The following is a 72,089-nucleotide window of genomic DNA, read 5'->3' as shown; positions in this document are numbered from 1 at the left end:
ATAAGACTTTGGTTGTGACCGAGGTCGGTTGTTTAGGAAGGTCAAGAATTGAGATGGTTCGAAAAAACGAGATGAATAAGTTGGTAAGCATGAAGATATGCAAGATTCTGAATTAGGAGAGAAAAATAGGTCATGCTTCAAACACAATAAAAACAAAAACAAGGAATAGAAGAAAACGGAACAAGGGGTTAAGAAGGGGACAAATTGCTTGGTGCCTAAGATTTTTTTATTAAGAAAACAAGTTCTAAATACAAATAAGATAAAACACAAACCTATATTTATACAAGAAACATAATAATTTTGACTCTAACACAAAAACTAGGAATAAACTTAATAAAAAGAAACTTTCCAAGTTTACCCCTAGGACTAAAAACTGTTTTTGAGACTCGATTGGTGATAAATCGATTAACCCAACACAGTACATGTATAAACCCTAAAATATGTGCACATAGATTTCATCCGTAAGCGTAGGTTCCAGGATGTTAAATACATGGCCTTTTATGTCATCCGTAAACAATATTCAAGAACATATGAAGGGCTATGTTTCTTTTTTTTTCTCTATACCTATCTCTCGCATTCTTCCTTTTTCATGTTTTTCACTCTAATATATACATATTTCTTTACAATTCCTGTATTGATAGGTTCTTGAACATTGTTTAGTAAGCTTGATTTGTGTAAAAGATGTAAAACTTTATTAATCAACAACATTACAACAACATGATCGGTTCCATTAAATCAAGAGTAACTACATATTTATATAGATTTTAATCCTCACAGCCCTTCATAGAACCAAAAAACCCCTTCGGTGTAACAGTTCTGTCTTTAATGGCTATAATTGTTTCTAAACAAAAGGGTTAATGTCATAGAAGGGTAACCAACTATTTATAATGTTTTAAGAATACCATCAACGAAAAAAAAGTTATCGGAAGGTAACAAAATTGTATCTTGTTTTTAAAAAAACCAGTCTAACATGGTATATCCTATATACCATGTAGTCATGCTAATGTGTACTTGACTTCTTTTTGGCGTCAAAAGATAACATTTTGCTCCGCTTATCAGTGATAATGGCATATTCTACCAACTATTTGACCAATCCTCCATTGAAGAGTCAAGAATCCAATCAAGTTATGATTTCTTAATGTAAATAAATCTAGTTTAGCTCAATTAAGTATGGAAGGAAGCAAGGTTACAGGGTACAAGATAAAAGTTCTACGAAATGTGATTCCTATAATCTATGTTATAGCACTATTTATAGTTTATCAACAAACACAAAACATACAAGGAAACTTCGAAATTAAAGTACAAAAACGTAAACTGTAACATCCCAAAAATCAAGGTAAAATTTTTCATTGCTGAAACCAATCCAAAACCATTAATGTTTACAAAACACAGTTTCCAAAAGTCATAAACATGAATCAGAGTATCCGAAAATCATAATTATAAAAAATTCAGGATGATTTGCATGGTCAGGCCTTTGCCTTGTCCCTGTCCTCTAATGTACCTAAAACCAAAAGTTCAAATTCTAAGCCAAAGCTTAGTGACTTCCTCCAAAGTACAACACACATCTAAACAAATAACAGCATGCATACATGAGCCTTCAGCATGATGGCCCGCTCGCAAGGCCTATAGCCTATCTGGACCGCATCGTAAGGCCATAGCCTATCCGGACCGCCCCGGGTATATTGGCCTTCAACACAAAGTAGGACCGCCTCAACCCAACAAACTATAACATGTCAACATATACAATAACAATCAATAACCAGCAAGTACAGGTAATCATAAAGATCTACTTGTCTAACACATAACTTGTAATCATAAAGATCTACCTGTCTAACACATAACCTGTGAACACAGGTAATCATACAGATCTACCAGTTTATCATATAACCAGCATAACATAATCCAATATATTAGGATACACAATCCAGTGGGTCGACATTTGTGTCTTCGACCCACAAGTACAGTGAAGGAAACTCACCTCAATGTAAGAAAGATATTAGATGTAACACCTATTATTCATGTATTCATTTTAACCCTTGAGTTGTGCTTTATTTGCAAGTTTAGTCCCCAGTGGCAATTTCATAATTTTAGAGTCTTTTGGAGTACGTGGGGCGTACACCTTCGTATGCAGGGCGTACTCCGGATCGCATTAGTACGTTGTGTGTACGCTAGTATGTCGGGTGTATGCAGCCAGGGTGCAAACCCTAAATTTTAGGGTTTTGATCCTATTTAAACACATTTATGGCCACATGCACTTTCTTATCTTCAGCGTCCTTCCTCATTTCGAAACCCTAAAGAGTGTTTCTGCATTGTGAAGCTTGTTGAGCCATTTTTGGTGCCATTTAGAGCTTTTAGAGTAGAAGGAAGAGCATTAATGTGGTGGTGTTTCATTCTAGGCTTTGGATCTAACATATTGTCCCCCTTTTGCACCTTGTGGAGGTAAAAACCTTCAACCTTGGTGTAGAAATCTTATGGATCTAGTTTTAGCTCAAATTTGTTCCTTTTTTGGTGCCAAATTTGGTCATTGTGAGTAGAAGATACTCCAAGGCATTTCATTTGTCCTTTAAGAGGTTTTGAGGGGTGTTAAGTCATAATTTTGGGTTTTTGGTCACTAGTTTCTCTCAATTCAAGTGCTAAATGGTCTTCGTGGGTTAAGATAATAGGGTTTATGGAGTTAAGATCTTAATAGGCATGCTAAACAATAAAGTTGGAAATTTTATGGTTAAGAATATCTTTTATTGCCTAGATCTGAAATTTAGACGTAAGTGCTTAAAAGATTAAGCACTTAATAAGAGGGGTGGTGAGCATCCGTGTACGTTGGGCGTACCGAGGGGTATGCTACATTTAAGAGGTCGGCTCCCCAATCATCGGTCAACTGCAAAGTACGCCCCATGTAGTGACTAAGTTAACCCAGTTGACTCAATTGACTTTGACCTAGATTTTGACTAGGTTTTGACCTAGGCATATTTTAGGTATTTGAATGGTAGTCTAAGATTTGGTTACAATTATTCGTAAAGGTGACCAATAGCGTGGGTATCAGAGTAGTGAGCCATTTTAGCTTTTCATGTATCTGCGAGGTGAGTCTTTCTTACCACCTTAAGTGAGCCAAAGGCACCAAGGCCGACCCATTGTATTGTATGAGTAAAAACTGTATGTCATTGTATGATTTTGTATGACGTTATTGTATGATTTTGTATGATGTTATTGTATGATTTATATATTGAGCGAGTTTTGGGCTCGTAGTCATTATGGATTCGGGTTTGATACGGACCCATGGATTAATTTGGACCCGACACAGCTAGTTGTTATTTTGGGTTGATACGGACCCAGGGGTTGATATGAACCTGACACAACCATGCGTCATTATATTATTTGTATGTTGTATGTGGTAATTTGGGAAGCTTTATGCTCATACTTTATGTTTATTGTTTCTGGTACTTCCAGTTCAAAAGGGAAGGGACTGGCATGATGCCACAGCATCCTCCCCATATGATTTCCGCACTTGATGTATTTGTACTCTGATGCTTTGGAATACCTTAACGATTGGTGGCTTTTGGTACAATCAATGAATGAAATTAATGGTTTTTAAATGAAAATTTTTAGTACTATTTTTGGGTCATGACAGTAGAATTGAATGTTGCACCAACTACCGGCTCTACGAGTCATATGTACAACACCCAGGGACCAAGCCTCAATCTACTACTCAAAATATCCTAAATGACCTAAAGTCAAACTTTGTCAAAGTCAACGGTCAATGGTCAAAGTCAAAAGTTAAAAGTCACTCCAACTAGTTGCCATGTTGTTATGACCTATTTTGTTGGCTTGTGCTAGGCATATTTATTTTGTAGGCTTTATTATTCTTTGTTAGGGCTTATTTTGTGTTTTCGGTTTGTTGGACCGAAATCAGCCTTGATTTCGGTCCCTTGGTGTTTTCAGTTTTGGGTTGGCTTGTACATTTGTGTTTCCTATATAAGGAGACTTATATGACCGTTTCTAGGGCTAGCAATTTTCGGTCATAGCATTGTGAAGGCTCCATTGTACTAGACGATTTCTTGCTTTAATATATAATCGTGTGCTTTGGATTGAGTTCGCTTCTTCTTCTTGATTTGCTTTGCATTGATTCCACCTTTGTTTAGCTTATTCGATTAATCACGAGTTGATTCATGTTTGTGGGACTTACAATTAGTATCAGAGTTAATCTAGTGTCAGTTGTGTTCAAGAAGCTCAAATTTGGTTGTTTTGTTTGATTTAAGCTTTTGATCGAAAACTGTTTTGAGTTTATTGTTAGAAATTATTCGATGTTGCTACTGTTGCTTCTGTTTTCTTGGTGTTCATCGAGGATTCAAGGTTAAAGAATCGAAAAACTGTTTGAAATCGTTATTTTCAGAGGAACTGGGCGTTTTCGGTAGGTGTTTTTGGTAGGAGATTTCGGTGGGTGTTTTCGCTGGAGCGTCCTTTATTCTCATTTTCGGCAGAAATCATGTTTTCGGCTGAAATCTACTATTTTCGGCATAAATCATCGTTTTTTAGCAGAAATCCACATTTTCGGCTGAATCTATTATTTTCGGTCAACCTCATCTGTTGACTTTCTGAGTTTCGGTGTGACACTCCTTGATTTTTGGACAGTTTTACTTTTAATCAATTATAAAAAATTAAAAAACAAACAAAAAATGGAACACCAACACAGTGCATTACATTAAGAACTGGATTCAATTAGGGGAACCACTACAAGAATTCCACGTCTTTTATCAGCTGATGAGTTTCCAGAATGGAAGTACAGGATTGAAAGGTACATTAAGATGAAAGACTTTAAGATATGGAGAAGCATCCTTAGAGGTCTGGTTAGAATTACCACAATGCTGGAAAATGGTATCGTAATTGACAAAGAAGTGGAGAACTACACTGATGAGGATTTTGAGAAGATTGAGAAACAAGAAAAGGCACTTACAACTTTGACCATGGCATTGTCACCTGACATCGCTCAAGAATTCAGCGAAATGATTCTACAAAAGCTCTTTGGGAAGCCTTGATAGAAGTTTATGAGGGAAATGATGATATGAAACAGAGCAGGCAGGATGTGCTCCATCAAATGTTCAATATGGTCAACCATGTTCTTGTGGAGATTCTTGAAGCCCAACTGTAACGATTCATCACACTCACTACTGAAATGAGTTCTGCAGTAATCTCAGTACCCCATTCTGAGATAAACAAGAAACTGTTAAACTCTCTTCCAAAATCGTGGGACATGAATGTTTCTGTCATTAAGAAGACCAAGGATCTTAACAAGCTTTTTCTTGCTAAGACTATGGCTATCATCAAGGCCTGTGACGTGGATGATAAGCAGCGTGAGATAAATCACGTGAATTCCTACTCTACAGCAAATCTGGAAATCTCATCAAAAAATGCTTTTTCATCATTCACTGTTCCACAAACTCATGCCATTCCTCCTACTATGCCTTATCAACATCCAGCCTCCTCAAAAGTTCCTGCCACAATCTCAATTCCCAAAGAAGGTGAAGAAAAAATGGCACTAGCTTCTGACCTGGTGAACTGTAACAATGCTTTCTTGGCTGGAGACTTACCTCCTCAAATCTTATTCGCAGATCTTGATGAAATTCATCCAAAAGATGTGGAAGAGATGGATATCACCTAGAAATTTGAAATGGTCGTGTTTAGGGCTAAGCAGTTTGCTAAAAAGACTGGGAAGAACAATTGGAGAATGAATGGGGACAAGAAGGTAGGGTTCAACAGAGGCAAGCTTAGGTGTTTCAATTTTCACGAGCCAGGTCACTTTTCTCATGATTGCCCAAAGCCAGACAGAAGAGATAATACTGATAGGACGTTGGTGCCAGTTGTGAATAACAGAGGAACTGTCACCAATAATGAAACTGTAAACCTGGCAGTGGTGGATCAGAATTTTGATTGAGAGGACCAGATTCAGGAGTTGAACATCACACGGCCCGAGACTGCAAATCGGGCGCAAATAAGTGAGCTCCTAGATAAAGATGTTGAAGAAGATGTTGAAGCGGAGATAATGCTGAAGAAGACAAAAGAGAAAATCACCTGCTAAAGTTCCCAATTGTGTTAGTAACAAAGTTCCTAAACCTAATTACAAATGGGTGCCCAAAAACTCAACTGTCCAATCACCTCAAAGTCTTTTAAATGCATCTTGTAACTAAGATGAAATGTGAAAAAGTTAATTATGTTGATAGAAAAAGTAAACCCAGTATTTCTATGACCTGGATTCCAAAATCTAATTAATCCCACACATCGTGCAGGAACAGCTATGGAGGAATATCATCAGACCTTGGTATGTCAATAGTGGCTGTTTCGGGCACATGGCAGGAGACATTTATGAACTTCAAGACATTTAAAACTTTAATGGGGGTTATGTTTCCTTTGTGGGAGGAGAAGGTGGAAAGATCACAAAAAAGGGTACTATGACTAATGGTGTGCTCTGCTTTGAAAATGTGAATTATGCTCCTGTGTTAAAACATGGTCTACTGAGTGTATCTCATATTTGTGATAAAGGCTACTCAACTCACTTTATGAACAAGGAATGTCTAATTCCGAAGCCTGGAATCATCATTCCTGAAGAGTGAATTTTGGTGAGGTCAAAAAGAGACGGGAATGCGTACATCATTGATATGAACCATAACATTTGCGAGCATGTTACATGTCTTTTCTCCAATGTTTCTGAACATAATGATATGCTTTGGCATCATCGACTTGGTCATGCAAATACCAAGAACCTCAGCCGTCTTCCAAAAAATGATATTGTGCGTGGTCTTCCAATCAAGGAGTTCATTATTTTCGAGAAGTGTGTGGCATGTGCTCAAGGAAAACATCATCGCAAGCCACATAAGCCAAAACTAGTTAACTCAATCAGCACTGTTCTTCAGTTACTACATATGGATTTGTTCGGTCTGGTCAACGTTCTCGACATTAATAAGAATTCATAATGCTTGGTTGTCATTGATGATAATTCACGGTTTACCTGGGTTTTCTTCTCATCCAACAAGAGTGCGAATGCTGACATGATCAAGCAATTCATTGTGTTAATTGAGAATCAGACCAACAAAATGGTGAAGGCAATTCGAAGGAGCAATAGCACTGAGTTCAAGAATGCTATTTAGGATCATTTTTGTGCTAAAAAGGGTATTTGTGTTAGTATAGTGGTGTTCAGACACCTCAACAAAATGGTGTTGCAGAGCGGCAAAATCGTACTTTGATCGACGCAGCAAGGACAATGCTTTGTGACTCCAAAGCTACCGGTCTTCTTCTGGGCTGAATCTATCAACACTGCATGATATGTTCAGAACTGAGTTCTGATCAACAAATAGTAGATGAAGAACCTGTACGAAATTCTATATGGTCACAAGCCAACGGTCGCTCATTTTCGGATTTTTAGATGTCCTTGCACCCTCCTTCACTTGGAGTCAAACCCCAAGTTCAACACGAAAGTTGATGACTGCTACTTTGTGGGATATGTTTCACGCACTGCCTATCGAGTCTACAACAGGTCCACTAAGAAGATTGTAAAGTAATTCGACATGCGCTGGCTAGAAAAGAACGAGACGGATGCTCAAGTCGGACCTGATTGGTTGTTTGATTATGCTTCATTGTTTAAATCTTTTAATGTGTTTTCAGATACTGTTTTAGGTTCCAGCTCAGGTACAAGTGGTGTTGTTGAAGATGAATCGGAAGATGTTATTGGTTCATACAAACCTCCTCTGGTGATTACTGAGTCTCCTAAGGTGGATGAATCTGCTCCAAGCACTTCTCCTTCTTCACCAAGTCAAAAGACCAGTTCTGATGCTGAAGTCACTCCCCTTTGCCCTGAAGAAAGTGAAATCATGTCAAAAGATACCTATGCTGCTACACAAATGTTCATGAAGCTTCTCATTCCTGAACCTATCTCAAATGAATATGTGGCAAGTACCTCTCATGGTCCTAGATCATCTGAGGTGAGTGATTCGGCAGAAGACAGATTCATCAACATTACCAACCTTCAAGTCTCAATCCATGACATCAGCCATGAAATTCTTACCAGAATTCAATGTGATCATCCGATCAAGAATGTCATCGGTCCACTGGCAGAACTAGTTCAAACAAGAAGTCAAAATGGAGATGTCAAATCATGCTTCATATCTCAGATTGAGCCCAATAATGTAGACATGGCTCTTAATGAACCAAGTTGGGTGGACGCTATGCATGAAGAATTGAACCAATTTGACAAGTTGAAGGTGTGGAAGCTGGTTGAGCTACCAAAGGAAAAAGAAGTCATTGGATACACGTTGGGTATTTAGGAATAAGCAAGATGATAATGGGGTAATTGTACGAAACAAGGTGCGTCTGGTTGTTCGCGACTTCCGGCAGATTGAAGGTCTTGACTACACTGACGTGTATGCTCCTGTGGCATGCTTAGATCTATCTGTATCTTCTTGGCATATGCTTCCTACATGGGGTTTACTGTTTATCAAATGGATGTCAAGACCGCCTTTTTATATGGAGTCATGAAGGAGGAGATCTACGTTGATCAACCCCTAGGTTTTGTCAATCCAAAATTTCCAAATCATGTCTACAAATTAACATCAGGCTCCTAGAGCTTGGTATGCTACGTTGACAGATCATCTGATGGAGCATGGATACACAAGAGGCACGATCGATCAGACGTTGTTCATAAAGCAAGTGGATAAAGACTTGATTGTTGTCCATATCTATGTGGATGACATCATATTTGGGTCGACGAGTCCTGTGTTGTGCAAAGAATTTGAAGAAGTCATGAAGAAGAGATTTGAAATGACCTTGCTTGCTGAAATGACGATGTTTCTGGGATTACAAGTTCGTCAAGATTCATCTGGAATCTTGTTGCATCAGGGAAAATATGTGGAGGATATGCTTGAGAAGTTTGGGTTCAAAGACGCAAAACCTATCTTTACCCCAATGGCTGAAAGACCCCTAATGGTACCAGATCCAGAAGGAGATTTTGTAGATCAAACCGAATATCGATCGATGATCGGATCTCTCATGTATTTGACTACCAGCAGACCTGACATTATGTTCGCAGTCTGTTAATGTGCTAGATATCAGGTTAATCCTAAACTCTCTCATATGATTGTTGTTAAAAGGATCTTTCGATACCTCAAAGGTAACCCTAAATTGGGGTTATGGTATCCGAAGACTCCTGAATTTGACCTATATGCTTTCGCTGACAGAAATTATGGAGGTTGTGATTTTGACAGGAAATCCACTTCGGCCGGATGTCAGTCTCTGGGGGAGAGATTGGTGTCTTGGCAGTGCAAGAAACAATAGACGATGTCGACCTCGACAGTTGAGGTTGAGTATGTCGTTGCATTAGCTTGTTGTTCTCAGGTTATCTGGATACAACACCAACTGTAGGATTACGGTTTGAACTTTCTTGTCCATATTTTGTGATAATGATGCTGCTATACAAATTACTAAAAATCATGTTCATCATTCCAAAACCAAGCACATCGATATTAAAATTCATTTTATCCGAGACTGTTATGATCGCAAGCTCATTCGTTTGGAGTAGATCCATACTGATAATAATGTGGCGGACCTGTTTACCAAACCCTTTAGTAAAGCTCGATTCGATGTGTTTCTGGGCTTTCTAAACATGATTCATTTTGAAGACTAAATTTTGTTTGTGTTTAAATTTGCGCATTTTATTTTATTTCACTTCTTTTCTCTCCTATGCACAAATTTAGGGGGAGAAATCAAAATACAAAAAAATTATAAAAATTTCAAAACAAAATTCCAAAAATATGTCCTTATAGTTTTTTTCATTTGTAGGTGTTATTTGGGAAGTGATATTAAGTATGAGTGATAACGGGCAGTCTAAACAAGTGTAAGGTATTGAAGCTGAATTGTCTAGACCTTGTGCTCAACATGCTCATAGACATAAAGGATTAAAAGAAAGGACTGCACTCTGTGAAAAATGAAAATACTTAACATAATTAAATGGACTTAGATTCATCTAGACTGACCATACGATTCTTAGGTAGATTGATCAGTGAGATAAACAAGGGACCTGCGTGATACGCTTAAGTTACTTTTCTACAGGAACTGTGGCTCAAAACTTTGTTGGCATATGGACTCATGTCCTTAATTCCGGTATTCATAGGGCAACTGGGGGTTCTGATAAAGTAGGTATCTAGGAAATTATTTCCTTACTTTCTATCTGTCAGTCATATGTTTCCTCCTTTGAGTGATTGGAACATATTTGACCTGGAATGCAACATATGCAACTATATTTCTATGCACCTCCTTATCTATGTAATTCTTTGTATCTGGTATCCATATCTTGTCTCCTCTGTGTGATTGGAAACAATCCGACCTGGAACACAGCATATGCAACATTCTACCACTCAATCCCTCTATATGTGTTAGTCACATGTTGTCCCCTCTGTGTGATTGTAAGAGATTTGACCTGGGGCACAACATATGCATCTTTTCTCCTAATGATTGATGACTCATCTAAAGTAAGGAGCTCTTTGGAAGCTCTTGATTGTCTGGGTATGTCATGAAGTGGGGAACACATTCTAGTACACCTAAAATTAAACTACTTAAATGGTTGTCTGTAGATCTCGCTATTGAAGTTAAGTGGACAATAATATCCTTGATCATTGTCAGCTAAATGTTCCATTTTGAAATTTGATCACAAAAGTCTTGTCACATATAATCTGTCAAAATTGGCAAAAAGGTCCTTTGTGTTTAAGTGGATCACAATACCCGTGGTTGACCAGATCTACTCATGCAGGTGTGTGCTGAAAAACAAAGTTATGACTATTTTAAAACATATGATCCCAAAGTGATTAATTTTTAGTCTTGAAGTGTGGTTAGTGTTATTTCTAGTTTTCATTTTATTTTTATTTTGATTTTTATTTTTATTATTATTTTCTAAAAAATTAAATTTTGATTGCATTATTAAATTTTAGTTTTTATTTTACTTCATTTTTTAAGTCTTCAAAACGTTCATATATTTAAAAGAAATTGGAATTTCTTTTAAAGGGTTTGAATTTTGGGGTGAGGCCCACCAGGTTTATGGGCCGAAAACCCTAAATTGAGTTATAAAAAGGAGGGATATTGGCCTCCCCCTCTCTTTTCATGCCTCCACCAAAATCATTTTTTCTTTCTCTCACTCGTTCATTCACGTTTGCTGCTAAAATCCATCTGCTCGAGTTCATCATCTTATTGATTCATTTTTTCCTTGTGATTCATCAAAATTGCTCATTGATTCTTCAATGTAAGTAGATTACAAGTGCAGTGCTTTAGATCTAACATGATTTTATATTGTTTTCTTGCATGTCTCAGGACAAATCGTCGATTCTGATGGAAGTTCTACGTCAATTTTGGGGTTTTGGATTCATGGGTTTGGGTATACGGTGGGACGTTTTCCGCCACAAACTAAAATTCAAGAGTCTAAGGTTTTCGGTGATGCGTTTTCGGGCGAAAACCCAAATCCAAGAATTCTTGGGTTTTCAGTGGGACGTTTTCGGCCAAAAACCCAAATCCAACCGAAAACGCACCAAATCTAGATAAAATTTGACCATTTTGACCAAAATCGACTTAATTTTGACTAATTTCAAGCCTAATTCGAGCCTTTTTGACTTTGGTTGACCGAAATCAACCTTAGTTAATCGAAATCAATGTTTTGAAAAAATTAATTATATTTGTTTAATTTTTTCTTTTCTCACTTGGCTCGTTTGGTGCAGAAAAATGGCTAGATTGAAATTTTCTGACAATCACAACACTGTTGGATGTCTTTCTGATCCAACTATGAGCCATCAAGAGTTTAAGTCCATGGTTCATGGTCTAAAAAATTACAGGATCACTCACACTCTTCGAGCAAATCGTGACATTTATAAAGAGTTAGTGAGTGAGTTATAGGATAAAGCCTCTCTCAATGAAGCAGGCTCAAATGGAAAAGGCATTGTTAAGTCAACAATAAAGGGGGAGAAAATTATTGTGTCTGAACAAACTATTCGAGAAGTTCTTCGATTTGGAGATCAGCCAGGATCCCCGACTACAATTCCTGCTTCTCAGATTAGGGAGGTTCTCGAAAGAATGTGCTATGAAGGAACTTTTCCTCCAACCTTGAAGAAGCTACTCGCTCCCTACTAGCGCTTCCTTGCTCACGGGTGAGCGGATGAGATCTCCCAGCCATCTACGGGTGCCATTTTTGCTCTCATCATGGATTTGGACTTCAATTTTTCAAGACTTTTGTTCAATGAGATGAAGAGCAACCTACAATGGAAAAAGAAGGATGTATTCTTGATGTACCCAAGGTTTCCATAAATGATCTTTGATAATCAATATCCCGATTTGGGAAGGAAAGTTGAAACTTTGGATACGAAATCCTTGGGTCCAAACACTTTTGGCTTGATGAAACTGAATCACAAGGGCTAAAAGGTTGTGTTTAGGGGAACAATCCCTTTAGTAGAATTTGGAAGATTTGCTGAAATTGAAGAAGCTCGTGTACTTCAAGATATTCCTGTTCATGAGCCTGAAGTTGTTCCTGCTATCACTTCCCCTGTGGCAATTGTAGCAGAGGAACATGTGCATGTTCTTAATGTTGATGATGATGTTGATGATGATGCTAATGTTGATGATGATGATGATGATGATGATGATGATGATGATGATGGAGAATGGATTGATGAAGGGGGTGTTGCAAGGAGTTTTAATGATGAAGATTTCACGTTTGATTTTAAGCTGAGTGATGATGACTTTCGTTCATTTTTTGATATTGATGAAGTCAATGACGTTGTGAGTTCTCCAACAGAGACTGAGGGAGACACAAACATTCTCAAGCTGCCAATTCAAACGCCTGCTCACATGGCAGAGATTATAGCTCAATTGGATTTAACTGCAAGGATTCCTCCCTGAGCAGTTGCTACTCTAAACATTATTCCATCCAAATGTGATCTTGAAGAGTCTCAAGCCTCTCAGCAGCCACTAAAACGAAAGTGTGTTGATCCTAGTCCCGGAGTGCTTATTAGGGAACAAACTCAACCTGCTCAATAGCCAACCCCAACCAATGAACCAGCCCAACTAGCTCGTGTTGAAAGCCAAATCTTGCACGAGGGGCCTAGTTTTGTTCATACATTTTTTGAAGCAGGAAGCTCCTCAGCTCCTGGAGGTTCTTCAGCCCCTCAACCTGTGCACGATGCCGCAACTGAAAGGCTTGCCAGGTTTCTTACCCGATAAAGAGTTGTTCCTGCACCCAAAGGAAAAGGCATATCAATTGGTGTATGGAGCTCCGATAATGAAGATCCAACAACTTTTGATCTCAAGGAAGAAATCGAGATCTTGAATCAGAAGCTTATTGAGAAAGATATCTTGATTGGAACTCTAGATGTTAGAGTTTACGTGCTTGAAAGAAAAAAAATGCTCAAAAGTCAAAACAGATTTTTGATCTGCTGCTAAACCTTGGTGCTCTTACTGGTGGATACTTTGATTTGATGAATAAGCTAATCAATGAATTTGGTGACAAATTCAAGACATTTGTCAATGTGCCTGATGAAGCTAATGCATCCCTAAGTGTACCTGCCCCAACACCATAAGATATTCCTCATCAGGCCAGTACAACTCGTATTGTTGACCGATTTGATAATGAACCTGCTAATGTTGTGCTAATGTTGATCCCAGAGTAATCTTGAAGCGAGCTTAGAGGCAAGCCAAAACTCAAGGAAAATGACAATTTCTCTTCATGAAAAACTCCGATCAAAATGTTCGTGGAGATCAGCCTCGAGTTAGTGTCACTGAGCTCGGTAAAAGGAGATTCTCAACTAAGTACGACGATCAGTCGGGTATTAAGGTGTGGGGATTTCATGACAAGAAGAGTATCTAGGTGGTCAAAAGAAACAGTGGCAATGTGGAGTACTACGAGCATCAAAATTACTTTAGTTCTTGGACTAAGGTTGATCTTAAAGAATTAGCTAGTTCTCCCTTCCACAACCCATCGAATGACCCTCATGGAACTGAATTCAACCTCTTCTTGGAGAATCAAATGAAGAGAAAGTTCGATTGGATGAAGACCGCAGATTCTTTTGTGAAGAAAGTAAAAGGTGTATTTGATCCCAACACCAACTAAACCGTGAAGAATGTTATGTGGCCTCCCACCAAGAAGATGAAATAAATTTTTATTATTCAGCAGTAACCTGATGGTTCTTTGCGTAATATGGAATATTGGATTTTCGATGAAGCCACAGCCACTGCCGCCCGACTGGTTCTATTCGTCTTCTTGAAGCGAAGGATCTCTTACAGTTCGGTGAGCATGATATTCGTACTCTAGCAGGGCATCAGATTGTGGTCAAAGATTATATTTTGGAGGTTGCTGCCAAAGAATTCTCCGGTATGGTTGTTGAAATCATAAACAAAAAGATTTGGGCTGGTGCTATGGGAAGCTCAGATGTTTTGATTGTCGACAAGCCTTGAGATCAAGCTAGCATCAAACCAAGGGGGAAGATTGTTAGGACCTATTTTTTTGGTTTGTGCTAGGCATATATATTTTGTAGGCTTTATTATTCTTTATTAGGGCATATTTTGTGTTTTCGGTTGGTTGGACCAAAATCAGCCTTGATTTCGGTCCCTTGGTGTTTCCGGTTTTGGGTTGGCTTGTAAATTTGTGTTTCCTATACAAGGAGACTCATATGACCATTTCTAGGGCTAGCCGTTTTCGGTAATAGCATTGTGAAGGCTCCATTATACTAGAAGATTTCTTGCTTGAATATATAATCATGTGCTTTGGATTGATTTCACTTCTTCTTCTTGATTTGCTTTGCATTTAATCCGCCTTTGTTTAGCTTATTCGATTGATCACTAGTTGGTTCACGTTTGTGGGACTTACACACGTCATGCCCATCCTTGGCCACATCATGACTGCTAAACGACAAAGTAGACAGATCTCTAACCAGTCGCCATGGAGGCTAGAGTTTCCTTTTGGAGGCTGAGGGAGAGTGATTGAGGCTGAGGGTGGGCAACCCTAGCCATCCCATTCCCTTAAATAGGGATTAAACCCTAGATTAGGGTTTGTCATTAAATAGCAGCCACATCGTGGCGATATATGACATGTCGAAGCGCTATTATAACACTCCAAATCAGGTATTACCCTTTGAAACCTTGATATTATAAGTAATGCATAATGGTCCCTTAAGTACGTTGAGTGTACTTCAGGAGTACGCTTAGTGTACCATGCATGGATGGACACATAGGGTCAGCACGTACATTGAGCGTACCAAAGGGTACACGGGGCATATGTGACGAATGTTCAAACCCTAATTTCGGACTTAAGACTTATATAAGCATCCTTATCTCATTTGAACATCACCCTAATCAGCCTCATTCACCCTCAAACGTCCCTAAAACCATAAAATCATTAGAGTGTGTGTTCTTGAGCTTGTGAGTGCTTTAACACCATCTTCTTGGTGTGTTAGCTACAAGGAAGAGGAGGAAACAAGCTTGAACAACGACGGGCTTATGGATCTTGCATTTAGAGTAGATTAGGAAGCTTGAGGTGGTAAAAAGTTATCTCCTTGGAGATCATTGTCATTTCTAGAGCTAAGGTTTTCTATATAGTCCCTTTTTGTGTTCATGGATCATCTCATGAGAGTTGGAGCAACTCCAGAACTTAGGAAGAGTAGATCTGAGGTCCCTTGGTTCATTCATACCATAAAAATGCATTCTTAATGGGTTTTTTGACCTCGTGTATGAGTTAAGACCCTTGGAAAGGTCTTAATGGGTTATAAGGGGTTGTTGGGAACATATGGAGCATGAAAGTGCATAAAGTTGCGAACTTTATGCCTTAGAACGTCTTCTTGGACTCAGATCTAAAGCTTGACGTTAATATTCCAAGCATTAAGAGCTTAATGGTCATTTGTGCATGCCAAACTAATACGCCGCGTGTAGAAGCATGTACACAGGGCATACGGTAAAGAAGCCAGTACGCTAAGCGTACAGGAGTGGTACACAAGGCGTACGCACTCAGATGGGTTTGGGTTTGTTTTGGGCTTGTAAACCTTTTGGGCCTTAATCCGTTATTGGGTATGGTCATGTTTTGAGTTAGTGGTCCAATTTATCTGTTTTGGGCCATGATTTATATGGTTGGACCTTATTGGGCCATGTGGACCATTAATAGGTTTGGGTATGTACTTTAAGCCCATTAGCAAATGAAAGACGGTTGGGGAATTATGGAAGGACTTAGGCTTAGATAATTGGGCTCCTTAATTAGATTGTATTTAATCGTAATTTTTGGTTAATGGCATTATTGTTCATCACGGGTGGTTTTGGACTGTTAGACTATGACATCCCCATTTTCACAGCCGGAAAATACCGATTTTGTTTATGCTTTATAAAAATCAGAGTACCTCTTTTAAAAAAAAAAATGTTGCGGAGTTTGTTCCCAGTAAAATATGATAAATACGTTATCAAAGCATTTTCGAAGAAAAGTATTTGTATTCATTTTAAAACATTTGGGATGTCTTCGTCAATACATAAACATAAGCATAAACAGAACTTACATTTATTATCACTAGTGATTTATATCTCCTTTAATCTCTCAGTGTAATGTGACTTCATATCAACACCTGTGATATAAATAAACTGAGTGGGTCAGGTTGGGAAACCTGGTGAGTACATAGGGTTTTCAACCCACAATAATATAATTATGTTTAATCTTCAAACAATTAATCAACCCGATTACCCATCCCCATTATCTTCTTTACTCTTAAGGATCTACCCTAAGAATCAGCTATTCCTCATTCATTTATTCCTAAGGATTATCCTAAGGAATAGGTACAAAGTCCATCGTTACCAATGTTTATAGATTACCACAGGTGAACACATAGTCCAAAACATCTGGTAAACACTTAGTTCAAAAATAACTAGTGAACACACTTAGTTCAAAAATACCTAGTGAACATATTCAATTCAAAATACCTAGTGAACACACTCAGTTCAAATACCTAGTGAACACACTTAGTTCAAAAATATATACAGTGAGCACACTTAGTTCAAAAATACCTAGCGAACACACTCAGTTCAAAAATACATAATGAGCACCTAGTTCAAAAGCACCTACAGATTACGATCCTGCTAGCGTTCCACTGGACTGACTAGTATCGTCCGTGGTCATCATCTATACTCCACTAGATGACTGGATCATTGTCAACATTGATGTCTTTCATCGTGTTATCACACAGCAACTAGTTCATCTACCCATGTTTTACCCAACACATTTTGTAGATATAAAATACATATACAATTTAAATCATTTAAAACATGTATAAAAATCTTTCACCCTGCATAGACAGCAAGTATTCAGACAATATGCACACATAGCACGTAATTTATGTTAAAATACTTCATATTTATGTGTAAGATGAAAGGGACTATGCACTCACTTGAAAAGGTGGTGAATCCGAACACAGACAGCACTTCGCTTCTTAAAAATAATTTCCTTCGACGAAACCTAGTATTATTACCACTAGAGTTTAGTCTATTATTTGCCGACTAATTAATAGTCTAGCTATTATTACTATTATATAAGCATTAAACAATACTTACATAACCCATAATAATAGCGCAAGTACTTATTATAAGTTCCTAATAACGTTACTATAATTAAATAAACAATATATTAAAAATAGCGTAGGCGTAGCTCACTTACAGCGGGTTTTATAGAAAACAGGCTTTGCTTGGAGCAGCATTCCTGAGCCGAAAATCTCTTCTTCTCGGAGCCATTGAGCACTTCGGGTCTTCCTCCTCGTGCTAGGGAGGTTACCTAGGCTTTTCGGGGGGGTTTCGGGGCTAGGGCGAGGTTTTAGAAAGAGAGTAAAGAGAAGAAAGAATGGGAAAGGTGTGAAGAAAATGAGGGTGGGAGACGTTCTATTTATAGGGTGAAAAATGGTTGAACTTGGTGCCACATGTCACCATCTAGTGGCAAGACTTGGGGAGAAAGCAATGGCCAAGATTGTGCCACATCACCCATTTTCGCACAACACACTTCTGACTTCTAAAATCTGTAACATTCACATACAACCTCCGTTTTTGACGTTCTTTATATCCACACGTAGGTAAAAATAAGATCTACAACTTTCATTTTGACTTCGTCGGCTAATTCTCGGCCGATCTTAAATTTAACAGTATAAGGAGATTATACTGTTAAATGTCCGTGTAAAATTCATAACTTCTAAATACGGACTCTGTTTTCATCTGTCTTTTTACCGTTGAGTTCCTATTAATGAGATCTTCAATTCTCATTTAGGTCGCGTAGGCCAAAAACCGCTCAATCTAAAATTCGAGTTTCGGGTTGTGCACTTCTAAGCCAAATCTTAGAAAATTCATAACTTCCTCATACGAAGTCAGATTTGGGCATTATTTTTATGTATGTTCTTGGTTTAACGTATACTACAACTTTTGTTTAGATTTATAAGGCTAAAAAGTCTTCTTTCGTAAATTCATTATTTTACGTCTCCCGGTGCCTTGCCGGTTTTGCCAAAAAACTTCGACGGGCCATAACTTCTTCGTTATAACTCGGATTTCGGCGCTCTTTATACGTACGGAACCCTTGAAACATATTATACAACTTGGTTAAGATTATTTATTCCAAATAATCTTTTGTCAAAAAGTCGTTTTTGACCCCTATTATCTCTAAATTGACTAGCCTGGATCTATGGGCGTTACATAGACGAGCAACTTTCTAGTTCAGCAGATAGAGGTGAGTCTCCTCACCATACCAATGGGTCGAAGGAACCAAGGTTGGCCCATTTTGTGATATGTGGTACACTAGTTGGTAATATGCTAGGGGTATACTAGTTAGTTATATGCTATGTGGTATGCTAGTTGTTGTTATGATATTTGCATGAAATGCCATGGGGGTGCCCATGGCACTTGGTTGTAAGACCATGTGGGGGTGCTCATGGAATTCCAGGTAAATACCATGGGGTGCCCATGGCACTTGGTTGTAAGACCATGTGGGGGTGCCAAGGGGGTTCCAAGTAAGACCATGGGTTGCCCATGGGACATAAGTGTAACACCATGTAGGGACGCCCATGGCATCCTAGAGTAAGACCCTGGAGGGTGTCCAGGGCATCCTTATATATTTATATGCATGGCTTATGTGATTGATATGTATTATATGATAATGTGGTTTATGTGGGGTATGCTCTGGGGAACTCACTAAGCATTAGCTTACAGTTTGTTGGTCATTTCAGGTACTTCAGGATCTAAGGGCAAGGGCCCGACGTGATGGTGCGGCATGCACTCTCTGGCGTTTTGTTTGGGGACACTCTGATTTTATGAATAATTTATCTGATGTTATGGATTTTGAAAACAATTGTGATTGGGATTTTATAATTTATGGAAATGATTTCGTTATTTAAAAATGAAATTTTTTGTACAAAATTTGGGTTGTTATAGCTATCTTAAATCCCAAGAAAACTCTACTCTTGGCCTGGTTGTGGGACTCCATCACCATGTCGTAGCCACCAGAGATCAAGCAACCAAATTATTAAAATTACTTACAAAGGAACATACTCGAAACTTGGCATTACAATTCTCCCGCACTTGAAACAGACTTCGTCCTCGAAGTCTTGGGCTGTGAATATCTCTAGGTAATGCTCATGCATTTCTGCCTCGGGTTCCCAAGTCCACTCAGAACCCTTCCGATGCTTTCCCTAAACCTTGACCAATGGTACCACCGAGTTACACGAGGACTTCGTCTCCCTATCCAAAATCGCCATTGGCCTCTCAAAATAGTTCAGGCGATCATCAAGTTGTATGTCATCCAAAGGAACCATCGTTGAACCATCAACTACGCACTTTCGATGTTATAAAACCTGGAAGGCATTATGAATTTGGCTAAGCTCCTCAGGCAGATCAAGTCGATAGGCTACCCTATCTAACATGGCCACTACTTGAAATGACCCAATGAATCGGGGTCCCAACTTACCACTCTCCCTGAAGCGTATTACACCATTCCAGGGTGATACCTTCAGTAAAACCATATCGCCAACCTGGAATTCAAACTCGGATCGGCGTCTATTAGCATAACTCTTCTATTGACTCTAAGTTGTATGTAACCTCCGCATGGTCTGCTGGATAAGCTTTGTCATCTAAAGTCCTACCTTGGTCTTTCCCATGACCTTGTGACCGACCTCCTCCCAACAAACCGGTGTACGTGTAACACTCCATAAATCACAATAAAATTAAAAATTTTAAAACCAAGCATGAATCAATATTGTTTACAAAAAGAGTCATTATTTCAAAAACATTATTTCAAATCAGAGTTTTCCCAAGACCCGAAGGCATAAAAAATGGAAGTTGTGTACGATCACACATTCTCCTTCTCACGATCCTCGAAAGTACCTGAAACCACAAACTAAAACTGTAAGTCAAAGCTTAGTGAGTTCCCCCAACGTACTAGCGCACGACAACAAACAAGCATACAGGAAGAACAAGCAGCCTGACTGGACCACCTCGCAGAGCCTACATCCTATCTGGACCGCTCTACGAGCCTTCGGCATGACTGGACCGCCTCGCAGGGCCTACGGCCTATCCGAACCGCTCCACAGGCCGCCGATCTGACAGGACCTCCTCCTAGGGCCTACAGCCTATCCGGTCATCCCTGGGTGTCTTTGCCGATAGCACAAAGTAAGACCGCCTCAACCTAACCCAACATGTCGGCATATGTAATAAACAAACATAAACACAAAGCCAGCAAATACAGATAATCATACGGATCTACTGAACAGCTACAACTACCATATCACTATCCTGACCAAGATAAATAATCTAGTGGGATGGCCTTGGTGCCTTCGACCCACGAGTAGAGTAAGGAAAACTCACCTCACAGTCTGAATGTAGTCTAAATAACTACAAACTCTAACAACCATCTCAACCCAAATCCTAAATTTCAAAACATTTCCCACTCTAAATTAATAACATTTTCCCAGAATACCCTTGGTCACCACTGGTCAAAATGAACAGGTCAACCGAGTTAACCCAGCCGAATCAACTCAACCGAGTCAATACAGGGCACGTACGCGGGGCGTACTCCGAAGGTACGTAGGGCGTACTCGAGATTTAACCGGAGTCAGGAGGTTGACCACATAAGCGAGACATATGCTAGGGTACACACGGCGTACGCAAAGAGTTTCCTTTCCTCAATAAAAGCTTAATAAATTAAGCTCCCACATCCAAATTCCAGATCCAAGGCCAAAATACCACTAAGAGTCATAAAGTTTCCAACCTTATGACTTTGCATGCCCATTAAGTGCTTAATACACAAAATTCCAACTTCTTAACACCTTAAGACCTTCTAGAGCATGCATGGGGAAAAACTAAACATCAAGACCACATTTTTATGACTCAAGACCCCTCCTTATGTCTAAAAGGATGACTTATTTCAATTAAGAGTATGCCATGCTCAAGAATCACCATTTTCGGACTAAAAATGTCCAAAATGAAGAAATGTCTAGGTCTACAAGATAATATGATCAAGTTATGAGCTTTTTACCTCCTAGAGGTTGCTAGCACGGAGCGAATCTCATATTTAAGTTGCTTCCAAGCTTCAAAGTCCTTTTACCAACTTCTTCTTCAATAACGCCATCAAAGCACACAAATGAGCTCAAAATGCACTCCTCTCACTTAGGGTTTGCTAGAGGGACGTTTTCTTAGATGGAGGCTGATGAAGGAATGAGAAATGAGGTGATAATGACGCTTATATATGGACCAAACCCTGAAAATTAGGGTTTGAGGTTTCTTTATGTACGTGATATGCTTAGCGTACTAAGGTCCACCCTAGTACGCTCAGCAAACACAACGTACACCCAGCGTACTAGGCCTTTGGCCAAAATCACCAAAATGCCAATATAGACCATCTTGCAACTTTCTCATTCCCAAGGGAAAAATGAAATATACCTTCATACATAGGGTTAAAATTGAAAATACCTCAACATCAGGATGTTATAGTATGACATTTCCTCCCATAAAGAAACTCAAAAGGCGATGCCCCAATACTACAGTAGTAGTTGTTATTGTATGAAAACACGGCCATGGGAAGAAGGAAGTCCCAACTCCCACCAAAATCAATAACATTGGCTCTCAACATATTCTCAAGCGTTTGGATGGTCTGCTCGCTCTGGCCATCAGTTTGTGGATGATAAGCGGTGCTAAAGTGTGATATCGTACTAGTTCCTTTTGGAACCTTTTACAAAAATGCGAGGTGAACCAAGCATCCTGATCTGATACAATGGAGACTGGAAAATCATGACGAGCGATGATCTCGTGCACATACACATCGGCTAATTTCTTGGTTGAGGAACCCTCTCGAATAGCCAAGAAGTGGGAAATATTGGTTAGATGATCCACAATAATCCATATCGCATCAAATCCCTTATCTGTCCTAGGTAATTTGGTGATAAATTTCATGGTGATCTGTTCCCATTTCCACATGGGATCCTCAAAAGGATGAAGTTTGTTGTGCGGCCTCTGGTGCTCGACCTTGACCATCCGACATGTCAAGCACCTCTCAACATACCATGTTATCTCTCTCTTCATGCATGGTAACCAGTAACTAACTCTCAGATCCTGATACATCTTTGTGCCTCTAGGGTGTATCGAAAATCTGGACTTATGTGCCTCCTCCATCACGGTCTGCCTAACCCCACCAAAGTATGGAACCCAAACCCGACCGCACTTAGTCAATTATTTGCGACTATCGGTAGAAAACCGGACAATCTCACCCCTGATTCTCTCATGCTTCCAATTTTCCTTCTTGAGTCCCTCGGCTTAAGCCTCCCTGGTCAAATCCAGAAGCGGAAAAATGATAGAAATTCTCATACATAGGCCCCCAATATAAGTGCTAGACGACTTGCAGCTCAAAGCATTAGCAACCACATTCGCTTTCCGTGGGTGATAAAGAATCTCACGGTCAAAATCATGGACTATGCCAAGCCATCTACGTTGTCTCATATTCAGAGTCAGATGATCCATGAGATATCTCAGACGCTAGTGATATGTGTAAATGGTACATCATACCCCATATAGATAGTGTCACCAAATCTTGAGGGAAAACACCACCGCCCCCAACTCCAGATCATGTGTTGGATACTGAAGCTCATGAGGCTTGAGCTGCCTAGAAGTATACGTAATAAATCTACCTCGTTGCATGAGTACTAACCCAAACAAGTGATAGAAGCGTCTTAATAAGTAACAAAAATCCTTCATGCCCTCCAGGAGGGTGAACACCAGGGCCTCACATAATTTTTTTCTTGGCATCTCGAACGCAGCCTGCTACTCAGGCCCCTAGCAAAAATCCATGACCTTTCTCGTCAAACGAGTAAGAGGTATAGCAACCTTGGAGAAATCATGAATAAACCTCCAATAGTACCATGCTAAACCCAAAAACCATGTGATCTCTGAAGAAGACGTTGGTAACTCCCACTACATAATTGCCTCAATCTTGGTCGAGTCGACCATAATCTCATTTTGGTTAACGAGGTGTCCCAAGAACTGGACCTCCTGTAACCAGAACATACACTTCGAGAACTTGGCATAAAGCCACTCATCCTCAAAACTCCTAGCAATGCTCGAAGATGCTCCTCATGCTGCTCCTTGGTCTTGGAATAGACCAGGATATCATGGATAAAAACAATGATTGAACAATCGAGCATCAGCCCACATACCCAATTCATCAAATCCATAAATATCACCGGTGTATTACTGACCCCAAATAGCATCATGTAACACTGCACAAATCAAAGAAATCTAAAATTTTCAAAATCAACCATTAACCTATATCGTTTACAAGAAGTGTCATTGTTTCAAAAGCATTAGTTCAAAAATAGAGTTTTCCCAAGACCCAATGACATATAACAAGAAGTTGTGCAATATTACACATTCACTTTCTCACGATCCTCTAAAGTACCTAAAACCATAAACTAAAATTGTAAGCCAAAGCTTAGTGGCTTCCCCCAAAGTACCAACTCATACATACATATAACAACATATAATGGGTCCAAAACTTAAAAAAAACATTGGATTACCATTGAGCCCACATTATGAGTCTGGCATACCTATCGGGCCCTCAACTTATATGTTGATTGTTCCCAAGCCCACAACATAAGTCTGGCTTTCCCTCGGGGCCCACATCTTATGTATGGATTGCTCCCGAGTTTGTTGGCTACCACACAAAAGCAGTACAACCTCAACCCAACACCATATGTCGACAAATGTAACAGATATAACATAACACAAAACTAGCAAATACAGATAAACATGCAGCTCTTAACAAATAAATAGATCATAACAACATCCTATAATAGGTTACATAATCTAATGGGTCAACATTGGTGCCTTCAACCCCCAAGTATAGTGAGTAAAACTCACCTCTCATTCTGAATGCAATCTGAACAAATCCTTGCTCTGACAACCGGCTCAACCCGACTCTTAAGTATCAAAACATTTCCTATTCTAACTGAATAACAATTTTCCCAAAATACTCTTGGTCAAAACTGGTCAAAATCAACACGTCAACCGAGTCAACTTAGGCCTTGTATGTGGGGTGTACCTCAGATGTACGCGGGGCATACTCTTGGTCTGAGGCATCGAGGCTTATCTAGCATATGTGCAACATACTATTTGGTACGGCCAACGTACGCAACAATTTTCCATCTTAACAACTTAAGAGCTTAATGCTTCAACTTCTTACGTCCAAATTTAGATTGAAGGCCAAAATACCACTGAGAGTCATAAAATTTCCAACTTTATGACTTTTCATGCCCATTAACCTCTTAATACAAACAATCCCAACTTCTTAATACCTAAAGACCTTCTAGAGCATGCATGGGGAAGAACAAGGCATCAAGATTTAATTTTTATGACTCAAGACCCCTCATTGGGTCTGAAAGGACGACTTATTTGGTCAAGATCATGCCATGCTCAAGAATCACCAAGGTTGGGACCAAAATACCCTAAATGAAGAAATAACGAGATCCATAAGAAAATATGATCAAGCTTGGAACTTTTTACGTCCTGGAGGTTAATAGCAAGTAGTGAATCCTAGATCTAAGCTTCTTCCAAGCTCCAATTCCCTTCCACCACTTTCTTCTTCTTCTTCAAAAACACCACCAAAACACACAAATGATCTCAAAGTGCACTCTTCTTAGTTAGGGTTAGCTAAAGGAATGATTTTTAGGTGGAAGTTGATGAGAGTGAAGGTCTTGGGGCCATAAAGATGTTTAAATAGGGTCCAAACCCTAAAATTTAAGATTTGAAATCCTCGCACGTACGCCCTGCGTACGCAATGTATGCCTAGTGTACTAAGCTTCACACATGTACACCCTGCATACACTACGTACGCCCAACGTACTCACTTTCAGCCCAAATTACGAAAATGCTACTATAGACCAACCGCAACCTTTCTCAAGCACAAGTGCCAAAATGCAATATTTCTTCATGCATAGGGTTAAAATTGAAATTACCTAACCATCAAGATGTTATAATTCTCACCCACTTGAACTAGGCTTTATCCTCAAAGTCTATTGCTATGAATAGCTCTGGGTAATGCTCATACATCTTAGACTAGGCTCCCAAGTCCACTCGGATCCTCTCCGATGTTTCCACTGAACCTTCACCAAAGGTATCTCCTTGTTTTGTAGGACCTTCATCTTTCTCTCCACTACAGCTACCGGCCTCTCAATATAATTCAGGTACTCATCGGCCTGAATATCATCCAAAAAGACCACTGCCTCATCGTATAACATGCACTTCCAAACTGTGAAACATGGAAAATGTTGTGGATTTGACCGAGCTCACCCGGAAAATCCAACCGGTAGGCCACCCTGCCTACCCTGGTAGTCACACGGAAAGGTCCAATATACTGAGGACCCAATTTTCCCCTCTTCTTGAAGCGTATCACACCCTTCCAAGGTGATACCTTTAGTAGCACCATATCGCCGACATGTAACTCCAACTCTGATCAATGCCGGTCGACGTAGCTCTCCTGCTGACTTTGAGCTATCTGCAAATCTTGTCCTGATCTGTTGGATGAGATCTGTGGTTTAGAGGACTACCTCAGTCATTCCCATGACTCTATGACTGGTGCCCACCAACAAACTGGGGTACGACATCTTCAACCATACAAAAGCTTGAAAGGCAGTGCACCAATGTTGGAGTCATAACTGTTGTTGTAGCAAAACTCCACAAGAGGTAGGTAGGAATCCCAACTCCCACCAAAATCTATAACGCAAGCCCGCAACATATCCTCAAGTGTCTGGATGGTTTGCACAATCTGGCCGTTAGTCCGTGGATGATAAGCAGTGCTGAAATGCAGCCTCGTACCCAGTTCCTCTTGAAACTTCTACCAGAATCCTAAAGTGAACCGAACATCTCGGTCTGATATAATGGAAACCGGAACCCCGTGACGAGAAACAATCTCACGAACATACACATCGACCAATTTCTTGGCCGATGAGCTCTCCCGGATGGCCAAAAACTGGGCACTCTTGGTCAACCGATCCACGATGACCCAGATAGCATCGAAACCCTTGGCAGTGCTCGGTAGCTTGGTGATAAAATCCATGGTGATATGTTCCCACTTCTACATAGGAACTTCCAAGGGCTACAGCTTTTCATGCAGTCTCTAGTGTTTGGCATTGCCCATCCTATAGGTCAATCACCACTCAACGTACCATGCTATCTCCTTCTTCATACATGGCCAACAGTAACTTAGTCTCAAATCCCGATACATCTTGATATCTCCCTTGTGTATCGAAAAGCAAGACCTATGTGTGTCCTATAAAATTGTCTATCTAAACCCGCTAGACATCGGAACCCAAATTTGACCAAACCGGGTCAACAATCCCTGACTATCGATGACAAATATGTTGATCTTGCCCCTGATCCTCTTATGTTTCCACTTCTGCTTCTTGACTCCTTCTGCATGTTCCCCTATGATCAAATTCCCCTCTGATCAAATCAAAAAGTGAAGAAACACTGTATATATATCCTCATACACATACCCCCATCCGAAGATTCGGCCGACTTGTGGCTCAAAGCATCCGTGACCACATTCTCTTTACACAAATGGTAAAGAATCTCGCAGTCATAAACCTTAACCACATCAAGCCACCTATGTTGCCTCATGTTGAGGTTCCGTTGGTCCATAAGATATCGCAAACTCTTGTGATTCGTGTAGATAGTACACCATACCCCATACAAGTAGTGCCGCTAAATCTTGAGAGCAAACACTACTGCCCCCAACTCTAGATCATGAGTAGGATATCATGCCTCATGCACTTCAGCTGTCGAGAATCATACACAATCACTCGCCCCCTCTACATAAGAACCGCCCCCAAACCAGTGATGGATGCATCACAAAATACCACGAAATCCTCGACACCCTCTGGAAGGGTCAACACTGGGGCCACGTATAACCTCAGGGCCCGAACAGAAATCCATGCCCTTCCTTGTCAGACGAGTGAGGAGTACAACAATCTTGGAGAAATCCTGAATAAATCTCCGATAATATCCAGCTAAGCCCAAGAAACTCTTGATCTCCAAGGGGGACTTCAGAACCTCCTACTGCATCACAACCTCAATCTTGGCCAAATCGACCAAAATCCCATTTTGGTTAACAAGATGCCCCAAGAACTGGACCTCTCATAACCAAAAAACACACTTCAAGAACTTGGCATACAGCCGTTCCCGCCTCAATACTCCCAAAAGTTCTCGAAGTTGCTCCTTATGCTACTCTTTGGTTTTGGAATACACCAATATATCATCCATAAAAACAATAACTGGTAGATCGAGCATCGGCCAGCACACTCGATTCATCAAGTTGATAAACACCGCAAGCGCATTGGTGAGCCTAAATGGCATCACCACAAAATCGCAATGTCAATAACGAGTTTGAAACGCAGTCTTCTCCACATCCTCCTCTCTCACCCTCACTTGATGGTACCCCAACCTCAGATTGATCTTGGAGAACCATGATGAACCCTACAACTAATCAAAGAGGTCATACTTCTGTGGAAGGGGATAACGGTTCCTCACCGTTAACCTGTTCAACTCCAGGTAATCAATGCATATTTGGTGTGCACCATCCTTCTTCTTCACGAACAATATTTATGCACCCCACGACAAAGTGCTTGGTCGGATGAACTGCTTGCCTAACAACTCCTGAAGCTGAGAGGACAACTCATGCATCTCAGGCGGTGCCAAACAGTATGGCGCCTTGGCAATCAGAGTCGCACCTGGAACTAGGTCAATCCTGAACTCAACCTGCCTCTTGGGAGGAACACTAGGTAACTCCTCCAGAAACATATCAACTAACTCCCTAACAACTAGCACATCCAAAACTGATTCCTGCTTCCCAACCCGTGTATCCACCACATAGGCCAGATAACCCATACAACCATGCTGAATATATTGTCGAGCGTTGGCCACCGAACAAAATCCTGGTACCCTCTCCATACATAACCAGTTCTCCCCCCACTTGGGGTTCGAACTAACACTCGCTAACCCTCGCAGCCAATCATAGCACCAAACTTACTTAGCCAATCCATCCTTACTATCACGCATACATCCCCCATGAGGATAGGAATCAAATCAGTCGGATAAGGCACCTCGAAGAACTCCAAGACACAGCCATGATACACTCTGGATACAAAAATCCCATTTTCGTTGGCGATAGAGACCCACAACGGGTATTCCAACTCGCCAAGGGTCATATCAAAATCCCAACTAAAAGACTGAGATACAAAGGACCGACTCACGCCCGATTCGAATAACACAAGAGCAGGCAAGGAATTCACTAAGAATGTACCAATCAAAAATATAAACATAAGCATACCATAATATAATCAACAAAATGATAAATGGAAACATACCAATAACGACGTCTGGCACTGCCCTGGCCTCCTCTGTCATGAGTTAAAAAGCACGTCCTCGAGCCCTCGGGGGCTCTACCCTACCTTGGCACCCACCGGTGATCCTCAAAGTTGGTGGCGCTGGAGCCTATTCTAGTCCCACAGTGAGCAAAGAACAGTTGGCATTCATATGGCCAACCTGCTCACAGTGATAACTAATCCTGGTTGTCGGTGCGGAAACTTGTTGCCGACAGTCCGTAGGGGAATGTCCATCCTTGCCACATTTGTGGCACCCAAAAGTAGATCGACAAGGACCTGCATGAAACCTGTCGCACTTGCCACAAATGTGGCCCTTTTAACTCCCAGATCTCACATCAGTGGCCTTGAATCGCTTCTCCATAGGCTGCGTCTGCCCCAGGGCTTGCCTCTGCTCCCTCGCCTGGAGCTCCAACTCAATCTCCCACCTCCTAGCGGTCTCCTGTAGCTCTAAAAGTGTATCATAACGCTGAGGAGAAAAAAATGGCAGATGTCCATCTTGAGCGTGCTCGAGTATCGGGTCATCTGAGCTTGCTTAAAAGCAGCAAACTCAAGACAACACAGTGCTCTCTAAGTAACCCACCGGTGATCCTCAAAGTTGGTGGCGCTGGAGCCTATTCAAGTCCCACAGTGAGCAAAGAACAGTTGGCATTCATATGGCCAACCTGCTCACAGTGATAACTAATCCTGGTTGTCGGTGCGGAAACTTGTTGCCGACAGTCCGTAGGGGAATGTCCATCCTTGCCACATTTGTGGCACCCAAAAGTAGATCGACAAGGACCTGCATGAAACCTGTCGCACTTGCCACAAATGTGGCCCCTTTAACTCCCAGATCTCACATCAGTGGCCTTGAATCACCGACTCAGTCCCCTGGCTCAAGTCCAGATATTCATATGCCAACCTCTCCTTCTCAACTAATGGAACATATATCATGCGGAACATCAGAGAACTGCTCCCATGAAACAACAACCCTCTATTCAAGAGTATAAGAGCTAGTAACCAACCTCCACCAATCCTTTACCCCCAACCTAAGAAGGTTCAAGGCGCACATGACCTTCTGGTCAGCTGGGCAGGAGCAAGTAAAGAAACATCCCTCAACATCGGACATCCACATCATAGAAATGATCGGAACCTGAATCCCCTCAAACATCAGGGGCTTCATATTATTGAAGTCCCGGTACTGGAAGGCTATCTCTCCATGAACCCCAGCGGCCGCAATGACCGTGGTGGCTACAGCAATAACAGCCTCAGAAAGTTCAGCGTAACGGTCATCAAATTACTCAATCATGGCGGTCTTGATAGGCCTAAACATCTCTGGTATCTGCCCCTGGATGACAGTCTCAACCTTAGTAGAAATCAATGCCCTAATCTCCTCCTCAGTCAATCATGGCCTATCCTAGCTACTCGCTCCAAGTCCTTATCAGGATCCCCTCGTGAACACCATAATGAAAATAAACCAGAAAATATCAGATAAGTCGCAGTTCATACCATATGAACTATTTTAAATAACAAAAACCTAGGGTTTATGACTTCCCTGCTATGCATACGGGTCCTGTGCTTCCGGTAGTATGGGCCTATACTACCTTCAACACATACCCATATTTATCTTAGAAAATCATCATAACAACCCTAACAGCACCCACTAGAATATGCATACATCCTATTCTCACTCCTTAGAGAAAGGCCATAACATGCTTCAACTAGTCGGTTGCTCGCATACAAACCCATTCATGAAACTTCCACCAACCCTGTAGCACTCGTGTATGCTAATCATACATAACACTGGATCATATAGATAGTCAAATACTTGATTCTACCCTAAGCCCACAACAAGACAAGGAACAGGAAATAAGGCCAAACCAAACATTCTCGGGCTATAAAATCTTTGTTATGTACAAATATGATACATACACTAAGCAACTACAGTAATGATTTCACTTTCATAAAAGAAATAAACCTAGGCTATCAGGCATCCTATATCAGGAAATTTTATCATGCAATTCATGAAGATCCCTAACCTACCACTAACATGATGTTCTAACATAAACATGATATCAAATAACAGTGTGGGTAACTTGGGGTATACTTTCTTGCTCCAGTTGATCGTACACATTGCATCCCTCCTTGGTTACTTTTGAAAACCAGTTTTTAAAAACTTTTGTACTTCCTTTGTTTGAGTCTGGATTCACACGAATGTTCATCCAATTCTCTCAAACTATGGCTCTGATAACAACTTGTAACACTCCAAAAACTAAAGAAATTTAAATTTTTCAAAATCAAACATTAACCAATATTGTTTACAAGAAGAGTCAATGTTTCAAAAGCATTAATTCAAAAACAGAGTTTTCCCAAGACCCAGTGACATAAAACAGAAAGTTGTGCATTATCAAGCATTCACTTTCCCACGATTCTCTAAAGTACATGAAACCATAAACTAAAATTATACACCAAAGCTTAGTGAGTTCCCCCAAAGTACCAACACACACATACATATAACATCATATACTAGGTTCACAACTTAAAAAATGATCGGATTACCCCTCAGCCCACAGTATGAGTCTGGCATACCTATCAGGCCCTCAACTCATATCCGGATTGCTCCCGAGCCCATAGCATAAGTCTGGCATGCCCTCGGGGCCTACAACTTATGTCTAGATGACTCACGGGTTTGTTGACTACTGCACAAAAGCAATACAACCTCAACCCAACACAATATGTCGACATATGTAACATATATAACATAACATAGAACCAGCAAATAAAAATAAACATGTAGGTCTTAACAAATCACTACAGCATGGAAACATCCTATAACATGATACATAATATGTTGGGTCGGCATTGGTGCCTTAGACCCCCAAGTACAGTGAGGAAAACTCACCTCTCAGTCTAAATGCAATCTGAATAAATCCCTGCTCCGACAACCGGTGTAATCCAACTCCTTAATATCAAAACATTTCCCATTCTAACTTAATAACAATTTTCCCAAAATACGCTTGGTCAAAACTGGTCAAAATCAACAACCCAGGCGAGTCAACCCATCTGACTCAACTCTGGCCTCGTACGCAGGGCGTACTTCGTATGTATGCAGGGCATACTCGTGGTCTGAGGCATTGGGGCTCATCATGTGTACGTGCAGTGTACCATTTGGTATGCCCACCGTATGTAACAATTTTCCATCTTAACCACGTAGAGCTTAATATTTCGACTTCTTATGTCCAAATGCAGATCCAAGGCCAAACCACCACTGAGAGTCATAAAGTTTCCAACTTTATGACTTTTCATGCCCATTAAGTGCTTAATACAAACAATCCCAACTTCTTAACACCTAAATACCTTCTAGAGCATGCATGAATAAGAACTAAGCATCAAGATCTCATTTTTATGCCTCAAGACCCCTCATTGGGTCTGAAAGGATGAATTATTTGTTCAAGAGCATGCCATGCTCAAGAATCACCACGGTTGGGACCAAAAATCCCCTAAATGAAGAAATAACTAGATTCATAAGAAAAGATGATCAAGATAGGATCTTTTTACCTCCTGTAGGTTGCTAGCAAGTAGAGAATCTCGTATCCAAGCTTCTTCCAAGCTCCAATGTCCTTTTACCACCTTCTTCTTCTTCTTCAAGAACACCACCCAAACACATAAACAAGCTCAAAGTGCACTCTTCTCACTTAGGGTTAGCTAGAGGGATCTCGGTCGTCTGCCTCAAGACAGAAAAGGGCTCTCTTAGTAAAGATCTTGGTGATCTCAATCACCGACTCAGTCGTCTGCCTCAACGCTAGATACTCTTGGACTATCCTCTCTTTCTCTACTAGAGGAACATACTCCATGTGAAACATCTCCACAAACTGCCCCCAAGTAACACCAACCCTCTGCTCCGTAGTATAAGAACCAGTCACCAGGTTCCACCACTCAATCGCGCCAAGGCGAAGAAGGTTTAGGGTGCACCTGACCTTCCAATCCTTCGGATAGGAACAAGTAAAGAATTAGCCCTCCACATCAGAAATCCATCTCATATCCACGATCATGTCCTTGAATCCATCGAAATTCAGGGGATTAGTGTTACTAATGTCTCGATACTGGAATGTCCATCTCCACTAGCCGCAACAGTTGTGGTAGCTACAGCAGCAGCAGCCTCAGACACGGTGGAGTACTTCTCATTAAATAGCTCAACCATCGTAGTCTTAATAGACCAAAAAACCTTCAAGATAGCACTCGGAACAGTCGCAACCACCTCAGTGGCGATCAACTCGTGCATGTCATCGCCTGTCAAACTTGGCCTCTTCGGGCCGCCAACTCCTGATCCACCACCTCTCGTAGGCTATTAGGCATCACAATTCAGGAAATTCTATCATGCATTTCCTAAAGATCCCGATCCTACAACTAGCACGTAGTTTTATCATAGTTATCATAAGCAAATAATAGTGTCGGTATCTTGGGGTATACTTTCTTACTCTAGCTAATCGTACACGTCTCATCCTTCCTTGGTCACTTTTCAAAATAATTTTGAAAACATTTTGAAAACTTTTACAGATCCTTAGTTTGAGTCTGGATTCACATGAATGCCCATCCAATTCTCTTAAAGCAGGACTCTGATACCAACTTGTAACTTCCTAAAAATCAAGGTAAAATTTTTCATTTTTGAATCCAATCCATAACCACAAATGTTTACAGAACATATTTTCCAAAAGTTATAACATTAATCAAAGTATCCCAAAATCATAATCTCATAAAAATCCATGATTGTGTCCATGGTCAAGCTTTTGTCTTACCCTTGTCCTCTAAATTATTTGAAACCACAAGTTTAAATTGTAAGCCAAAGCTTAATCAGTTCCCCCAAAGTACCACACATAATCAAACAGATAACAACATGCATACATAAGCTTTCAGCATGACTGGACCACTTCGCATAGCCTACAACCTATCCAGACCGCCCTGGGTATCTTGGCCTTCAGCACAAAGCAAGACCGCCTCAACCCAACAAACCATAACATTTCAACATATATAATTAAAATCAATAATCAACAAGCAGAGGTAATCATACAGATCTATCAGTCTAACACAAAATGAGTGAATACATGTAATCATACAGATCTACCAGTCCATCATATAGCTGATGGTTTTTATACATAGCAAACAATCATATGTGTGCATGCAACCCTAACTTTTGGATCTATGTTTTCTCTATTAGACATATAAACGTTGAACACAAAAACTAGAAACCCTAGGAGGCATGTATGATTTTTGAAATTAACATAAAACTAGGGTTTAGATACATACTTGTATTGTTATGTAGTAATAACAATGAATTCCTTGAAAATCTTGACTTTGAGAACAAGTGCCACAAATGTAATACCTCTAATGGCTCACAAATACACCAAAGCAAGAGGATGATTATGAGAGAGAGGAGGGAGTTTCTCACAGTTTCGGCTCTTCTAGGGTTTCTTCAGATGGCCGAAACTTGGATGGGTGATGCTCCTTGTATAGTTAAGGTTGCTTAGTCCTAAAGCTAGGTTTTGAAGGTTGAAATCCTAATTTGCAGCTTAAGGCCTAAGCAGTCCATGAATCTCCCTTCTCAAGGCCATGGACGAAAATCCTTAGGGCCTCCCTAAGATTTTCGGCCAACCCTCCTTAGGGTGATCCAAGAGCCCAAAGCACAGCTATTAATTAATTGCAAAATAACCCCCATGAACTTTTAATTAATTCCTTTAATCCCAAAATTAATTCCAAATTAATCTCTGATTAAATATTAATTAAACAACATGATTTATAATTAATATATTATTTTCATAACATATTAATAAATCATTTTATATACTAATTTATTATTCCAAATAATAAATTCAACATTTTCCTCAAATAATCATCCTGTCTAGTTGCTAGTGTGAAGGCAACCCAAAAGCACTATGCTACTATCAATTCAAGTACATTACAATTATAGTTATGGGCTTAGACACCTAATCCAGCAATAACCAGCATAACATCATCTATTATACTAGGATACATAATCTAGCGGGTTGGCATTGGTGTCTTCGACCCACAAGTACAGTGAAGGAAATTCACCTTAATGTCAGAAAGATAGCATAACTGAATGATGCTCTAAATACTGGCTCTACGGGTCACATGTACAACACCGAGGAACCAAGCCTCAATCTACTACTCAAAAGGTCCCAAATGACCTAAAGTCAAACTTTGTCAAAGTCAATGGTCAACAGTCAACAGTCAAAGTCAAAATTCAAAAGTCACTCCAACTGGCCGCCACGTCGTGGCCATCCTTGGCCACGCTGTGGATACTAAACGACAAAGCAAACGGGTCTCTACCTAGTCTCCAAGTCGTGGCAACCTAAGGCCATGTCATGGGGGACTAGTCTGGACAGCTTAACCATTAAGTCATTTTCCCACAACTTCAAGAGCTCCAAATCTCAGATCCGGTCCTTCTCATGGTCTTGATGGATAAAGTTTCCAACTTTATCCATTTAGACTCCTCAATAAGTCAAGATCCCAAACCCTAATTCTGTAAGAGTGACCAAAAGCATAGAGACACCCATTAAGCACCAAATCTCTAGAGTTGCACATCTAAAGTTTCCAAAATGATTTCATACTCCAAATAAGCTCTAAAAATCATAGCTTTATGGACATGCATGTCCAATACATGTACCTTCCATTTTAGGTCAAAAACATGACAATAAAGGCTTAAATTTGGGCATGGGACCAAAAACTACATGGATCCTCAGATCTAGAGCATATAACACTAGAATGATCACATGGATCCATAAAGTTGCCAAATTTATGAGATTCAACCATCCAGATTCTCCCACTAAGAATATTTGGGGACAAAAGGGCTAGATCTAAAGGTAAATAACATAAAGGTTGGATATTAGGGAATTTCAATGGTCTAGAAACATGCTCAAGGTTGGTGAGAATATTTGCTTGCTAGAACCAAGCTCAAAGATGTCTTCTTCTCTTTACACACAAGGACTCAAAGATTAGCAATGGAGGCTAGGGGTTTCTTTTGAAGGCTGAAGGAGAGTGAATGAGGGTGAGGGTGGGCGACCTAGTCATCACATTCCCTTATAAAAAAAGACTAATTTTAGTTAATGGAGTGAATTATTAAATTGCAATTAAGTTAGAAAACAACATGAATCCCTCATTTTACATATTATCTTTCATTTTACATATTATTTTCTATTTTAATCTTTTATATGTTATTAAATATAAATAATATTACATTATATGATCCTTTTTTTACATATTAGTTTTAATATATATTACATATTCATAACTAATAGTTATGAAAATAATACAATTATGTATTAATATTAAAGTATTAATTCTCAATAGTCTTCTGTTACTATTTTTTTATTTGTTTTAAATGAGAACATATATATCTATATAATTAATAACGTGAGATCGATTGTAAAATTATCTTGAGAGAAGCTATTAATTTTAGAATATTATCCTTTTGGACAAAAAATCTGAAGATAAGAAATTTTATATTATTTTATTCTCTATAACTACATTCATTATCTATGTAATATTATCTATAAAAATGGGCATTCATTATCTATGACCATATCTCGTCATGTGTATTTTTTGGATGCCAATAAAATCCCCTGATAATACCTATTACTTTGAATCTAATAATTTATAGATAAAGTCAAGAAAGTATGGAGGAAGAGTGTCCGTAAAGTCAAGGTAGTCTTCGATTTTTGCGTTTGTGACTTGCAGTTTGTTCCCTTTCTCCACCATTTTCTTTGTTCCCTAATAAATAATAATAACATAAAATTAATGGCGATAGACATCTTTAATATGAAATCAATTAATTATGTTTGTCCCAAAACATAAAACTAATAATCGATTAAGATAAAAATACACATATAATATTCGATGAATCACATAAAATCATGTGCTAAAATGGACCAACGACCAATGGGTATGGTTTCAAGTTTTCAAGTTTTGAATTTGAGATCCATGTACAATATGGTATCCAGTATCTTTTTCGTAAATAACTATAGACAAATCACAAGTGTCGAATATTAACATGAGTAGATGAGTAGAAGAGACCTCCCCAGAAGTCTTTATATTTGGGTCCCACTCCACTCCACTTTTGCCACGTGTCATCGGTATATGCAGTTTTATAACTCTTCCCGCCAAAAGTTTCAAGGATGCGTTTCCCTTTTGCTTTATAATTTCAAATCAATGTCTTGTTAAGTAAATCTTATCCTAAATTATAAATCAATTACATTGCGATGTAATGAAACCATCTATGTTTAAACAGCCATAATTAATGATGTATCCCATAAAATAAGGGATAAATTAAACCCCATATATAATGATCTCGTATCCCATTAAATCGCTTCTTATATCATCAACCCACAAATCGATAGGCAAGAACATCTTTTTGGTTGTAAGAATTTCTGTTCGGATTTTAATGTTGTATTATGCAGTTAAATTTTTTTAAAGTTTCTGTTTTTGATGTATGTATGTTTTACTATTATATGCAGTTAAAACAGTTTTAAATTTTTGTTTTTGTTGTTGATCCTGTTGATGTATGTGTGTGTTACTATGTGTTTGGATTTTAAATTTGTATTATCCAGTTAAAAATGATTAAATTTTAAAACTTTGGATGTGTTACTATGTGCCACTTTCTGTATAAGTTTTATTTGTCCTTTTCAATAATTGCATTTCTTCAACTTCCTAACATTTTACTTTGTCGTTACAAAATATAGTCTGTTAATTCAGACTCCCTCATTGTTGGATCTTTAGATGCTGAATCACAACACATGACCCTTCAAAATGTATTACTATATAACAACGTAAAATGTCACACAATATAACTCCTTCCACTTTGGAAAAATCAACATCTACAATTCCTCTGAAAATATTGTCTACTCCAAAAGATTTAAAACGAAATCTTGATGAAGTCTTTGATGTGGACAACAACGCAAAATCGTCATCAACAAAATGTCCACGTCTTTCCTGGGGAAATAAAGAACATGAAAACTAATGTTTTAACTTTTAAGTACTCAATTTGAATTTGCTTTCGTTATAATTTACACTAGGAACAATCTCGTAATAAGACAATTTTTTTATAATAATTCGTGGAGCTATTGTAAGTTTTTTCATCAATATTTGTATGTGTGAATTGAATTGAAGGGTTTTTTATTGATCTACTAGTTATTTGCGTATGTTGATTATCTATTGTAGTGAATTTCTTGATAAATGATTAAATGGTGTACGAGATTATGTTAAATTTTAAGGCAATATTATGTATTTCGGTCAAGGTTTAAAAGAACATAATCGAGACTTGTTTTCTCTTCCTCATGAGGCGTAAACCCGGGTTCCAAACATGCGCTTCTTCAAGGATCCCATCCCAGTAGGGGCTTCAAAGCTTGACTAAGAGAGTTAAGGCCAGAAAGAATTATCTTACCTTTATCTTCTGTCAGTCTTTGAAGTTTCCTTTCTTTGAAAACCAAGGATGAAGCTAGAATGTGGAGTACGGACTTAGATCTTCCTCTCAACAGTGCTTCTCGAGGCTCCACTCTCCCCCCTGAATAAGTAAGGCCCCGTTAGCCTGGGCGAAGAAGTGGAATTAAAAAATAAATATAAAGATTAGATATCTCCTAAAAAAATACTAACACATTAATTGTATCTACAATAGTATATCCTCTAATCTAATAAATAAGAGCATTTTTGCCAAGTGGCATTCAGTTAGCTCCCTTCCCATTCTATTTATCTCGCTCAAAATACAAAGTGAATTTCCCCGAATGCCCTCCGCTTCAGCTTTAATTATAAAGTATTGACGTTATTCTCTTAAACCCTAATCCTCTTCCCTCTAGTTCTTCTCATGAAACTGCGTTCGTAACGCTACATCCAGGTAATTAGTTTTTGATTTCGGATTTGAAATAAGCTACAATCGATTTGGGTGTAATTTCTTTTCTGTAATTGGTTTTGGAGTCGCTATTGACTTTTTGAAAAGGAACTTCTGCCTCGCCGATTACTTTCGTTTCCCATGAGCTTTAAAATGATGTTATTTTATGGATTATAAAGCTTATGGGTCGTGGGGGATGGCTTATAATCACTTCGAATGGCATTTAGGATGCTATGTTCGTATCTCAAATAATCAACAAATATTCTTCAATTGTTGATTTCATCCTTATTAGGTAGATAATCCCATCCAAAATTGAAATTGATGTAACTGATATCCCAAATAATCAGGGACAAAGTGATTTGTATTCCCGTTCCTTCTCTCCTGCAATATTATCGCTCATAGGTTTTCTTTTATCATCGCCTCCATTCTCATTTGGACCCTCGATTCCTATCATTGGTTGCTGTGGTAATCTTTATTGTTTTTTCTTTGGAAATCATGAGGTTTGACATTTAGTTTTTCCAATTCCACCCTTCCCCCTTCGGCAATTGCAGATTCTAAGCGTCTAGGTTTTTAGGTTTTAAAGACTTCATCACCGTTATGCAGGTTTGTCCACTTTCTTCTTTTTGGTTCTTTCAATATTCGTAATTTACTAATCTCTTTTAAGTTTCAAGTTTTGTACCTTCGTTTACTAATTGAATCTTTTTTTTCTTTCTGATTTGCGGTATCATTTAATTGAATCCTTCTTTCTGATTTTTGATATCTATTATAGTGAATGCTTAGTTTGATCAATAATCCATCAAAGTTACCATTAGTTATTCCTTTTTAATATCAAAATTACATTTATTTATTCATTTTCAATCTGATTAAGTTATGTAATTGTTTTCAAACTGAGATTATAACCTAACCATTGGTGTTGTATTATTTTTAACTACTTCTTATATACCAATTCTTATTTTTATCTATTCATTCATTGTCACAATATATTAATTAGGATTCACTTGTGCTAAAACAAACTTTTGATTGGTGATGATGCCCGGACGTGGATGATCCATGACTCTATATGTGCAGTTAATATATGCAAATTCTGTTAATTTGAACACTTTATAGACGGGGAGTAACTTACATGGACACAGTGGATTTTGACGAAGCAAGAAGAAATTTCAACAAAGTAAATCATTAAACTCCATTTTGATGCTTAAAAAAGATGATGATCATATATCTTGATTTGTGTAGTTTCCTTTAATCCTATTTTAATTTTCAAATTTATGGTGAAACCAAGTACAAAAGTGAACCCTTTGAGTCCAACCCAAAAAAAAATCATTTGTTTGTAAATTTTTGTGTTGTTTACTGTTTAGTATCAGCATGTGGGTGGTGGAGTTTATATTGGACAAGCTCAAGTTTGCTAGGCAGAATGGATCCAAATACACAGTTCTCCTTTAGTAAATATAAGTGTCGTTTTTAGATAAGTTTCATCACCCTCTCTGTTTATGTCTATGCATAAATTTTGGATTTTTGGAGAAAAAAAAATCAAATTCTTAATCCCTTCAAAATTGTTTTCGTTGTCTTTATAGGTTGTTGAATTTTCAACATTTGTAGTATGACATTCTAAAAATATCCTCACTTTAATTGTAATGGGAATAGATATACCACTGCAACCTACAATGATGGAGCCATTATATGCCACCATACGACCACAAAATCATTCCCAGTTGGATCCAAATCTATTCTTAAGAACAAACTTCATTTTTTACTCTTTTGTTAAAAAGACCAAAGTACCCTTATGGTAAAGATAGTAAAGTATGCTGCTATTCTTGCCCAAGTAAATATAAAAATATTAAATACTTTTTTTTAGGATTCACTGGATCCCTTAGCAAACTCCTTACTACAACAACAATTTCCTGGATAATTCTTGGAAGTCGCCCGACATCTACGGGAGAATATGGATGGTCATGAACGGCTTATGCGAGGTCAACGAGTTCTCAACATTGGATCTCAAAATCATTGTAAGTGTTTTTTATTTCAATAAAACTTAAGTTATATTGAAACTACAAGAGTTAGACTTTTGAAATATATTGTATCAGAATGTGTAACATCTAAATGAAATTTTGTATGAGTGTCATTTTAGGAGAACAATGTTTATTAGGTATGACATCAACAAGTGTATATTCATATGGTTTAAAATGGAGGATATTTTATAATGGCTGCACTGTAATTATCTAATTCATGATTCAAACTTCTCTTTTTGATGTGGTATGTTCTGTGTTTCGTTAACTTGGGCATCAACAAACATATTTTTGGCTATTTTGGACACGTCAACATTCAATTAGTAATCTCTTGAGACACTAATGATATATGTGTTTCAATTTGTCATCATGTTTAATATGGAGTTTTTCTTGGATTGATTACGAGGACGAAGTCCTGAAGGATATATGTTCAAGTGATTCAATTTATACTTGATATGCAGTTTCACCCCTATAAGTGGGTTTATGAGTATCTGAGTATCGAAAACTGGTGAAAGCTAGCATGCCATTGTCAAAATATTTACTTTCATTGGGTCGTTTGTGCATGCTTGGGAATATGTCTTGATGTGATGGTATTTGAAGTAGACTACATTTGGTTAACTACATTTCATATTTTTATTCTATAAAGTGTTTTTTGGATGTGGGTAGGGATGCAAAGGACTTACTGTTTAGAAGGAAGTATTCATAAGTTGGATTGTATATAACCTCATTTGAATTAGTTAGAATGTGGATGGTGATGTTTAAATTAGTTGAATGTCGATGTTAATGTTTGTGGTTTTGAGACATGATTAACGAGTTTTCTCTGTTTTAAATCTGGAAACTAAATTTAATTAATACTATCTTTTGATTTTTATTTTTGGTTTGAATGTGTCTGCAAAATTTTTGTAGATTAAATACTAAAATCGACATTAGGCAAAACGATGACATTTTTTTATCTATTATAATAGTTTTAAATATATCGACCGTGGTTTCCACGTGTTATAACCTAGTAATTGAATCTACAGGAGCTACAAACATATATTTTTACAAATCCTATGCTCCCAATCTATGTCGGAAGAAGAATTACCATGTGCGATGCTAAGAACAAGTGTGATGTGAAGAAGAAAGATTAGGTTAAAAAACAAAGCATATGAATCTCCTATACGAACCGTTTCTATAATTGAATCAACAATAGTATTTAGCATTTAGCAACATGGACATGTTAATTGTGCATAAATGTATGGAAAATGATTCTCACAAAAATAGGAATGTGTATTATATAATGTAAGCATACTTTATAATTTGAACTTTAACTTAAGTCAAATATTCATTGATATACATCTTCTTATATTTTTTTGGTTATTTTCGCTAAATTTTTTTCACGTAGCATTTTATGGTTTATTTTTGTTTTTTGTTAGTTTTTTTGTTTAATCTCCCTATTCTAATAAAAAATAACTTTAATCTCCTTTTGTCATGTGTCACTCTAATATAACTTGTCGTTAATGTTATGTCACATGTTATGGAGATATATTAGACAAATCACTTTAAAATTCAGATTTACTTTTTCTAATTATATGTTAAATTTGAAGTTATAATAACTTTAAAATTTTGATATATCTCTTAATTAATGATTTATTTAAAATAATTGTTTAATAATTATAAATTTTACTATGAAAATTTAATTAATTTTGTAACCGTGTTTTTAATGTGTTATAAACTAATGTTTATGCAATAAATGTCTTCCAATTTCAAAAACTCAATAATTGACTCAATTTTTTATAAATTCAATAATTAACTTATTTTCCTTAAAAATTCAAAATTCCCAAATTCAAATAAGTCTTTAAATATTTATAATATCAAATAGTTTTTTTTTATTTGTATACATTGAAATACTTATTCATCATGCTTAAGTATACACATTCATATTTAATTTTTTTAATCAATATACACAGGTCGCCCAACTAGGTTATAAATAAATAATATAATATAATATAATAATAATTTAATAAAACAAATTCGGAATTCCATAGTGTGGCCCACATATAGACATGAAATAATGTTAGTGGGATATGAAAGGAAAAGTTCACATAAAAGCAAAAACTTTCAACATATCATCAACCAAAACAAAATGGTTATATTACATCATTACACAATCTCACATATAAAGATTTCTTGTTCTACTTTACAAACATCATACAACCATGGCACCGGTTAAGCACCAACTATAACAACTTTTCTTCCTAGTAGGTTTAGTGAAACAACACCAATTTACCCGTTTGATGGTAAAAATGATTTACACGAGTTAATAATTAACGTTAAAAGTTTTTTTTTTTTTTTTTTTTTTAAAATCACCCTCCATTGATCATAATTGATCGAAATGGAACCCTTTCAATGTCCACAAAAGTTGAAAACTCATTTTGCAATGGTTGTTTCCATGGCTCTCCATCCATTTGCATAAAACCTCGTTTCCATGCTCCTCCTCTTAACTCAAATCGAATTGCAGCAGCCTAATGAACAAAAAGTTTCACTCATTTTTAAAAAGATATCCATTTTTTAGTTTGAGTAAATTACACGAATGGTCCCTATGGTTTGGGGTAATTTACACGTTTGGTCCCTAACTTATTTTTTTAACTCGGAAAGTCCTTATTATTTGTTTTTGTTACACTTGGTCCCTACTGTTTGTTTTTGTTACACGCTTGGTCCCACTTTTACCTAAAAATACTATTATTTAAATAGGGAAAAATATTGAGATGGGTAAGATAAGATGAGAGGGATGGAGTTGGGGGTGTGTTTATTTAAATAAATAAAAAAAACCAAGGGAAAAATAGTCTTTTTATGTAAGACAGGGACCAAGCGCGTAACAAAAGCAAACAGTAGGGACCTTCCAAGTTAAAAAAGTTAGTTAGAGACCAAACACGCAAATTACCCTAAACCATAGGGACCATTCGCGTAATTTATTCTTTTAGTTTTTATACCATTTTTCTTTCGGAAAAAATACAGAAAAACACAACTTTCATTATTTGATCCATTTGGTCACTTAACTATTTTCTATAGTGATTAAACAATTACACAACTTTAGAAATCGTCCTTTCATAGTTTCATAGTTTCATCATTTATCAATTTAATCACTGATATTATTTATTATGATTGTTATAATGATATTTTGATGGCAAAATCGGTAAAAATAATAGTTTAGCGGGTAAATCATAAAATCGTGAAAATATTTATATCAAAATATCAAAACTGGTAACCGGTAAATATCTTTTTGTAACGCTTAAAAAAGTATTATGGTTTAATTATAAAGTATAGTTAAGTAGCTAAATCCATAAAATGGTGAAAGTACAAATACTTTTTTGTATTTTTGAGCTTTTTTGTATTTTCCCTTTACTTTTACCTTTTTAGCATACATATGCATGTGTTGTTTTTCATTTAGCCACTTGATATTTTCTATAGCGATTTAAGAAATATATTATTTGACTTTTTAAAAAACCCATATTTCCCGGTTTTTGAAATTTAAAAAAAGAAAAAAAAATCACAACATATTTTCATGGTTGCACCATTATAGAAGTACTTTTTTTATGATTTATAAAAACAATAGTTCAGTTACTAAATCCTAAAATTATGAAAGTACTTTTTGTTTTTCTGTATTTTGTCCTAATATAAAAATATTAAAACCAGGTAATGGGAAAATTCTTCTTTTTTTTTTATTATTATTGTTAAAGTGATAAAACCAATAAAACGGTGAAAGTAAAAAGTAACTTTTTGTATTTTTTTTTTTTCCCTTTTTTACCCTTTTGGCATATACCTGTGCGATGTGTTTAGCTGAAATAAGCTCGACCATTACAAAAGACGCATGCCATCCTTGTTTAAACCCAAAAACTTCTAAAAGTCCATCATCTGCATTAGCTTCAACAAAACCTTTCTGAAACCAATTGAAAAACCAAAATTACTCATTTCTCCTTCATCATCATTACAATCATAACGAAAAATATCGATTAGGGTCCACAACGTTCTTCAATCGAAAGGATATTTAAGGTATTTCACAAATAATCAAACGTCGATTACCTTTTCCATATATTCGGGCTTCAATTTCCCCCATGGATTTCTTCCACTCGCATAGCTATGAAGATTCAAAGCGACAATAGATCTTACACTGGAATATATAAAATTATAAATCAACATTAGAACCTAATAATAATTAAATTTAACTTTAGAAAATAAAATTGCGAATTAAATAATTAAATTAAATCGCTTACGTTGAAGGGATAGGAACAACTTCCCAATCGGAGCTATTGAGTCGTTTAACATGTAGCCTCAATATATTCTTTAGTCCTCTGTTTTTTTCCAATAGAAATAGATTTTAATTTAATTAAATTAATTAATTAATCGAAATTTTTTTATAAAAATAGTATTGAATCATGAAAAAAAAATAAAAACGTGAATAATGTGACAAATTCTTACCTTAAACCTGGATCAGCCATACAAGGCGTAAAAAACCACCCTTGTTTGCAACTATATCCAGAGTAGATTAACTATAACAACATAAGAAATAACAAAATAACAAAAATAATAAATAATAATTTTAAATATATATTGTGTAGGGGTATTTTTGTCAAAGAAACGAACTAAGGTGTTGACCTTGTTTGAAATAGGACCTTGTGCAAGGTAAGGTTTATCATTCCTTAAATGATGGAAACCATAAGCCACCTGTGCATCCATTCCTATATAAAGAAATTAATAATAATAATCGAATTAATATATGTAAATACACAAATTATAAAATAATAATAATAATAAATAATTAATTATACCTATGCTGAAATAATTATAGAACACTCCTTGGTAGCATGAAATTTTTTCAGGCAACTTTCCTTCGATTTCTAAACCCTGAAAAGAAGCGCATATAAGTTTGATTGTTTTTCGAATTCTGTAACAATTTCTTATATTTGAATTACTTTTTTATTACATAAGGCAAGAAAGGCGAATTTGAGAAAAACATATATATATATATATATATATATATATATATATATATATATATATATATATATATATATATATATATATATATATATATATATATATATAATAAAAAAGTAAATAATTTGAATTAGTATTATAAACCTGATCAAGAACAACTTCCTCTGTTTGCTTCAAAGAATGAGGAGTATCTAAATCTATTCCAGCAGGCATTGATATCAAAAGTTTCCAACTGCATATAAATTATAATATTATAGTAGTAAATTTAAAGCATAAAAGTAAAAATGTGCATAAATAACAAATTTTGAAAAGGGCTAAATGTAGATAACAACATCATAGTTTTTAGTTGAAAAATTAACCAAATTATTATATGATTGTAAATCTTCCCATTTATAGCAAATATCATCCAAACACAAAGCAACCTTGTTTGTTACAATTAGGTACGTTTACATTTTTCATAAGGATAATAATAAAAAATAATTTTTAAATAGGATGCTATTATACGCAAATAAATATAAGTTTGTTGCTATTTCTTGTGTTAAGGATTAAATGCAAGAATAGCAACATACCTCCATTTATAGAAATATCATCCATATAAAAGTAGGTTGCTATTTCTTGCATTTAACCCCATATGGAAATTGTCATATTTAAAAATCGACTCACCTATCCAAACGGCTAGTTGGAGCATGAATGGCCCTATCAAGAGTCTTTTTTATAGCCGCCCTCCAACTAAAAGGAAACGAACCACCCTATAAATAATTCCAATCACATTAAAAACTTCAAATAATATTAAAAATAAAAAAATAAAAAGTATTAGGATACGATTAGATTTACCCAACCAAAACTCCTTGACAAATCATTTCCTGTTCCAAGTGGTATAACTGCGGTTGGTGGAATCGGACTTCTTCCCTGCTTATGAAGCTCTCCAAGACATCCGAGAACCCAACCCACTGTCCCATCGCCTCCCGCAACCTATCAAATAAATACTAATTGCCATGTAAGATATACTCTGATATATGTCTATAAAGTTGGTATTAGAAGAACGTTGGTTTAAGCTGTGTTTGGCACGCCCCAGCTAGCTGATTTTTCGAGCTTTTTTAAGTTGTCATGTTTGGCAAACCAAAATGTAGCTTATAAGCTAGCTTTTTAAAAAGCTATTTAGACTAGCTTTTTAGGAGCTTTTTTAAAATTTTCGAAATATACCCCTTTAATTAATTATAGAAACACATTCTTTTAAATGTTCTTTTATGTTCTTTTATATTTTTCAGCTAGTTTTACCAAACGATATAGCCAGTTTTACCAAACGGTATTTTTTATCAGCTAGTTTTTCGGCTATCAACTAGTACGCCAAACATAGCCTGAGTGATGTGAAGTTGAGTTAGACAGTGTAACTTAAGGGTTGTTTCTTTTTGACTTAATGAGCTTAATGGGTTAAGCACTTGATATGTATAGCTTTATATGATTGTTTCTTTTTTACTTGATCTGGATAGAATGTATGGCTTCATGTATTTAGACACTAACACTTTACGGTTTACCTATTTGACTTTCTACTTTTTTCTTCTCTCATGTTAAAATGATTCGTATTGTGAAATTTGTTGTTTAGAATGTAAGGGTAAAATGGTCATTTAGTCTCATTCAAAAGAAAGACTTTATAATCTATATATGCAACACTTACTTTATTTAGACATCATTACCCGTTCAACCACTTTACATCGTTGCCCATGTAATCATTATAAAAAGATTCAAGATTCCTTGGGTTTGTCATGGTTGAAGGATATTTTAGACATTTAACTAAAAATCAAACATACTTAGGGATAACATAAGAAGCATACCACAATCCTTAACTTTTCGCGAGTTTCTTTGGCACAATTGTCACCAAGACTAGCAAACTTCTCCAAGCAACCCAATCCATACTCAACAAACTCATGGGGCCTCACATTAGAAAGGTCAAATACCTAAACACAAAATAAAAAAGTATGAGAAAATTGTTCTTTTGGTACTAAATAGAAAGAAAAAGATTAATAATTGTGCTAAAGATCACGAAAATGTTCAAATATATCTAGTTTCAAAGAACCAAAAATCAGTGGGCCCCACCATGGTGTCTACCATAAGTGTCGGATTTTGACAGGTTTATAGATCTTGAGCACTTTTGGAAGATAGATTTAGAGAAAAAAAAAACACAAATTCTTTTTTATGAATAAATGAAACTTGTATGGGTAGATTCTTTTGTGTATTGTCAGATCCAGGAATTATCACTAAAAATTAAGAACTTTCAAAAAAATTAAGAAGTTTCAAAACTCACATTAGCAAAATAATTTTCTTGAATTCGTATTTTTGTTGTTATGTGCACTTTGTATTGACTTTCAGTGAATCAAAAGTTTCATGAATCATGCGTTTCCTGATATAACAATAGACTGATTTTATAAAGCTTCTGTAATCACAAGATTTTAATCAAAATCAATTGAGTTCGACGCAATTTTCGCAACTATATTCTCGGGGAAAATTAGACCATGAATCAAAATTCAAAAATATGCAATAATTGAACATTTATTTATGAGTTTTTATATCGAAAAAAAAAAAAAAAAAACCTGTTCTTCGCCCATTAACTCCTGCAACCTTGCTTTAAGATGTGGACCATGGCGTCCACCGCTCTTGGAGTTAATAAAAACAACCAACGGACACTCAGCGGCGGCGAGAGGCGGTTTATCGCCGTCGCCACCACCGGCGGTAGTGGTAGTAGCATCGAAATGACGTTTTGCAGAATCAATATCTTTTGAGGCAATGGAATCCCGAATAGCGAGACGTAAATACTCAGGCATCGTGATCTTCTGCCGCAATTCCTCTTTAGGAATCCTTATTCCCGATAAAGACCACCGTTTAATGGAGTCTACCATCGACGACTTTACAGCCACTCTATTCACCATTTTTTCCGGTCCCGGCGAGTCCATCGTAGTCACTCTGTTTCTGGGTGAAGATGGGAAGAATCAGACTCGAATCTGTAACTTTCTTAGGCAAAAAAACTGGAAAAATTTTGTTCAAAACTCAAAACGATGGTTACAAAGAAACTGTCGTCGGTTTTTCTAGAGTGAGAGAGAGTTTGTGCGTGTGGGTGGAAAATGGGGCCGGCGAAATAGTCGCTTTAAACTTTCAAGTCCGGCAAGGGTGGAGTTTTGAAATTTTGTTCTTTTTCCTTTTTGGATACAAGATTTAATATAATGTATTTTTTTGACTCGTTTTGACTATTATACCCTTTAGATTTGAGAGTATTTCGAAATTACCTGTTTTCGTAAAGTGCTGTTTCGTTTTTGGCCATACATACAGCGACACATACGTCTGTGCATACTTTTGACATTTATAGAACTATGTATTTACAGGTTATCCCCTTTGAGTTGAGGGTATTTACATGGGACCTCTTTGTTTAAAGTAAGTTTCATTTTCAGCCCCTCATGTTTTGGTTAAATAAGTTTAGTTGGCTTAATTCATTTTGAAACACAAACAAACTAAAAGGTATTTGTAGTTGAGAGTAATTTAAGTATATTAAAATTATTTTTACTTTACTAGTTTACTTTATACATGACAACAAACAACAAAGTAAATTCTTGTGTGATTTGCATGTATGACTTCAGTGTAACATGTCACGTATTATTTTGATTTTATTATTTTTAGGGTCGGTACTAAGGATTCAAAAGACTAGGACCAATCGGAAAAAAATTCATTAGACTTTAACAGTTAATGAATTAAATTATATAAAGTAAAGTTTTTTTTAAAACGATGATAAACTTTATAGCAATAAATATATCTAAATCATAATATTTTAATGAGTAATTATATATCGTAATAGCTAACTGAAGACACGTGAACCTCTTCTTGAATTCTTGGTAGCAAATTGGTTGCTCAACTATCCGTAGTCTATACTCTCTAAGATTTCGTTCTCGATAGATATCATTGTCAGACCGCTAAGTCTTTCTTGGGTCATTGTGGAGCGCAAGTAACATTTAAAAACTTCAATTTTGAGAAACTTCATTCTACATCATTACTGGAATATCAACAGTATTTTATATGCAATGCTTGCATTTGGGAAATAATCAAGTTCTTTCAAATACTTCGAAACATCTATAAGATTGCTAAATTCACTGGCTTCCAATGTCGCAAATAATTTCAACTCTAAATAAAGTTCTTTGGCATCAATATCCAATCTTTCTTCAAACTTGAGTGTTTTTTCAAGAAGATGACAAGAAGACTTAAGATCTTTATCTTTATTTCACTTTAAGTTATGTGAAAATAAGAAACCAAATAATTTGTCATACTCTTTGAATTGTTCAAATCTTGTCTTAAGAGAAGTACTAGCTTGATCAACAATGTATAAGAAATAATTGATTCTGAAATCAGCTCTAAATAAAACCTCTTCGCTACATGAACTCTCATCAAACCTTTTTTCCTTTGAATCAAATGTTTTTGCGGAAATATTTGATCGATGCCCATTTCAATAGCAATATCCTTATCTTCAGCAATCACTTTTGAATAACTAGTTTCTCTATAATCCTTGAAGTAATCAATCAATATGTTTATTTCTATAATAGCATTATCAAGATGCATGTCCTTTTATTGTAACTTTTTACTCACAATATTCACCTGGTTTAATACTTGATACCAGATAATAGTTGCTACCAAAAATTTAAAGTCGTCGAGTTCTTTTTCTGCTAGTGAACTTGCTTCACTTACAATTACAACATCATTATCCTTTTATCTTCAACTTGAAGTAAAGCTTCCCGTACATTGACAAATTGCAGTTTAATAGCCTTTTACACTCTCAACCCGACTTTCCCAACTTGTTTCTAGTAATCTCTTTCTTTCTTAAATTGCTCGTCTTGAAGTTTATCAATTGTTTCGTTCAAGTTCGATATTTTACGCATATCAAACCACTTATTCCTATTTATAAGATGATCCAAGGAAATTTCATGTTCTTTAACTCTAGTGGTAACATGGTGCCAATCTGCATAACCTTCACTATCCAATTTACCTTTTGAAATCCCTTTTCTAAACACTTTACAACATAAACAAATTTAATAAAGTTTCATAAAATCGACTCCAAATTTAATAAAGTTCTTATATATAAAGTTGCATAAAATCGTCTACCAAATTTATCGTAGAGACCATACATAATACTAGTATATCTTTTAGGACCTTTCTCGACCAAACGTTTAATCTCATCATAATTACATTTTTCCCACCTTCTTGGATCACATATATGAACAAGCTCTTTAACGGGCTCTTGCTCTTCTAGATCTTTTACTTCTACTTCTACATGGTCTTCAACGTGCTCTTCAACATGCTCTTCAACAAGTTCTCTATAGATAAGCTTATCTAGAGCATCGACGTCGACCTTTCTCTTTTTCTTCATCTAGTTTTTTTTTCTTACGTTTTTTACTACCAGATGGTTGTTTAGACTTCATCGCTACAAGTTCATTAGTTACAACTTTCAACATTCAACATTTATTTAGATTTCAGAATTTCAGTATGAACTATAATCTGATAAAGTGATTCTGATAATCTCTACATTCAAGTATAAAGTATACAAATTCAACATTCAATTTCTGATAACATAAATTAGTCAATTTTTGGATTCTAAACCCTAGAACAAAAAGCAAAACTGGATACACGAATGTTTAATGAAAATGAGCGTGTACCTGATTAGTAATCAATTGACTAAGAGTAATTTTAATCGTCAATCAACCCTCGCTAGCTGCACTTGCCGAATGATCAATGATCGAAAATCGGTAATAACAATCGCTTATGTGTTGCTTTCTCACGTTTTGCTGATCTACTCGACCCATACTTGGACTAATCTACAATTCATTTATTTTTTGGGCCTAATCTGAATATAATATAAAAAAAAATTAGGCCCCTTAATAAAATGGTCCCTGTACATATGCCCATATTACACATGCTCTTCATCAAGCCTGATTACTTGATTCTATTATTTTGGCTCAACATAGAAACATTCATCAAAAAATCATGATGTTTAGTGAAATTATTTGCATAATTGACATAATGGTCTAAGGGGTATTGAGAATGATTATGAGATGCAAGATTGCAATGATAGTCTTGTAAGTAAGATTGATCTTGAGGAAAGTCAAACTCCAAATTTTAAATTGGGCGTTGAATTGGTATATTGTCATTGTTTAGATGAGGTTTGAATGATGCGATTTTCTTGATATTAGTTTGGACCAGTAGTAGAAACTATTTAGAATCGTCGTTGAAATTTAATGGAAGGACAATGTGATAATGTATCCCTGGAGATATGCTACAAAACAACAAGGGATATCTAGGAAGATCCTTGCAGCACCCTCCGGTTACCTAAAAAGTTGTTTTCATCGATCGACCCACCCAAAAAAAGATTCATCAGTCTGCCTTGTTGCCCAGCAATCATGTCGATCCGCAAATATATATTCCATCAAGCCGTTTCACTTCCTAGCACCCATGTTGGCTCGGAAGATAAGTCATGCTCTAATCAACCAAGGGTTGGTCATACCTTGAACATGTGTAACCTCATGACAAGGTTGGCGAGGTGACGATAGCACGAGGTAGTGCCCATGTGATGTGTATTAGAATCAAGTAATGAATACAAAATCAATCACAAAAATCAGAAAGAACACGTCGAGTAAATAAAATCTGATTGGATCATTTATGTCTGTAAAGAGTACAAGTATTTGAGAGAGTTTAAAATAACGAACAACATAAAAAGACTCTCTACCCTAATACTTAACCTATTTATAGGGTGATACAAAGAGTAAAAAATAAAAGGACTTAAACGTTCTAGTTTGAATTCGACATGTGCCTTGTAAATACATACAGTGTCGAAATCATTCTCATTTCGAACCCTAATAGACTTAAAAAGTTTCGACTTCTCACTAACTACATTTCGAACCCTACAATATCCCCTTTAGTGAGAAAAGAAGTAATCATGCCATAAGCTTCTAAGTCTGTTGAAGTACATTGCGAACCTCCACGTACCACAAAATCGTCTTTCGAATCTCTGCCTTGTCATCAGCTTCATTCTTTTTGAAATTGTTGACTCTAATAATAAGATTTGTATACTAAGAATTCGTATACCTCTCCAAATCAAATAATTGAAACAAGAACTTTGTCATTGTCCCATTCTTGTTCTTCCCTCGAAATACAACTCCCATACGTTGATGAATAATCTCCCTATCTTCATACTTGTCAATATTGATCTCCCCCTTTAGCAAAGACTGAGGAACTTTCAAAGTCTTGTTAACAGCTATAGCCAACTCAATATTAGTAATTTCAAGGAAATCATAATAGTTGTCCATGAAACCTTGATATGAGAAAATCCAGTTAGAAAGTCGTCCTTGTTGGTTTCTGTCAGCTTCAAAACATCCATATTACTTAAAATCCTTGTCACAGTGACCAAGTTGTTCAAGTTCATCAATGGGAAATAAGCAATCGAAAACTCACAAATCACATTATTTGCTCTAACAACCACATAGCAAAATTTTTGAAGAATGCCTTCAAGCAGGTTTTCTTGAGTGATTGACAACACCTTTACAATCTTCACTGATGACCAAACTTCTACTTCATTCTTTCCCAAGACTGCATGAAATCGTATCTTTAGTCTTTTGAATTCTTCTTTATCTTCGAATTTTTCAACAATTTTGAATTGGGAAGAAACAAACAACATGTGATTCATCAGGAAGTCAAGTTGATTAAAATCAGAGTTTCAAACATCATAACTCTTCTTGGGAACTTTGCGAATATAATCATTCATCCCAAACAAAATGATTTCTTCAATGGTTTCGTAACACCACTACTTGTTAGGATCACCCTTATTCAAGTCAGGTGGGTCACTTTGTCTTCGCCTCATTATGATGTTGATTTTCCTTTGTTTCTAGATCTCCAAGGCTTGTTGCTTCTTCTTATATTATTCAGAAAGAATTACTATGATGGATTTCCCTTTATCACCTTGATCGTTTTTCGAAGGTGGTGGCACAGAACTTGAACTTGATCCTCCAGCTCTTTCGTCTATAATGATCCCTTTAGTGATTGGTCTTGTTGTTATTGTTGTTGAAGTTGTGGTTAATGAAACAGGAAGTGAAGTCAGTATTTGAGTCGAAATCACTTTTCCAACAACGACACCTTTCTCTTAATCTTTCGAAGACCCAAAACCTCCATATCCTTCATCTCCCCCTTGTGACAAATACTTAGCAGGTGGAGCATTCATTGGTAATCAAAGAACCAACTCAAGGATGGGAGCAAGCTCTGCTTTAGTATTGATCTCTATGGTCGAAACCAATTGAGAGATTGATTCTTGGGAAATAGATGACTGATTCGAAAGATCAACTTTCAAAATCGTTTCCTTGATACTTGATAAGAATTCTTCCAACTTTGCAAACACATAGGAATCCTTCACCGATTTTGCTTCAAGCTTAGTTGAATAGTTAGTATTAAAATCAACTAATTTGGCAATAGCATCTGCAATAACATCAACCTTGCTATGTAAGACATCATAATTTTTGTCCACTTTTTCAACCTCTTTAGCCATCTCTGATTTGAGTTCAACCACCTTCAGATCCACAGACTCTTTCATCTTTTTCACTTGTTCCACAAAAAGATCATGACACTCCTTGACAACATCACAAAGTTTTTAGATTTCATAACCAAAACTTTTAGAGTGAAACCCAACCTTTTGACCTATGCCTTTTCAATGCTTTCAACCAAATCTCGAAGATAATTTTCCTGAGACTTTAACAAGTACTCCATCTCCACCTCGGTAATGAAATTCCTTCCTCCAGTATCTGCTTGGATTTGAAAAAGAGAATTAATTTTGTTGTTTAGGATCTTGAATTGTTTACCTAACATGATCATGTTATCAGGTACATTATCCTCCTCTGGTTCGATTGCAGATCAAAAAAGACACCATGATTTCGTCATCATTCAGTTCGTCTTCTTGAACTATTGTCTCTGCTTTAGTGGATTGAGATGAGAAGAGAATGGTAATGGGTTCATGCATGATTGTGGAATAAGTTGGTGAAGTTGTTGAAACTGGAGATGAAGTTAAGATAGGTGATGAAAGTGGTGGTAAGGAAGTGATAGTTTCGATAGTTGAGGTTTTGATGGTGGATGAGATTATGGTTGATGTGAGAATAGTATATGTTTCAAGAGTTGAAGTAACAATGGCTTTGTTGTTCTGCACCCCATCACCCATGTTAACATTTATGTCCATATCAGATAAGTTCACAAGGATGTTTGGAGTTCGAACCTCCTCCGTATAGGACTCGGTATGCGAAACCCGGGGTGGTATGAGAATAGTTTGCTCAGGGATGGATGTCGATGTGCTATCACTCAAATTGGTGTTTGTATCCATATTAGATACGTTTACATTGACACAAGTATTTCCTGTCTCCTCGAAAATCGAATTGATAGAAGAATCCCTTCGAGGTGACCTAAGCCCAAAATCTTCATAACGATTATCCCCACTTTCACTATCATTATATATTTTGATAGTTACTTGATCAAGTGGATCTTGATGCTTTCTTTTGCTGTAACTTCTGGGCCATATCGAATGCCCTTCGTTTCTTTGAAGCGAGAGAAGCAGGAACATGAATATCTCTAAACATCACAACTCTTCTATTGAATTGGCGTTTGTGAATCTTCTGTATACCCTTCTAAGAAGAATAAGTATGCGAAGAATCAACCCGGGGTTGTTCAGATGTATCAATTTCAGGTTCTTGAACTGATGGCCTGACTAGAGAATCACGAGGCCTCTTGGCTGGCTTCTTAGTTCGCTTGAGAATACCATTCTTCAAAGGAATAACTTCTATAGAAACTTCCTCCACCATAGATTGTGGTTTCTCAGTCTACTTCTTCTTCAGGTTCTTTAACAATATTCGTGTTTTGAATCTTCATCAGGGGTTTTGAAGTTTCTTCTTCATTTGTTGTGTTTGTGGGATCAACATTGGTGTTAGGAGCCGCCATTGTTATGATTGCAAGGATTTTTGAAGACGATGAAACGCTGATGATATTGGGAAATTTGTTCTAAGAGCATAATGTCTGAAAATAATATCACCAATTTCCTTTTTATAATCGACGTAATATGTTAATTTGAACCGGTAACCAATAAGACACTGCCACGTATTGCATTGGTTACTTAACTGGTCACCGTAAAAATTGCCACGTCATAAAAGTGACCATCACGTTTTCCTCAAATCCCGTGTAGATTCTGAACCGTCATGTCCGCCAGATCCTTTTTTGTTCCCAACTGGATAAGAACAGCCACATATTTCGAACTGTAAGCAAGGATATCTTGTTGGTTCGATACCAAAAGAACATCATTCCTTTGTATTGAGGTAAGGCTTATTCGCTTTTGGGATTTAAAAGCAAAATCATATGCCAGACTTTGCGAAATCTTGATTTCGAGTTGGTATTACCCAAAACCTCAAGGAATTTAGTGCAATTATGTGCCAAAGAATGAGTGAGAAGCAAATTTTGAAAAAAAATGTGGGTATTGTGATATCAAATTACATTTGATATGAAAGCAGTTGGATCCTAAGAAAAGATTGCTTCATTCGACATTAAGAGAAATGATGAACTGCTTGTGTGGTTCCCCATGAAATACAATATAATACTCATTGATGAGCATCGAAGGGCTTCTTTTCCATTGGTTTTGAAAGGTATGCTCAATTTTGATCAATGCCACAACTTAACATAAGTGTGATTCAATTGATCAAAATTACTTGGATGACTAGTATAGTCAAGAACAAGTATGGTTGGATATGATTTAGAGTAACAAGAAATCATAAAGATATTCATACAAAAATCACATTCCAAAAAAATAGTATTGGATCTTGTTGGGAAAAAAAATGTCTTGGTTTTAGAACATTTCATCAAGATCATTCATGTCGAATGGAATATGATTTTGAATATTTAAAAGGTAATAAAACAAGTGTTTCATTATAATCTTGAACAAAATTTTCACTATCAATTCCTTGATTAGTTGAGGTTTGTGGGTTTCACCATCATCACGGAAAAATGACTCGGGATCATGAACAAAGAGTGGCAATATCTACATTCTGGTAGGTTTCAACCAGAGATGTCGAGGATATGCAGTGAAGTGTGTGACTATGACAAAAATTTTAGTGAAAAAGATTGTGTAAGAACTCATTGTACCTGTGTGAAATATATGGACATTGCCGAAATCTCTTTACTCAATATGAAAAGAGAAATGTAGCTCTTCAACTAATGTGAATATAGCCTAATTGGGAAGGAACATTCGTAGTGAGAGTTCCAATAAGGCTTCGAACACATAAAGTCCATGAGTCTTGAGGTCAACATACAACAACATGCTTCTAGAGATGCTTAGCTAGTATAATAGTTCAAAAGAATACATGTCCCTTTTATATATATATATATATATATATATATATATATATATATATATATATATATATATATATATATATATATATGATCGTGGAGCATGCATCTCAGCAGTACGTTGTTACAATGAGACATGAAAAGTTAAGCAAAATATGATATAATAAAAAAAATCTTTTTGAGTTTTTGTTTTTGAAAATCAAATGACAAAAATAAGAAAATCTTTTTGAATTTTTGTTTTTGGAAAACAAATACAAAAATAAGAAAATATTTTCGGATTTTTGAATTTTGAAACAAAATAAACAAAAACAAACTTGTAAAATGTTACCCAGTAACGTTTGACATAGTAAGTAGCAACTCCCAAAGATATTGTACATCGAACATCTTTCTCCCCAACAAAGAAAATTAACGTCAGAATGATTCAGAGGAAATGAGAATGCGAACGGATGCGTATGCTGAACGGGAACAATAACCTTTGAACGATTCTAAAAAACACCAATTGAATTGACACCATTTCAATCAAGAAGAACTTGGAACAGAACTTGCTTCGATCATCCCTAAACCATTCAAAATCTTTAAAAATAATTTCTCATCTAAAGGTTTTGTAAAAATATATGCAAGTTGATACGTTGTTTTCACAAAATGGATCCCAATGTTGTCGTCTTCTACATGGTCATTTATAAAGTGATAGCGAAGAGCAATATGTTTAGTTTTCAAATGTTGAACTAGATTATGGAAGATACAAATGGCACTTTGTGAGTCACAATACAAAGGAATTTTCTTCATATTGATCGCATAATCATGTAGTTGACTTTGTATCCAAATAACTTGAGATGTGCAAGCCGCAGTAGCCACATACTCTGATTCTACCATCGAAATCGAAACACACATTTTTTCTTCGATTGCTGGCTCACTAGCTTTCCATCCAAAAATTGACATCCACCCGCCGTGCTCTTTTGATCAAGTTGACAGCCACCTAGGTCTGTGTCTGAGAATGCTTGTATAAAGAATCTTGTCTTCGATGGATACCATAGGCCCAACGAAACTGCTCCTTTGAGATAGTGAAAAATGTTCTTTACAGCATTGAGATAGGGTTCTCTTAGGTTCGATTGGTATCTAGCATAATTACATACAATAAACATAATTTCAGGTCGGCTAGCAGTTAAATACAAGTGCGAACATATCATGTTTCTTTATGTTCTTAAGTCAACGGCAGGCTTATCCAACAAAGGATTCAAGCAAGTGCCCACCGCCATATGTACTTTCACTTTAGTGTTATTGGTCATCCCAAATATTTCAAGCAGGTTGCGAGTATATTTATCCTGATTAATAAAGATGTCTTCCCTGCTTTGACGAATATGTAAACCCAGAAAATTATTAATTTTCCCCATCATACTCATTTCGAACTAGCTTTTCATAAGCTCCTCAAATTCATTAGATAACAAAGGGTCGGTTGAACTAAAAATTATATCATCACCATAAATTTGAACAAGCATCAAGTGATTCCCAACTTTCTTTCGAAACAAAGTGGGATCAACTAATCCTTCTTTAAATTTAGCAATTTTCAAAAAATTGGTCAAGGTCGCCTACCAGGCACGAGGTGCTTGTTTCAACCCATGGACTGCCTTATCTAGAATATAATAGTGATCAGGATACTTATTATTGACAAAACCCGGTGGTTGTTCGACATAGGTCATTTCCTCCAAAACCATGTTAAGGAAAGCACACCTGACATCCATTTGATACACATCAAAATCTTTATGCACTGCATAAGCAAGAAAAAATCGAACTACCTCGATTCGTGTAACAGGGTCAAAGGTTTCCTCATAATCTATACCTTCTTGTTGAGAATAACCTTTAACGACTAATCTTGCTTTATTTCGAATCACATTGCCTTCTTTATTAGTTTTATTTTTTAAAATACATTTTAAATCGATTAATGAAACATCCTTTGGTTTAGTAATTAACCACCAAACTTTGTTTCCTTCAAATTCAGCTAGTTCAGATTGCATTGCAACAACCCAATCAAAGTGTTCTAATGCAACCTTTAGTGTTTTAGGTTCAAGTTTCGAAATGAATATGTTAAACATACAATATTCCTGATGAACATTAAGCACTTCATTTTTGGCTCGAATTTGTGCACGTGTCAATACTCCAGCATGTGGATCACCAAGAACCTGTTACTTTGGGTGATTACAAGTCCATTTATCCATTGGTGGATATGAAGGATCAAAATATGAAGGTGCATCTTCGATTACATCATTTGCTTCTGAACCTTCTCCTTCATTTGAAAGATTGTTAGTGACAACATGAAACTCATTAGTTTGATCGTTTAGATTATCAGGATTCAATACACTTGGCTCCCCCTCAACCAATGGATTTAAGTTCTTATGCTCCCCCTCGACATCAGCATGGTCCATCACATGCTCCCCCTCGACTTGAGATGCAGTTTGCACATGCTCCCCCTCAACAGTTGAATATTGATTGTCACCATGTAGTGTCGAACTCAAGTGCTCCCCCTCCACTTGATCATCAGTCAAAACTGATACTCGTAAAACATTCACCCTTGAAGTTGATGTAGAATGTGTGTCATCTTCTTCCCGTGTAACAGTCGAATCATTTGAATGTTTTGATACTTCAGGAACATGATTATCATCAACATGGTTTTTAGCATCTATCGCCCTATCTACAATACCAAAAATAAAATCATAATCAATATTGTAAGAATTCATGGTTTCAGAATCATCATTTGTTTAAGAAATGATAAGCTTTTATATGAAAGATTGTTCGACTCGCTTGACATAATAGTCATCAAATGTAAGATTGAAAGTTTCTTCGATCTTTCTAATTCGTTTGTTCAACACCCTATAGGAAATAGAGTTGTGTGAATATCCCAGGAAAATTCATTCATTGGCTTTTGACTGAAATTTAGAAAGATTGTCTTTGAGATTCATTATAAAACAAATGCACTAAAAAACATGAAAGAATTTAACATTAGGCTTTCTTTTTTTAATGATATCATAAGGTGTGATGTTGAAACGACGATGAATAAAAGAACGATTTTTGAGTGAAACAAGCAGTTGAAATAGCTTTTGCCCAAAGATATTGAGGCAAATTCGCATATGTAAGCATGGTTCGGGTAGCCTCACATAGAGAACAATTCCTCCTTTCGTCAACACCATTTTGTTGCGGTGTGTAAGTGATGAAAAGTTATGCGAAATTCCTAACTCAGTCAAGAATGAATCAAGAATTCGATTCTTGAATTCTGAACCATTGTCACTATTAATTCTTTGAAATTCTTCTTCAAACTCAACTCGATTTTCTTGATAAAAATCAATCATCACTTGAGCAGTTTCAGACTTTTGTCTAAGAAATAAAACCCAATTAAACCTTGAAAAATCATCAACAACAACTAATATATATCTCTTCTTATTGAGAGACTCAACAGTAGAAGGTCCACATAAATCAATGTGAAGAAGTTCCAAAGGTTCGATGATTTTAGAATCAATTATAATTGGATGACCTTGTCGATGTTGCTTTCCCTGTTCACAAGCAACACACAAAGAATTGTTATCAATTTTTATTACAAGTAAGCCTCAAACAAGATCATTTAAAACCAATTTGTTGAGATTTTTAAAATTTTGATGAAATAAACGATGATGCCATAACCAACAAAGGTCAGATGAAGCTTTCGACAGTAAAAACATAGAGGGGACTCCAACAATAGGTTTTATGTTGAGCGTGAACATGTCTCCTTTTTTTGACTTAAGAAGAATCTCATTTGTTTCCTTGTTAGAGATGATGCTTCCTTCTTCATCAAACACAACTTGATTGCCAGTGCCCACAACAAGTTGCGAAACACTAATCAAATTATGTTTTAAGCCTTCGACATATGCCACTCTATTCACCATGAATTTTCCATTTATTACTTTTCCAGATCCCTTGACTTTGCATTTGTTGTTATTGCCAAACTTTATTACTCCTGCATTATCTAGCTTTCGAAAATCTCTCAAATTCCTTTCGCCCAATCATGTGACGTGAGCAACCAATATCAATGTACCAATTCTCATTATATTGTTCGTCACATAGCACTTGCGATCAATTAAAAGAATTTAGGACCCCAAGACCTTTTGGGTCGTTGGACATTAGCTTGAAATGCATTACGAATGGATGAACCTATGATCCAACTTCGAATCTTAGAATTTAAACTGTCTATTAAGTCAATGTCATTGGCTTTAGGCATCGAAATGTAATCATTCAATGGAAAAGGTTCAACATTGATTTTCACTCTATTGTCTTTTGTCTGAAATCTATCATCTTTCTTCTTAGAAATTTCTTTCCGCTTTTTCACCAATGGATTTGATTCCTGTGACGAAGAACTTCCACACATCAAATCAGTCAAGTATGTCTCATAAGAAGACTTAATTTTCTCTTGAGAATACATTCCCAATTAATATATTTTTCCTTTTATTTCTAACCAATGATTGATATTTTTCACATCATTTTTCCCTTTCGCAAATGAAGCTTTCATCTTCTGCTTCGAACCAGGATTTGGAAAGTATGGATTTTTAAAAGGTTCATTCTGCTTTCCTTGAACATCAAATTTCTCAAATATTCGTTTTAGAAAAGTCCTTTTAGGTGAATGTGAAAATGATTTTGGTATTGGTTTTGATAGCCAACAACATTTCGATGGAAAACATGTTGACTTTGTTGAAAACGTCTTTGATCATGAGTTGGAACAAAATTCCTTTGTTTATTATTTTGAACAAAATTCCTTTGATTCTTCTTTTGAACAAAACTTCTATTTTCATGATTAGAACCATTATTTCTTTGACGTTGATTTTGAACAAAGTTTCTATTTCCTTGGTTTAGAACATTATGAGATCGAACTTGATTTTGAACATTAGTTCGACTTTTTGGAATATTATTTTGCTTTTGAGATGACTTGTTTTGAACAGACATCTTATTTTGAGAAAATGTATGAACATGTTCTGTTGATTTTTGCTTAAAAACTTTATGTTTTTTAAAAGCTTTGACATTTTTCCAATAAACTTTATTTCGAGCTTTTGAATTTGAAACACCTTCCTCACAAGCCGGTTTTTCAACATTTTCCTTGAAAACTTGTGCTTTTGTCTTTTGAGATTTCGAAACATTTTCTTTGTTTTGATTATTAACACTTGATTTTTCCGTTTTTACTTCCGAAACACGTTTCTTTTGTCGTTGAAAAGTTATTGAGTTTTTGTTCAAACCATTTTCAACTGTGCTTTGGTTTGAATAAAAACCATCTTTTGTCAACTCTTTATTGTCCTCCTCAACCAGTTTGTTTAATTCTGGATTCACCTTGTCACTATTTCCAGAAGTGTTAGATACTTGATTTGCATATACAACATCATCTGTACACTTGAGTCTTCGATCGACTACTGAGTTTGATTCCAGATAATGTTGTCCTTTTTCCTTCAACACCTTTGTATACTCCTTTGATTTGTCATATAAATTGTTCGACAACAACTCTAGGAATTGGTGTTTCATTCGAAACATCATCCTCATCGCTCACATAGTCCTCCACTACAACTCGATCAAGAGGATCTCAAATTTTGGATGTAGAAGGTTGATCACTGTTAACCTTAGCCATTGAATCATGACATATTTCTTTGCCTTTTGCCATCGAATTGACGTTAATAATAGATAATTGAGAACAATCGACACTTTCCTCAGCCTCAATTTCACTGATATTATCAGAATCATCTTTGGTATCAGCGAAATTTTGTTGCGAATCAAATGTAGATTTCTCAGTCATGTTCAAAATTTTAACTTGTTCATTTTTAGTGAGAGTTTCATAAACAATATGCACAAGATCATCAACATTTAAGCATTCATTGATTTTAACTATTCCATATGCATATGAATCATTAGCAACTTTATCAAACTCATAAATTTTCTTTTCACAATCATACGAAATAGCGTCTACTTTTTCTCTCTCATAAGCTAAGAAAGGGAGCAATTTTTGATGTTGTTCTTTGCAAATATTAGATGAATGATGCAATTCAGTTAGCTTAGCATACAGACGTTTTGGCAGAATTATAGTAAATGTTCCTCTATTTAACTAATAACATATTACCAGTCCTAATAGAATCTTTATCTACTGTAACGTTCCTTAATTGAAGCTCTAAACTCTCTATCATACTCTTCTTAACTTCCATTTTGTTTCAAACATCATATAGTAATGATTTCGATTGTTGAGCTTCTCTACTCATGGAAAACAACATATCAATAAGATAAGAAAGAGTATCCTCAAAATCTGTTAAAACTAGATGATAAGTACTCGAAGGAATATTACGAGATTCAAGAAGATTACATACCTTCAACGTCATTGGAGATTTTTCAGCACCAGTTGAGACAAAGCATCTTCCCGAGATCTTCTCATCATCCAAACCATCCTCTTTGAACTGAGTGTACATTGCTCCATGTATGGGATTCCTCCTATCCTCATCATCTGACCCCGAAGACCAGATCTGATACGTCCCATCATTCTTATCGCCTCCTTTATCCATCAAGAAGAGTCCTTTGGTTCGAGCCTTCAACTCCTCAATCTTTCTAGCGTAGTACGCTTCATCTTTCACTCTCTCCTTCTTCTCATCCCTCTTTCGCAACATAAAGTCTTTTTACAAGTGATTCGAACCATTGCAATAATTGCAATCATAGCCCGAATCCCCTTTGAGCTTCATTGGCTTCTTCTCAACCACATTCTTTACTTCGTTCTTTTCCTATTTCTTCTCGATCTTAACACCTTTTCCAGTTTAACTATTTCCCTTGAACTCGCTGCTGTTCTTATACTTCGGATTGAACGGCTTTTTGAAAAACTTTTTCACTTTGTTATTCGAATAGAAAGCTACAGCTTCATTTTTAGAATTAATTAGAAATCCCTCTTCTTCAAGATCATCTTGTTCACCATATTTGACTTCAAGTCCTTTTCAGTTACTTTCGACATCAGAGCCAAAGGTCCTGCTAAGCTCAACTTTTCTTCTTCAATAATTTCTTTTATCTCATTTTCATGGGCCTTAAGAACATTATACTGATCAACCAACTAATAACCATCAAAACTCTGTTGAGTTTTGATCATCAAGCTAATGTTCCTGCATTCTTTTCACAATCCCATCACAAAAGTTAGATTGTATTCTTGAGTCGAACGAGTAACATCATAACGAGTGCGTTTGAATATAAATTAATTCAAACGATCATAGTATAACTCTATTGATTCGTTATCTTTCTGCTTGAACTCATCCATTTCCATCAAACATTGTCACACAAAGCTTTTCTTTGTCTTTTCATTACCTTGATATTTTTCTTTCAATGTGTCCCAAATCTCCTTAGCTATTTTTCAACTTCGAACATAGTTGTAAACTACTGGTTAAGAGAACCACGTAGTTCACGAAGGCATTTCTTATCATTGGCTTCCTGTTTTTCCCTTCGTACAACATCATCAGCAGAAGAACCATCAGTTCCAACTTGTTCAAGCATACTAGGACGATAGTTTCCACTTGTGATACACCTCCAAAGATCTTCATCAATTCTATTGAGATAATCCTCCATTCTAATAGCTTATTGCTCATAGTATTCATGAATGAGCATTGGAATCTTCATAGATGATCCAAGCAAGTGCGAAAAACTCGACATCGTGTTCATATTAAAGTTTGCCATTGTTGTACAGACAAACGTGATTTTTGATTCAGAAAAGAGATCTGAAATGAGTAAAACAGAAATTGACCACTAAACACTCGATCTAACAAACAGAGTGCAAAATCAAAACAAAACAATCAATTAAAGCAAGTTTTCTGTTTCAATATCGCGGAAAACTTTGAATCGAAAAGAGCGGTTCAAAAATATTGAAAAACATGAGAAAACCGAAACTGGTTGAATGAATCATACTCTCATACCAATTGATGTGTATTAGAATCAATTAATGAATAAAAACTCAATCATAGAAATCAAAAAGAACACGTTGAGTAAATAAGATTTGATTGGCTCATTTATGTTTGTAAAGAGTACAAGTGTTTGAGAGAGTTTACAATAACGAACATAATAAAAAATACTCTCTACCCTAATACTTACCCTATTTATAGGGTGATACCGACAACAAAAAATACAAGGACTTAAACGTTCTAGTTCGAATTCAACATGTGCCATGTAAATACATACACTGTCGAAATCATTATGATTTCGCACCCTAACAGACTTAGGCTATGTTTGGCGGACTAGCTGAAAAGCTAGCTGTTAGCTGAAAAGCTAGCTGATGGCTGAAAAGCTAGCTGTTAAATAAAAAGCTAGCTGATAGCTGAAAAGCTAGCTGATAAAAAATAATGTTTGGTAAAACTAGCTGAAAAGTTAGCTGAAATATATAAAATTACATAAAAGGACATGTAAGAATATGTGTTTCTATAATTAATTAAGGGGCGTATTTGGAAAATTTTAAAAAAGCTCCTAAAAAGCTAGTCTAAGTAGCTTTTCAAAAAGCTAGCTTATAAGCTAGCTTATAAGCTACTTTTTGGCTTACCAAACACGACAACATAAAAAAAAAACTCGAAAAATAAGCTAGCTTATCAGCTAGCTGTGACGTGCCAAACACAGCCTTAAAGAGTTTCGACTTCTCACTAACTACATTTCGAACCCTACACCATGCCACTACCAATATTCTTTCTGCTCCAATAACCGTGCAAGACAAACAAATAGATGCCAACTTCTATGTCTTTGCAACTTGACAAGTCTTTTTCACTAGTTCCTAGTATAGGTATCACCAGCCCGTACTATAAAAGGGCCAGCAAACCTTAGGTATGGGGATCATCTCTTTCACTCTCAAAACCCTAATACACTCCTACTTGATACTAACTTTACCGTCGGAGTGCCCTCTTGGGAATTGAAGTGACTGAAGTAATTCCCTTTTTGTGAGTGATTGTAGATCCTTTTCCAAACGACTGTCAGCGCCTTACACTAGAAGGATGACATATCACACTGGCTAAAAAAAAAAAAAAAAAAAAAAAAAAAAAAAAAAAAAAAAGAAAAAACTAATTGGTACCCAAATCAAAGAGCTTATATTCCTTCATGCTAGGTGGGTATCCCAACAAAAATGAAAGCTTTAGCACGAGGACTTGAGTTTTTTCTCTTTACATTAAAAATGAACCAAATAATAAACATCTAAAAGCACCAAGTAGTTTATGTTAGAGATATGCACACTAACACAAAAAATTAGTTTCATAATTATTAATTACATGTGCCTATCGAGTTACACACTTGGATAGAATTGAAAAGTTAAGAATAAATAAATAGAGAGACTGATTTGTTATTTATTGATAAATAACGAGATAATTAGAAATCACAGAGAAAGGGATTTTATACAATAAATACTGAAGTTTGAAATTATAGCATGTTGGAATAATTAAGCAAACTTGGAGCCAAAGAAAATATCTTAGGTTTTGTGGCTTATATAAGGCATGAAAAAACAAGGAGGGTCAATTAATTTAAGTCTTAGTTTCATTTACACTCCTCTCCCGACTTCGACGTCATAAAAAATGTAGCACTTGAAGATCTTGCTTGTTTGAAGCCAATGGGTGCGACATTGATAGATGAGCTCTAGTTCGGGTTCTTAAAATTCTTCTTGACATCATACAAAGATATTCTTATTAAACCCCTTGTAGATTATTGGTTTCTATTAATTGATAAATAAGGATCTATCGTTTAATATGATGTTTATGTTAAATTAATTTTGTTGTTTGTGTTTTGATTATATCGATTATAGCATCATTGGTCCAACAATGGTACACAATGGTACCAGAGACATTTATTCATATTAATTAGAATATATAATCGATTTGTTGAAAAATTAAGGAGATATGATTTTACACAACAAATGGGAAATTATGTGTGTAAAATATACACATTAAGAGTTTTCAAAATTATTTTTCTAAACGACATGGAAATTTTGATTTCATATATATTCAATGTGTTTGAATATGTTAATTTTTGTTTTCTCCAATATTTTTGTATATTAGTATATATTTTTGGATGATTTTTTATGGCACTACAAATCATACAAAATTATTTATAATGTGTTTTATATTTTATCGTTACGTTTCGATTTCCAACTCAATTTCTTTAACCATTTTATTTGTTAAAATATTCAATTATGTTAGAGTATAAAGCGGAAACATGATTGCAAATGCGCGTATGTATAGTCGAACATTGCCCTTCTCATGAAGTACCTAAAAACATTTATAACAATTAGGTAAGTGTTAGGCTTAGTGAGTCTCCCAAAATACCATATATCACAATAAATATATATATATATATATATATATATATATATATATATACACACACACACACACACATACAATACATACACATAATGGCCTCAGCATGAAGCTGATCCGCCCTTGGCCTTAAGCACGAAGCTGACCCGCCTATTTTTTCCTACAACATATAGTTAGTCTGCACTTTGGCCTTTAGCATAATGCTAGCCCGCCCGACTCTATTGGCCTTCTGCATAAAGCTGGTCCGCCCTCAACTCTCCACATAATATATCAACACATATATTCAGTATAACGGGAAATAATCCAATACTACATGCAACTAACACAACTAGCCTAATGGCATACTACTAGAAAACTATATCCTAACATACAAAGGATATATATTGGAGCATATAATATAATGAGAAAATTCACGTGGACAATTACTTGGAAGATTGACAGCTATCTGGGCGTTTCTACTAATGATTCAACTGGCGGATAGCGCACCGAACAAGTATTAACCTATAATACTTTAACCTATTAATTTCTATGACGATATGGTAATGAAAACTAGATCCCTCACTAATCCCAATGAATACCAAGAGTTCTATAAAATAAGGATTGTTAGGGTGCAAAGTCATGCTTGGATGTAATGTTTTAGGCTTTCCTCTTTGTATGTGTAAATGGGTTGAGTCTTTCCTATAAATAGGAAATGAGTGACTCCCATTATAAAAAAAAGGAACCTTTTGGAGTGTTAGACTAGAGAGAGAAATTGTATACAAACCCATTTGTATAATCTTTCTAGATCTAATAAGAGCTTACAAAGATTTATTTACTCCTTGTGTTCTTGAATTTGTATGATGAATCACTAGATCTTTCTAATTCCACACATGCCATCAGAATCAACACCACTTCAATTGGTATCAGAGCGGGTGTTCTTGATTTAATCAAGAATTGATCCTTGATGGCTATCTTGATTTGGTGATTCTTATTGTTCATTAATCTTCGTGTTTAGAGAGTGTTTTTGTGTTCTAGAAGTCGAATTTTTCTTTGATTTGATCCATAATTCGACTTTCTCTCTCTAGAATACTTGTTTGTATCACTTTATCTCTCTAGAAAACCCATTCAAAATCACTTTCTCTCTCTAGAATTCTTCAAGTTTTTGTGATCATGGTGGGTTTGCCATATGATTCTTGGATTGTGATCATTAAAGATGTGAAATACAAAGTCAATGAAGATCAATTTTATGGGTTGTTGTTAAGCAAATTGATTTCATGGGGTAATTTGGTTTCTTATGGAGGTTTGAAGGATGATCATGGAAACTTGGTATTTCAATCAATTTGCAAGATTACATGGTTGAACAAAATTGCCTTGTCCATATTAGTTCGTAGTAGAAATCAAAAAGAAGGAGAAGAAAGAGATTTGTTCAATAAGAAATACATTTCTCTAATTGAAAACCCAAATGATCTTCGTGCTCTTAAGTTTGTTGAAGTTCTTGACAATGGAGTTCAATGTGATGTTCTTGATGTTCAAGAAAAAGGAGTTCAAGTTGATTCTCATGATGAAAAAGTTTTTTGCTCAATTGGAGTTCAAACCGATGATATTTTGTGTTATTGTGATTCGTTTGAAGGAATGATTCCTTATCGGAAGCCGGTGATCCAAGAAAATCACAAGTATCAAACTCCAAAAGATTTGATTCAAACTCAAAATGTTCATGTTGTTGAAAGTGGGTTTGTTCATGAAATCAAGTCTTCAAGATGCAAAAAGATGAGAAAGAAAAAGAAGAAGAAGATGAATCGGAAGAATAAGCGGGTTTACTCACAAAAATCGTCAAATGTTGTGAAGCCAAAATCCGTGAAGCAAATTTGGGTTCCAAAGCAACAATCTCCAAAGGTTGCATTGAATTTGAAGTCAAAACCCAAAAGTGTTGATGGTTCTTTTGAAGATGTTCTTGGATCGACGAAGAACATGAAGAACGAGTTGTACATCTCGCATGGTGGGTGCTACAATGTTCGATTTGGAGATTTTCTCATTCCGACAAAAGAACCAAGATCTTCCAAATTTGATTTGTTCGTTGAAAACGGAACTCGATTCATCAAAAAGGTAACTCAAATTCTCAAATGGATTCCAAAACATCCATGATTTCGATTCGTATTTTGCGTTTTTCATTTTTGATCGGTTTGCCTCATTGGATCTAAACTGTTTCAACCCCATTGTTGATCCAATTATTTTTGTTTAGATCAAAACCAAAATCATATTCTCATATTTCTTTTGCATTTCGAAATCAAAATTTGTTTTGTTTTGGTTCGAAACACTTACTGTTCTGCTCATAGATCCAAATATTAAGCCCACATTAAAATCTCGATTACTGTTCATGTTAATTTCTCTTAGCCCAATCCAACAATCTAATAATTTTTGATGTTCATTACTAATCTTGAGCCCAAATCTTGATATTTCAATTTATCAATCCATTGAGCCCAACTTGATATCAGTTCATTGATCATTATCTTGGTATCGTTATCTCATATTCTCGGATTTCCGACTTTGATTCAACAAAGTCAAAAGTCAAAATTGATCAAATCGGAATTTGATTTGCGTTGAGTTGGAATCAACGTTTACTTGCTAGTTCGTTGAGTTAGTTGAAGACGAAAGCAATCTTGGAACTGAAATCTGTTTCGATCGTATTGGCGGTTCAATTATCTATGTCGACGATTGAAGCATTGAGATCGAGGGTCGAGAAATTGAAGTGGGACTGTGAATTGATATTGAAATTAAAACGTTAACGTCGATGGTCACCTTTAATTTTGATGGAGTAAGAAATCGATGTTGGTTAACAGATGGCTTGATAACAAATAGAGGAAATAATTTGATTGTTGATTTTGATAGTTGTAGGAGTTGAATGTTAAATTCGTTTGGTATCGACAGTGAAACGTTAATGTCGACTACTTTGGGTTGAAATCGACTGAATTTGGTGTGGTTTACTGATTCGTAATCGATGGAATTTTGGGGTCAATTTATTGAAAATTTTCGAAGCCTTAGTTCACTGTAAGTTGTTTGCAGATTGTCGACTGGGAAATCGATGTTTGCAAAAGAATGAAATTTTGATTTTGGGTTGATTGTTGATGTATGAAGGGTTCCTGTATGGACGATGGTTTGGAGTCGATCAATAGAAGCCTTTCCTGTATGGTCGATTGTTTGGATTGTGATAAAAAAAAACTAGGTTAACATACGAAGGGTATTTGGAGTTTGAACGAAGAACTGTATGAACTGGGTTTGTTTAGGTGTTATGAAAGAAGTGATATTTGGGATGAAAGTTTCGATGTGTGGGTTAAAGATCAAGATTCGAAGGTTTCACAGTTGAAAATTGTTTTGGGTATCGATGTTGAGGTCGACGATCATTGTTTGGGAAGGTGTGATGTCGAGTGTCCGATAATCGAACATTCGATGTCTTGGAGTTGAGCATTGATGTGACGAATTGAAGCTTTAAAGTTGATGGTCGATGGGTCCGTCAATGGCATCGATATCGATGGTCGCCAGTTCGATTTCGAAGGATTGCCTGATATCGATTTTGGTGGTTATTACGCTTCGATGTCGAAAAAGTCGACTGGTACAAGTGAATTGGGAAAAACGAAGGGTCTCTAATTGAACGAAGGGCAGTTAACTAGTGTTTGCTTTGGGTGAATATACGAAGGGTGTGTTGATGAAGGATTCGAAGGGTTGGGCAAATATATATATATATATATATATATATATATATATATATATATATATATATATATATATAAAACGAGATACAAAGGATTGTTTTGGATGCTATAAACATTCAAATTGTTTGTAACGAAGGGGTATGAGAAATCCATACAAATTGCAACTTGATTTTGGATTGTTGATTTCATACGAAGGGTTGCTTTGCATTTAACAAAGGGTGCTGATGATTTTATAAGGAAAACATGAAGTTTCGAAAATGGTCCCTGGTGTTTCGTTAGTTCTGCATATGATAAAATCTTCGTGCTTCGGAAGAAATGTGCAAATGACAAAGTTACGAAGACAGCCCCTGAACCTTCGAATTTTTGTCACTTCGAAAATTAACACAATTTTCGAATTTTTGACACTTTTCACCCGACTTCGAAAATTTTTTGGTGCTTCGCATTTTTGGGCATGGTCTTCGTATGTTTGGTGCACAAGGGCAGAATTTACGAAGATAGTCCCTGAAACTTCGAATTTTTGGCAGTTTGCACCCAAATTCGAAAAAGGACTATTTTTTGCTGAAAATTGAAGAATGTTCATTTCTGGTCCCTGCAGTTTGTGCAAATTGATGCTTTCTACCCAGATTTGAAAAAGGAGAAGAGTTTTGCATATTTGGCTGTTTTGGACGCAACGAGTCCCTGCAAGTTTCAGAAAGTGACAATTTCTACCCGGATTTTGAAAAATCTTGCAACTTTCACCCAAAAAGTCAAAATTTTTCATAAATTGAAAATTTTTTGTGGCTTTTTCGTGATTGTTTTTCCGTGCAAGATTTTTGGTGATTCATTTTTGGTACACATCAAGGGGGAGTGTTATGAAGACTATTCCTCGGGCGCTTCTCATCCTTAGTGGGTTTTATAATCATTTTTTTGATTATAAA

General features: G+C 36.4%; 1 protein-coding gene and 1 long non-coding RNA gene across 4 annotated transcripts; one reads left to right on the top strand and one right to left on the bottom strand.

The window, feature by feature from the left end:
• Nucleotides 1–38,758: 38,758 nt before the first annotated feature.
• On the top strand, nucleotides 38,759–41,607 carry LOC145062295 (uncharacterized). Of its 3 annotated transcripts, none has more exons than XR_013687524.1 (3): nucleotides 38,759–38,814; nucleotides 39,877–39,976; nucleotides 40,661–41,188. It is a non-coding gene; the product is annotated as an uncharacterized LOC145062295 (long non-coding RNA). The 3 variants fall into 3 exon arrangements; XR_013687523.1 differs by lacking the exon at nucleotides 38,759–38,814 and adding an exon at nucleotides 41,273–41,607 and having other exon boundaries at nucleotides 38,822–39,976; nucleotides 40,661–40,811; XR_013687525.1 differs by lacking the exon at nucleotides 38,759–38,814 and adding an exon at nucleotides 38,822–39,411.
• Nucleotides 41,608–42,966: 1,359 nt separating this feature from the next.
• On the bottom strand, nucleotides 42,967–49,104 carry LOC145061122 (diacylglycerol kinase 4-like). Its single transcript, XM_079008499.1, has 13 exons — nucleotides 49,067–49,104; nucleotides 48,377–48,752; nucleotides 47,621–47,743; nucleotides 46,623–46,760; nucleotides 46,452–46,537; nucleotides 45,933–46,020; nucleotides 45,620–45,695; nucleotides 45,447–45,529; nucleotides 45,270–45,340; nucleotides 45,065–45,142; nucleotides 44,874–44,961; nucleotides 44,614–44,730; nucleotides 42,967–43,315 (listed from the first exon to the last, which is right to left on the bottom strand). Exons 1-13 carry the CDS (start codon nucleotides 49,099–49,101, stop codon nucleotides 43,157–43,159), a joined length of 1,518 nt encoding a protein of 505 aa, XP_078864625.1. The 5' UTR covers nucleotides 49,102–49,104; the 3' UTR covers nucleotides 42,967–43,156.
• Between the last annotated feature and the right edge of the window lie 22,985 nt (nucleotides 49,105–72,089).

This window comes from Lactuca serriola, chromosome 7 (genome assembly GCF_051521515.1).
Source record: "Lactuca serriola cultivar US96UC23 chromosome 7, Lser_US96UC23_V15, whole genome shotgun sequence".
NCBI classification, from domain to species: Eukaryota; Viridiplantae; Streptophyta; class Magnoliopsida; order Asterales; family Asteraceae; genus Lactuca; species Lactuca serriola.
This window is presented reverse-complemented; position numbering and strand designations above follow the sequence as displayed.

Bases quoted from the DNA above. Each gene is read 5' to 3' on its own strand.
- LOC145061122 (XM_079008499.1), bottom strand. From the start codon at position 49,101: ATGGCCAAAAACGAAACAGCACTTTACGAAAACAG. The intron at 45,143-45,269 runs GTAAGAATTTGT...GGAAAAAAACAG, and splicing joins ATGGCTGATCCAGGTTTAAG to AGGACTAAAGAATATATTGA. The intron at 43,316-44,613 runs GTATATGCCAAA...TTTGTTCATTAG, and splicing joins CAGCTAAACACATCGCACAG to GCTGCTGCAATTCGATTTGA.